This window comes from Nicotiana tabacum, chromosome 16 (assembly GCF_000715075.1).
Source record: "Nicotiana tabacum cultivar K326 chromosome 16, ASM71507v2, whole genome shotgun sequence".
NCBI lineage: Eukaryota > Viridiplantae > Streptophyta > Magnoliopsida > Solanales > Solanaceae > Nicotiana > Nicotiana tabacum.
In genome coordinates, this window is record NC_134095.1 from 66,338,268 (window position 1) to 66,410,356 (window position 72,089).

Below are 72,089 nucleotides of genomic sequence, written 5' to 3' on the forward strand. Positions count from 1 at the left end.
GAGGAGCAACAATGGGGGTTGGAGGGATAGGAGATGGTGTGAAAGAGATAAGAGAAGAGAGAAGGGGATGGGGAATGTGGGTGGTTTGAAGAAAAGAAGGGTTTGGGGGAATAGGGGGGTTAGGGTTATTAAAAAAAAGGGGGAGAAAATAAAAAAAAGGAAAAAAAAAATCTGCACTTACCTGGCCCGTGCTGGTCTGCCGTGGTCCTACCGCGGTTATGCTGGGACCGCGGTAGACCCCTTTCAGAGGGTGTATTTGACCGCGGTCCTACCGCGGGTACGTTGGGACCGCGGTAGACCCCTCTCAGAGGGTGTATTTGACCGCGGTTACGCTGGGACGTCGTGGGTTGCCTCCCACGCAGCACCTGATTTAACATCGCGGCACGATGCAGATGAGCGTATTTAAGGCTCGCTCGACCTCTGTGGTTCAGTCAGGTGTAGCTCAGACACTTCCTTTGGTTCGCTCATGCCCACATATAGTTTCAATCTCTGCCCATTGACTCTAAATGTATGAGAGTCTTTCTCTGTGGCAATCTCGACAACACCTGAAGGGAAAACTTCGACCACTCTAAATGGTCCAGACCATCGTGACCTGAGGTTACCTAGAAATAGCCTTAATCGTGAGTTATAAAGCAACACCATATCTCCAGGATTGAAATTTCGCTCCACAATGTTCTTGTCGTGCAACCTCTTCATTCTTTCCTTGTACAACCTTGTGCTCTCAAAAGCAAGATGTCTGAACTCGTCCAGCTCATGCAATTCTGTGATCCTCGTTGTGCCCGCAGCCTCGATGTCTAGATTCAGCTGTTTTAGTGCCCACCACGCTCTATGTTCAAGTTCCACTGGCAAATGGCAGGCCTTCCCGAACACCAACTTATATGGTGACATACCAATCGGTGTTTTAAAAGCAGTTCTATAGGCCCATAGTGCATCATCTAACTTTTTCGCCCAATCAGTTCTTGTGGCGTTCACAGTCTTGGTTAGCACACTCTTTATCTCTCTGTTGGACACTACAACATGCCCACTAGTTTGCGGGTGATAAGGGGTAGCCACCTTGTGGCGTACATCATACTTTGCAAGCAACTTCTCGAAATCTCTATTACAGAAGTGAGTGCCTCCGTCACTAATAATCGCTCTTGGTGTCCCAAATCTGGTGAATATGTTCTTCTTCAAAAACCCCACCACCACTCTTGCATCATTAGTGGGCAACGCTGCAGCTTCTACCCATTTGGACACGTAATCCACACCAACAAGTATGTACTTGTTGCCATAGGAGTTGACGAAGGGACCCATGAAGTCAATCCCCCAGACATCAAACACTTCCACTTCTTGAATTGGGTTCATGGGCATCTCATGGTGACGGGAAATGTTCCCGGTCCGCTGACATTCATTGCAGCCCTTCACCCATTGGTGTGCATCTTTAAACACTATTGGCCAAAGGAATCCAGCCTCAAGCACTTTCGCAGCTGTCCTGACCCCTCCAAAATGTCCTCCATAAGCCGATGTGTGACAAGCCTGCAAAACAGAAGATTGTTTTATCTCGGGGACACACCTCTGGATCATATTGTAAACACAAATTCTAAACAGGTAAGGCTCATCCCAATAATACATGCGGCAGTCACGATAAATTTTTTTCTTTTGTACAGATGAAAGGTCATAGGGAACTATACCGCATGCCAGGTAATTTGCAAAATCTGCATACCATGGCGCTTTCTCAAGATTAGTAGCGAGCAGTTGCTCGTTTGGAAAGGTTTCCAGAATATCTTCAACTTCTACAGCATTTTCAGCTCCCTCAAGTCGTGATAGATGATCAGCGACTTGGTTCTCTGTGCCCTTACGGTCACGAATTTCAAGGTCGAATCCTTGCAGAAACAACACCTAACGAATCAGGCGCGACTTAGACTCCTTCTTCTCAATCAAGTACCTGAGAGCTGCATGATCAGTGTATACAATTACCTTAGAACCAATCAGATATGATCTGAACTTGTCGAAAGCAAACACCACAACCAACATCTCCTTCTCAGTCACCGTATAGTTCAGCTGGGCTCCACTTAGCGTTCTACTTGCATAGTAGATTGGATGCATCAGCTTGTCCTTCCGCTGTCCCAGCACTGCCCCCACTGCGTAGTCACTGGCATCACACATGAGTTCGAATGGTTGCTCCCAGTTGGGGGCAACAATGATAGGTGATGTGATTAGTCTCTTTTTCAGATCCTTGAATGCTACCCTGGAATCATCAGAAAACAAGAAAGGGTGATCTTTTTCTAACAACTTACAAAGAGGGTTGACAATTTTTGAGAAGTCTTTTATGAATCTCCGGTAGAAACCGGCATGCCCAAGGAAGCTTCTGATTGCTTTGACTGAAGTTGGAGGAGGTATCTTTGCTATTACATCCACTTTAGCACGATCTACCTCAATTCCTTTGCTTGACACCCGGTGCCCCAAGACTATGCCTTCTTGTACCATGAAGTGACACTTCTCCCAGTTTAGAACCAAGTTAGTCTCGATACACCGTTTCAGCACTCACGTCAGATTTATCAGGCACTCATCAAATGAATTCCCTACCACTGAGAAGTCATCCATGAACACCTCTATTATGTCCTCTACCATGTCAGCGAATATGGCCATCATGCACCGTTGGAATGTAGCGGGTGCGTTGCATAGGCCAAAGGGCATCCTCCAAAAGGCATAAATGCCATAAGGGCAAGTGAAAGAGGTCTTATCTCTATCCTCTGGTGCAATGGAGATGGTTGTATCCTAAGTACCCGTCCAGAAAACAGAAGTGTGACCTCCCTACCAGTCTGTCTAACATCTGATCAATGAAGGGAAGTGGGAAGTGGTCTTTCCGGGTGGCTAGATTTAGCTTTCTATAATCCATGCAAATTCTCCAGCCCGTGACTGTTCTTGTAGAGATCAATTCATTGTTATCATTCTTAACTACCGTCATACCACCCTTTTTAGGTACACATTGAACTGGGCTAACCCAGATGCTGTCAGAGATTGGGAAGATAATTCCCGTGTCTAACTACTTTATTACTTCCTTCTTCACCACTTCCTTCATGTTGGGGTTCAGCCTTCTTTGGTGTTCCCTGGAAGGTTTGTGTTCCTCTTCCAGTAGAATTTTGTGCATACAGTAGGCGGGGCTGATCCCCTTTATGTCTTCCATGGTCCACCCAACGGCAGTCTTGCACTCCTTAAGTACCTGCAAGAGTTGTTGTGCCTGCACATCTAAAAAACTAGATGAGATAATAACAGGTAATGTGGAGTTAGGTCCAAGAAATTCATACCTGAGATGGTTGGGCAATGGTTTTAACTCCAACTTTGGTGGTTTTTCGATAGATGGCTTGGCTGGAGGAGTCTCTCGATTTTTCAAGTGTAAGGGCTCAAATTCTAGAGTTCTATCCCAGAACCCTCTACCCTCTAATGCCAACACCCATTTCGCCAGTTCCTCTCCATTCACCTCATCCAAATTCATTAAACATGCAGCAAGGGGGTCCTTAATGGTTAGCACCTCATCATTAGTCTCCACGATTACATCCACGACATCAATAAGAGAACAATTGGCGAATTCACTTGGTCGCCTCATAGATTTCTACACACTGAATGTTATCTCCTCATCGTTCAATCTCATCTTGAGCTCCCCGGTTTCACAATCAATGAGAGCTCTCCATGTGGCCAAGAATGGTCTTCCCAAAATTATGGGAATCTCTTCATCCACTCTGCAGTCTAAGATCACAAAATTTGCAGGGAACACAAATTTCCCTACCTGAACTAGCACATTATCCAGTATACCAGAGGGTCATTTCACTGTCATGTCATCCAGCTGCAACAACATAGAGGTGGGTCTAGTTTTTCCAATGCCCAACCTCTTATAAATCGCCAGGGGCATAAGATTGATGCTGGCCCCTAGATCACACAGTGCTTTAGCAAAAGCAAAATTATCAATAGTGCATGGAATTGTAAAGCTCCCTGGGTCAGACAGCTTTTCTGCAATTGGTCTAGTCACCACTGCACTACATGTCTGAGTAAGAGTAATTGTGGCCAAGTCTTGGAAATCAAACTTTCGGGACATCAAGTCCTTCATCATTTTTGCATACCCAGGCATCTCCTTCAAAGCTTCAATCAATGGTATGTTTACCTGGATTTGTTTCAGCATTTCGAAGAATTTCTTGTATTGTTCCTCCTTTTGATACTTAGCCAGCCTCTGAGGGAAAGGTGCAGGAGGTCTCTTCTTCCCAACCAACTGGGATTGATCCTTATCAGCTGCTACATCAACTACTGGTTCCTGGACTATCTCAGCTTCTTTCTCGGTCGCATTCTGGATGCTATTTTCTTCCTGGGCAGGCTGGACTGGCACCTCTGTCAGTTTCGTTGACTCATCCATCTCAATGGGTACTGGTATAAGTGTCTTAGCTTGTTTAGTTTCTTGAGCCCTCTCTTTCTCTACATCCAGATCTCTGCCATTACGTAGACTTACCGCCATCAGCTGCTTTGGGCCTTGATCTTTTGGATTTATCTGGGTGTCTGCAGGTAGTGTCCCATGAGGACGATTGTTCAGAGACATAGAAATTTGGCCCACCTGCACTTCAATATTCTTGATTGTTGCATCATGTGTATCCACTCTCTCATTAATCTTTGCATTAGACCCAATAACCTGCTGCATCATTGCCTCAAGTCTAGCAAACCCATCTTCCTGCCTTCCACCATGCTGCTGCTGAGGAGGGTGATACCCCTGCTACTGATTCTGATTATTATATCCCTGTGGCCTTGGGTAAGGTGCCATATTGTTAGGGGGTCTCATACCTCCCATGTTTCCATTGTTGAATTGTAGATGGACTGGCCTATATTGCTAATTTTGCTGGGCCCAATTCTGACCACCCTGTCTCTGGACTCTATAATTAGAAACATAATTCATGTCTTCAGGGTAGTGGTGATGATCATGTTCTATATTCCATTGGTTACCAATTGGCTGACTAATGCAAGATGCGCACAAGCTCCCATTGGTAGTATCTACGATGTGTACCTGCTACTTCTGCCCTGACTCTTCCACCTTTTTGGTGAGTATACTCATCTGTGTCAATAAGGTGGCCATATTTTCAGCCATAGAGTTAGATGGATCTAAGGGCAATGAGTGAACCACTGGAGTGATAGGTGCATTCCTGGTTGTCCATCCCGAATTTTGTGCCATCTTGTCAAGCAGACTCTGGCCTTCTCTCCATGTTTTGCTCAAAAATGCTCCACCAGCTGAAGCATCAACAATGTTTTTCATGCTATCTGACAATCCCATGTAAAACCGCTGCCCCAACATCAGATCTGGAATACCATGGTGCAGGCATATAACCAGCATCCCTTTAAAGCGCTCCCATGTTTCATGCAGTGTCTTCATTTGTCTCAGTTTAAAACTCAAAATTTCATCAATTTGTTGAGCAGTCTTATTGGGTGGGTGGAACTTGTTATGGAATTGCCTGACTAACTCATCCCATGTTGTTATAGAATTTATGGGAAGTGAGTTTAGCCAAGTCTGGGCAGCTCCTGTCACTGAGAATGGAAACAATAATAGCTTGATTGCTTCAGGAGTTACGTTGGGCTGCCTTTGGGTTTTGCAGATAGAGAGGAAGTTCTTCAAGTGCTGCTGAGGATCTTCGACTTGCGACCCCGAAAATAGTCCCTTGTTCTGCAACAAGTGCAACATGTTATTCGTAATTTGGAATGACTCAGCCTGTATCTGCGGAACTACAATGGATGTGGACAGATTTTTAGCTGTGGGTTGTGCCCAGTCATAGAGAGCAGCCTCTGGCACTATTGGTATCGCTGGGTTTTCCTCGTGATCCCCCATGACTGTTTCAAATTGTGCAGTTGTTGGTTGTTGTTTGTTTTTCCGATTAGCCCGATTCAAGGCCTTGAAAACTTTCTCGGGATCTGATAATGCTTCAAATACTTCACCAGATCTCGATGGGTTTCTATGCATGCACCTGTGCAACCAAGTCAACAAACATTAAAATTTCAATGTAAAAATTGGGTATAGAGAAAAAATGACTACAATAAGAATTTTTGTACTTCTTTCAATTGTAATTGATAACTCCGTTAATTCCCCGACAACGGCGCCAAAATTTAATCACGCCCAACTATACCTTATAAAAGGACAATGCGGACGTTGCAAATATAACCTGAGTATTTATGCCCAGAGTCGAATCCACAGAGAATTAACCTATCAATTACTTTCGTTGGAATTACTAAATTCTTTAGAATCAACTTCCCCAAACGTTGTGAATAACAGTTGATGGTATATTTAATAACTAAGATTGAAAGTTAATAAACAGTTGTAAACTAAATATGCTTAAGTTGTGAACAATAATGAGAAGGTTCTAAGGTAGTGATTTCCCCTATTGATGGAATCCCTTCTATTTATGTTTCATATAGATTTACCAACACATCTCTATCAACCATGAACACTCTTTTTACCATGAATCTCTCCCGAGTAATCACGATAATTTACTAGACGCACTCTCCCGAGATACGCTAGTTGGCTTTGTTTATTACAGTTCACTTTAGATTGCACCAAAGACTTCGTTATCTCTAATCACGCCTTTAAACCCGCATTTATAGATCCCTCTTATACTTTGGGAGTGATGTTGTTCAACAATTACCTAAATATGCACTCTCTCCCGAGTTATGCATACTAAATAGGCACAGCTAATTGAGGATCCTATCAATTAACCACAACAAACACATAATTGAGCAAATAGAGATTAAACTGGCAAACTATATTAACATAATCAAGAAGTTCATCCTTCAATAGGTTCCATCAAAACCCTAGACAAAAGATTTAGCTACTCATGACAATGGGTAAATAAACTATGAAAATATTCATGATCAAAATTGCAAGAAAAATAAAGAGAAGAAGAAAATATGATGTTTTGGGTGATCTCTCACACTTGTTTCTCTTGCCAAAGTACTTTCTAAAACATTACATGCCTCCCTTGGACGAGTTCTATTGTTTAATATAGGGTTTTGGGCTAAAAATCCCGTGGTTTGCACTTCAGTCCCTCAATTCTTTCGCTTCCTATCGCGGTCCTACCGCGGTTACGCCAGGACCGCAGCTAACTAGCCTCTCAGAATCCGCAACAGCCTTCTGCCGCGGTCCGACCGCGGTTACGCCGGGACCGCGGTAGTCCATCTCCAGTTCTGGTGTTGCTGCCTTCGTGTGGTGCACTTAGCGGATATTGTAAGATTAGTCTCTTTTTCTCCATAATTGATCCCAAAAGTACTCCATAGACTTCTTTTATTGTATATAGCCTGCAAAGCATGAAAAGCACTAATCAGAGCATTTTGTTATCACTTTTTACCATAAAAACTATACAAGAAGGTGTTTCTTTAGGGCCTAATTATAGTCCAATTCACCTATTATCAAGCCCTGCACTGATGGAGCACGGGACTAACTCTGAGTTGGAAGGGAACTAAGTGATGACTGGCCCTGATGAGAATTGTGAGAACCATGACCCGATGACGCCCCACGATAACCTGGGCAAGCTAGCTAAGCATGCCTGAATGGACGGCCTCTGCCGTGCTGAAACTGACCTCTCGAAGAATCACCACTGTAACTGCCAGATCCTCGAGGTATCTTGGCCTCCCTCTCCTCGCGCTCCTGGCGACTAACAGACTCAATCTCCCGAGCAATGTCTACAACCTTCTCAAAGGTAGCACCAATAACCCTCTCCATGGTCATGAGAATACGAAGTTGATTAGTGAGTCCATCAACAAACCTCCTAATCCTCTCTCTATCTGTCGGAACCATCCAAATAGCATGACGAGCTAACTCGGAGAACCTCATCTCATACTGTGTCATCGTCATCTCTCCCTGACACAGCCACTCAAACTCCTTACGTAGTTCCTCTCTGCGGGACTGCGACACATACTTCTCCAGAAAGAGAACAGAGAAATGTTGCCAGGTAAGGGCTGTTGCACCAACATGCCTACGCCTCTCAAAAGCCTCCCACCAAGTGAAGGCAGCTCCCGAAAACTAATAAGTAGTGAAAGCAACCCCGTTGGTCTCCAAAATACCCACTATACGAAGCATCCTCGCCCTTTGCACCACTGAAGTTCGGAGGCTGCAGTCTACCAAACCTCTCCAACCTACGATGCTCATCCTCCGGCATAGCAGGAACTACATAGTCCTGAGCAACTGCAACCGGCTAGGTTGGATGTGCCCCCAGCGTCTAAAGTCCCTGCACGACCTACTCAGGCGTGCGAGCGGCGGAGTCTAATTGGCTCCCCCGGCCTGAGAAGTAGCTGCGGCTGTAGTGGCTAAAACCGCCTGAGCTAGGACAGTGCAAACTGATAAGATTTGAGCCAAAGCCTCGTGAATACCCGGAATCACAATGGGCACAGCTGGTGTCTGAGCTAGTGCTGTTGGAGCGTCCATAACTGGGACCTGATCCTGAACCGGGGCAGCTGGTGGATCTGCAGGTGCTGCCCTAGCTGCTCTGCCCCTACCACGACCACGGCCGCGTCCTCGACCTCTGGTGGCCACAGTTGGTGGTACTGGTAGTTGTCCATCTTGACAGGTAGCGTGTGTCCTCACCATCTGTGAGAGAATAGAATAACAGAAGTTTAGTACTCTGATCAACAAATTTGCACGACAAGAATTTTAAGAATATGAAGTTTTCCTAAAGGTTATGCAGCCTCTCGAGGATAAATACAGACGTCTCCGTACCGATATGCGAGACTCTACTAAACCTGCTTAGGACTCGTGTGACCTATGTAACCTAGGCTCTGATACCAACTTGTCACGACCCTAAACCCGGACCCGGCTGTGATGGCGCCTCTCATGAAGACAAGGTCAGCTGACACTTCCCATATCCAATTATTAACAGTTAAACCATAAGAAATAAATCTAAAGCATGATAAGATAATCCAAAGTTAATAGATAATAGCATAATTCACGAAAAATAACCCAACACAACCCGATACCAGGGTGTCACTAATCATAAGCATCTAACAAAACGGAATACTCCAAATATATATAACTACAGAGTTTAATACAGAAACTAAGAACATGAAGGAATAGGATAGGGAAGAGCTCCGGGCTGCGAACGCCAACAGCTACCTAGAGACTCCTCAGATCCGCCTGAGCTGGAAATGATCAGCACTCAGGAGCGGGACCAGATACGCCTGAATCTGCACACAGGGTGTAGGGAGTAAAGTGAGTACTCCAACTCAGTGAGTAATAATCATAAATAAAGACTGAATGCAGGAAATCACGTAAGGCACAAGGCATGCTATAATGAAGCAGTAAAGCCATTTAAACAGTAAAACTAGTGAAATGTAGGTAAAATCCTTTAACTCAAAATTTAGCTTCATGAAAAGCCCTTTTCAACAATTAAGCAGGTAATTGACAGTCAATTATGAAAAATAAATACATAAAGGTTCGCCCATCAGGCATAGTATTAACAAATTCGCCCCTCGGGCAACATCTCAGAACAATACCAGCCCCTCGGGCTCAAATCTCAGATCATAATACCAGCCCCTTAGGCTCAATCTCACATCACAATGGGTACCCGCACTCACTTGGGGGTGTACAGACTCCTAGAAGGGCCTCTTACGGCCCAAGCACAATATCAAGCCACCTCGTGGCATCATCACTAGGCCCTCGACCTCATATCAATCAAGCCACCTTGTGGCATACATATCTTAGGCCCTCGGCCTCATAATCAATATCAAATGTTTCCTCACAACATAGGCCCTCGGCCTTACTCAGTAAAAATCCTCACAAGCCCCTCGGGCAATAGTAAGACATGATTCTCAACCCAAAAATATCATTCAAAAGATCATGTAAGTGTTAAAACAAAGTAAACATGGCTGAGTATGAAAAACAGTGAAATATAACATGACTGAGTTCAAGTATAAAGTCAAAACAGTGAGGAAATACCAGTAAAAATCCCCGAAGGGTTCAAATAGTTGGCATAAGGCCCAAATATGTCATTCAGCCCAAATCATGATGACAACAAATGGATTTCAGTCAAATAAGCGGTAAAATAGTCATTTGGGACGGACTAAGTCACAATCCCCAATGGTGCACGACCCTACGCTCGTCATCAAGCATGTGCGTCACCTTAATATAGCGCAACGATGTGCAAGTCCGGGGTTTCATACCCTCAGAACATTATTTACAATAATTACTCACCTCGAACCGGACCCCTCGAATCAGTCTCCACTCGCATCGAATCTATCCAAAATCAGAACGAAGACATCAAAATATGCTAAGGGAACGAAGCCCAAGCGAAAATAATCAATAAACAACATAAATCTTGAAATTACCAAAATCTGACCCCTGGGCCCACGTCTTGGAATTCGATAATTTTTACATCAATAGATTCATTATCTCCCCATGAGTTCATACATATCAAAAGTTCTGAAATCCGACCTCAAACGGTCCTTCAAATCCTCAATCAAAGGTCTAAATTTCCAAGCTCTAGTTCTTCAATTTTTGGCTTAATTTCCATGCTTATTTAGGTGGAATTAACATTAGAATCAAGTTTTAAGTCCAAGAATCTTACCTCCAACTAACTCCCCTTAAATCCCTCTTCAATCCCCTTCAAAAAGCTCCAAAAACGACCAAAAATGGAGGAAATAAACCCCAAAATCACAGACAAGACGAGTATTTAAACATTCTCCCTAGGCCTTAATTCCTTCTTCGCGAACGCGGTCAAAGCCTCGCGTTCGCGAAGCACAAAAATGACTTTGACCAAAAATCCTCTACACGAATGTGACATGCCCATCACGAACGCGATGACTCCTCAGCTTGACCCTTCACGAACGCGCTCCCTTACCCACGAACGCAATGAACAAAACACCTTAAAACCCAACTGACCAATTTCCTCTATGCGAACGCGAAATAGACCTCACGAACGCGATGAATCGTTTCCCATACCTTCGCAAACGCTAAGGCCAAAGCCTCAGACTTCTCCAGCTAACCTTTCGCGATCGCGGCTCCCCTCTCGCGAATGCGAAGGGCATTTGTCTGCAACACTGAGCAGCAGATTTCTGCTACTCCAAACTTCATGAAATGGTCCGATTGACCACCCGAAACTCACCCGAGGCCCCCGGGACCTCAACCAAAGGCACCAACATATCCTAAAACCTTATTCAAACTTGTACCAATCTCCAAAACACCTCAAACAACATCAAATCAACCAAAACACATCGGATTCAAGCCTAAGTTTCCAAAATCTTCCGAATTCTGCTTTTGATCAAAAACCCAACCAAACCACGTCCGAATGACCTGAAATTTTGCACACATATCCCAAATGACACAACAGAACTATTGAAACTCTCGGAATTCCATTCCGACCCCTATATCAAAATCTCGCCTACCAACCAGAAATCGCTAAAATATCAACTTCACCAATTCAAGCCTAAATCTACTCTGAACCTCCAAAACTCATTCTGATCACGCTCCTAAGTCCCAAATCACCTTCCAAAGCTATCCGAACCATCAAAACTCACATCCGAGCCCTCTATCACATAAGTCAACATCCGGCTGACTTTTCCAATTAAGCTTCCTCAAAAGAGACTAAGTGTCTCAAACCTTACCAAATCCTTTCCGAATTCGATCCGACCAATTCGATACCACATAACACAGATACACAAAGCATAAAAAAGCAAAAATTGGGGAGCTGGAGCGGTAACTCATGATATGACTGGCCGGGTCGTCACACGATGCCATCAATTTCAAACTTCTTTTCATTTCCAAAAACTCTTATAATTTTAGTTAAACAATTTCTTTCAAAAATTCATTTCTTGGGCTTGGGACCTCGGAATTCGATTCCGGGCATACGCCTAAGTCCCAGATTTTACTGCAGACCCTACGAAACTGTCGGATCACGGGTCCAGGTCCGTTTACCAAGAATGTTGACCAAAGTCAACTTTATTCAATATTAAAAGCCAATTTCCTTATTTTACTTAGTTTTCACATAAAAGCTTTCCGGAAATGCGCTCGGAATGCGCACGAAAATTGAGGCGAGACAAAGAGGTTTTTTAAGGCCTCGGAACATAGAATTTACTTCCAAAACGAGTGATGACCTTTTGGGTCATCACAATATTATTGAATATATTCCCTCAGCCTCTAAGACCTCAACCAATTACACCAACATATCCTAAAATACTATATGAACTTAATCGAGGCCTCAAATCACATTAAACAACATAAAAAAATGAATGGCACCCCAATTCAAGCCCAATGAAAACTAATGAATTCCAACTTCTACAATCGATGTCAAAACCTATCAAATCAACTCCGATTAAACCTAAATTTTGCACACAAGTCATAATTGATAAAACGGACCTATTCTAACTTCCGGAACCAAAATCCGAGCCTGGTAATTATAAAGTCAACTCCCAGTCAAACTTCTTAACTCTCCAAGCTTCCATTTTCTAACTTTCGCCAATTCAAGCCAAAATCACCAACGGACCTCCAGATCAATATTCGGACACACACCTAAGTCCAAAATCATCATACGGAGCTATCAAAACCATCAAAAATCTATTCCGATGCCATTTACACATAAGTTAGCATCCGATCAACTCTTTCAACTTAGGCTTCCAACCTTGGGACTAAGTGTACCGATTCATTTCGAAATATTCCCGGAACCAAATCAACTGTCCCGACACGTCACATAACAATAGTTGAGCATATAATAAGCAGTAAATGGGGAATCGAGGCTACAACACTAAAAAAACAACCGACCGGGTCATTACAGAAATTCGTTTTACCTCTCAAATATTTTATTATTCTAACTTATTCAAATTAATGCTCTAAATTGAGATTTCAATTATATATACTCAATCGACACACAACATATACTATATCAGATATTGTAAAATTATTAAATGCATCAAACTTTTAATAATTTGGCCATATATAGACTAGACAACTGTGCCATCATTATTCTTTTTCAACAATACAAAATAATATAAATAAGAGTGTCTTGACCATCAAAGGTTGTATTGGAGTGGTACATACTCATCCATCTTTAATTAGAGATCTCGGGTCGAGTCTTGATATGAATCGTCTATGGTAGGGAGCTCTTTATCCCCCAAAAGTGGAACTTTTTAACACAAATTCAGATTAGTCGAACCCCAAAAGAAATATCGAATACCAAGTAGGAAAAAAAGAGTAGTGTCTTGAAATAATAAGTCAATTGCAAATATAATCGAAAGGTCTTTTTTCCTTCTCAGTTTTTCTTTTGTCATAAAGAGAGAATGCATTGTCACACAAATTGATAACGAACTTGATAAATCAACGTGGTCGAATCACATACAAAATATGTACTACTTCTTTCATTCCAATTTATATAATTTAATTTGATATGATATGAAATTTTAAAATAATTGTTTTTACAATTCATGGTTTTAATCATGCCATGATATCTATTTGGCTATTAGATTTTTAAAATTTGTGTCTTAAACACATCATAGATATATGAGGTTTTTGACTTCAAGTGTCCTTATCTATGAAAGTAAGTCCATTTTTGTCCTTCAAATATAACTCAAAGCATCTTTAATCCCTTAATTTTGCTAAAGTAGAGCACATTTGATTTCACTAATAGAACCAAGTCAAAAATTAATGAAAGCGGGCCCATGTCAGACTCATGTGACTTTGTAAATACTAAATCCATCTGTAAAAGACTACCTCCATTTGCAATCTTTCCCCCAACTCCGTTTGCAAAGAAATCCTTCACCAAAAACCCTAGCCTCTCTACAAAAGCTTTGATTGACTGGAACAAGAAGAGAACTCAAGTGAAGAAGCTTATTTGATCTCCAGCAATGATTATTAGATACTATGGTAGTGAAATACCCAATTATGGTAAGATTTTAGCAAGGAATACTATTTTGATGTTTACCAAACTGAAGAAAATGTGATTTTCTTACTGTATGCTGACTTCATTTCTCATTGTTTAGTATTTTTTTTATTTTTATGCAACACATGACAACATTATTAGATAATAAATTAAGAATTAAATCTTTTCTGTTTTTTGAGCAATGCATGATATAATAGAAGCCTTTTGAATAAAAAATAGAAAAAAGACAAGCAATAAGAAATAAATAAGTTTATCTCTGACATGGGAATATTTCTAAGCTATTTTTTAATCGTTGGTGAGTTAAGTCTACCTACATTAACATGTCTTTTTCTTCTTGTAAGAGTACTATATAAAATATTAATCCTTGTAGGTCATTAATTCTGTTGCAATACCTTTTCAGGTTATCTTTCCACTAGAAAAAGGTCTAACATATGTTTTTTTTTTTTTGCGAACCCTACATATAAGGCTTCTTTCACGACACAATCAAAGCACAACACAAGAACAAATACGGATATATGTTCATAATATACATGTGTCTACCTGCGAGGCAAGTATAGCATAAGTATCATGATTTACTCAACATGTTCAAAATACGTTACCAATAGCCTCAATATTTCTCTAGTATGGTTTATTATGCTCTCATAGACAATTAATGAAATAATACATAGAATCAAGTAAAACACGCAACCAAATAAATCATAGAGTGAGCTAAAATCTACCCCGAACTTGAATACCCATGGCACATATATATATACGCTTGTCACCTTATATATACATCACCACACATATAGCAAACAATAACAATTACTAGGAAAAAAATTCCCTCAACCAAAGCTCGGTAAGACACTTACCTCAAACAAGCCAAATGAATACTCTAAAAATGTTGTCTCGCGTGCATCGACCTCTGGATAGCTCGAATCTAGCAAAAAAAAAAGGCATTAACATCAAAAAATGCCATAGAAATAAAAGCCAAACGATAAAGGTCGAATCTTTAATTAAATATTCAAAGTCAACCAAAAATTCAACCCAGGTCTACACCTTGAAATCCGACAAAACTCACAAATTTCAATAACTCATTCGAATACGAGTCCAACCATATAAGTTTCATCCAAATCCGACTCCGAATCGATATCCAGATTTCAATTTTTAACTTTAGAAAGTTTTGTCAGAAGCCCCAATTTCCCCCACTTAGATTCATCAATCAAATACTAAAATAAAGGATGAAATCATGAATAATAATCAAATCCGAGTCAAGAACACTTACCTCAATCTAAGTAGTGAAATTCTTCCCTAATCTCAAAATATGATAAAAATGAGTTCCAAGTCCAAAAATAGAACCTTATACAGCTGCTCTAGGGGTACCCTTTGTGATCGTAGGACCAGCTTCATGATCGCGAAGCACAAGGAGAAATATTTGGAAAAATACTCTACGCGTTCGCGACATTAACCTCATGAATGTGATGACCCCTTCTGCCAACCACTTCGCAAACACATCCCCGGAATTGCGACCGAAAAGGAAAAACCACCCGCTCCCACTCTCAATCGCGACCGCGACCCTGTTTCGCCAACGCAATTTGCAACCCACTGAACCTCCGCGAATGCGATATCCTAATCGTGAATGCAAAGAGGAAAAACACAAAGCTCTAACATTCACTACGCGTTCACTATAACACATTCTCGATCGCGAAGAACATCTGAGGCATCAGAAACCAGCAACTCCAAACATTGCCAACGTAGTCCGAACCCACCCTGAATCACATATGAGGCCCCCAAAAGCCCCGTCTAATCACATCAACCAATCCTAAAATATAACGTGGACCTACTCAAGGCCTCAAATCACACAAAATAACATCAAAATCACGAATCGCACATTATTTAAAGCTTAATGAACTATTTCAAATTTCTAAATTCCAAACTTACACGGAACACATCTAAACAACTCAGAATGACCCTAAATTTTGCACACAAGTTTAAAATGACATAAAGAACCTACTCCAACTCCCCGAATATCAACCTGAACCTTATAACATCAAAGTTACCTGGTCAAACCTATGAACTTTCTAAACCTTCAAATTACCAATTTTCGTTAATTAGCCTCAAAATCATCTAGGAACACCAAAACTCAAATTAGGGCATACTATCAAGTCTAAAATTACCATCTGAACCTAAAGAAACCATCAAAACTATGATCCTAGGTCAAATACACAAAAGTCAAACCTTGATTAACTTTTTAACTTAGAGCTTCCAAGTGTAGGATTACTCTTCCTAATCACTCTTGAACTTCCCGAAAATCAAAACCAACCATGTACGCAAGTCGTAATACATCATATGAAGCTATTCAAGACATGAAATCACCGAACGGAATGCTAAAGCTCAAAATAGTTAGTTGGGTCGTTACATTCTCTCATACTTAAACATACGTTCATCATCGAATGTTCCAAGAGTCGTTCCAAAGACATCAAATCACTATATAATCTCACCATACACATAAACATGGTTGATCCCACGTCACCTTTATCCATATAATCCCATCAACACAACCTAACTGGAGATTCTTTATTAAACCTTAGTCCATAAACCTTATAACCAAATCCCAACATCCGAAATTCAATATAAGATCTGATTCTCGCATATACACCATGTACAAGTCTCAACAAGTTTAGTCCAGCCATAACTATATTTCCAAGATGTACACATACGATATACCACATAAGTCATGTACTCATAGTAATAATTCTTACCACAATAGCTGCTCTTTACTAAATTCGGTACCGATAAAAGACCTCATATCAAACAAAACCTTGTTCCAAACCTTCAGAACATTGTTAACAATGCAAGAAATATGTATAAACACATAATCACTCAATCAATCAACAAGTCGTGGAGTTCTTTTGCCTAACAAGAACCATTGCCAAATTCTAAGCTAATTAACGACATTCTTATCCAAATTCGATTGCACTAATTCCAGGTCCAATGATCCCATCTTATCTAATATGATCTATTCAGTTGATAAGCCATGCCAAATGCCACCTAGTCACACACGATACAATATGTGCCTCTAACAAGCAACAACTGGAATATAACCAGAGATAGAAGGAGAGCCAAATAAGAGGATCACCCATGAAGTTCAACAAATACCACCACAAGTTGCAATGCCATGAACCCATATCATATGGGAGAAGCAAAACATACGAAGAAAGCACAAAGATCATATCTCAACATAACTCTTCCACGGTGCGTGTCCCGATCCAAACATACCGATCCACATGAAATAATCATCGAGTCATAATGCTCATAATCAACAACCACATGTGTACCAATAACAAACACGTGAAATGCATGATCATAACTATAGAGAAATAGATAGCACAATATACCCCAGACAGGGAAACCATAACCAAAGCGCAATAAATAATTCAACACCCAAAAGCCATCTCGCTCGAATATCGCCACAAGTCCTAAACAGGACCACATCATACGTGTGAACAGCCAAATAGTCTCACAACTTGTCATAGCATAAGATATCAACAAATAAAACAAACTAAGGCACGAATAACATCCGTTTCGCCCGGTGACATACCCACAAAAAATGATGCACAAGAGTAAACAAGCATATTCTGATGTAGAATATATATTCCCATTAGGACTACCAATGGGCCCTCAGACCGATTCCAGTCATCTAAAGATGGGTAAATAACCTTCTAAAAGTTCACAATGACATAATCCATAACACATATAATCAACCTCCCAACTCTTAACACACTTTCACAGGTTGCAACCAAGGAACAATGCCTTTGAGAACATCTAGTCTCTAACCTCAAGAATACATGAATCTCAATATATGATCTGATAGCTCTCCCACTCAAATGACAGACACATCACTCATACACAATCATCTCATGAGAAATACTCTCGCAAATTTTCTACGCTACATAGGAAAAACCTGAACCTCGGTAGCCAACAACCAGGCAATTACCATAATACTAGTCAATCATCTGCAAGTCAAAACACATTGCGTCTCCTAACATGCACACTCCTCAAGCGATACAAGGTAGTACTAACATCCTCTAAACGTCTGAAATATCCCATACCATCTAGAACTCATGACCTTCCTTTCAAAACTGAACCGCAACCTTGCCCATAAAATCTCAATCCCACACGGCGCACCACCTCTATCATGCTATCATATGAAAACATGATAATTCCATTCTCAACTCTGAATCACAAGTAGGATAGATATCCCATCAACTAGAAACCTTCCAGTTAACTCAATCTTGTAGAACAAAATCACAACACGTAATGAACTCCCCGTGCCTTTATAGTACGCATCCACAATTCATGGCTAAACCATCGCAAAACTCTTCGGTACTCATTTGCACATAACCAAACCATTAGAACTAAATCCATCTAAATTAACCAAGTCACGTAGACTGCTAAAAGTAAGAGTACCTCAACATGAAAATGTCTGCACTGAAGAACCCTTTAAGGAATATAAAGTTGTTTCTTTCACCTTCCTAATGCTACAATCTAGAATCAATAATGATATAGAAGTATCGCAAATCTCGCCACCTTCAAATTCAAATCTCAAGTCCTAGTCAAACACAAATCGGAAAAACCTTAAACACCATATGTGAAACTTGAACTCGTTAGAATCTTCTCGATAGTCATCTACTCTACTCCAATCTTCGATGCACATCCAATACACGTTAAACAACCTGCGCTCCACCTGCACATGAATATCCAAAAGAAGCAACTAAGCAATTCCTTTCCTTGCACACTATGTTCCCCACGAATATCAAACTTTAATCATTCCAAGATTCTCATATACCCACAAAGTATAGTACATCATGTATCCAACCAATCCCTTTACCAAATCATCCTCGAAGTCATCATTTTCAAGTCATGGCTAATCCACAAGCGTTCCTTAGTCTAGAAACTTATATAACATATGACCATGCAATCTGATCATCGATAGCAGACTCCCCCACTTGGCTAGAAGTCATAAACACATCATCTGTAACCCACAATACCCTTCCTTCATAGTTGCCCCAGTCTCGCATTATTAATCAACTGAATATTTCATAAACTTAAGTGATTCTACTCATAAAACACCCAAGCGACTCTGCCAAGCATATACTCCTCCTTATGACAATCGCACGAAGTTTCTCAAGTCCTCCAAAATTGTAGTATATGCATTCCACTAAATAGAAGCCTCATACGAATTGCCCACCCTCAAATCCCACCGGCTAGACTCAAATCAACATTTTTCCATAACCCTACAATGAACACAACAACTAGGTAACCAATTAATCCTCCCAAGTCCGTACTCATCAACTAGATACAAGAATCTGTTGCGTCTTACAAAGGAACAACTGCAACGTCTACTACCTCATCTACTTCCAAGACTATACAACATAATGCAATAATAATCGAACATCCATAGCCCTTCGTAGTCCATCCAAAGCATCACAAATCATCGGTGCATATCAGATGCGGAGTGTGCAACATCACATACGAGTGAATGGAAGAAAATTAAAGATATGGGCTTCAAGGTGAAACAAGGTCGCACGATAAGGAGAGAAAGATGAAAAGTTTCCTAAATGCCATGTAGCCTCTCGAAGATAGGTATGGACGTTATCAGACTAATTCGCAAGACTCTACTAGACACTTGCTCATGACTCGTAGAACCTATGAACCTAAAGCTCTGGTACCAACTTGTCACGACCAAATCAAAGAAAAACACAAGAAGAAGTATGGATATGTGTTCATAACATACATGTGTCTACCTCCGAGGCAAGTATAACATAAGTCTCATGATTTGCTCAACATGTTCAAAATACGGTACCAATAGCCTCAATAATTTTTTAGTGTGGTTTATTGTGCTCTCGTAACAATTAATGAAATAATACATAGAATAAAGTAAAACATGCAATCAAATAAAACATAAAGTGAGCTGGAATATACCCCGAGCTTGAATACCCATGGCACATGTATATACGCACGTCACCTCATATCCTGCATGTAGCAAACAATAACAATTAGTAGGAAAAAATACTCTCAACCAAAGCTAGGCAAGTCACTTATCCCAAACTAGCAAAATCAATACTCTAAAAATGTCTTCTCACGAGAATCGACCTGCGAATGACTCGAATCTAGCAAAAAATAACTCAATACCATCAAATAATGCCATAGGAATCAAACCCAAATGATAAAGGTCGAATTTTTAATAATCAACCAATAACTAAACCCGGGTCCGTACCTTGGAATCCGTCAAAACTGAAAAATTCCAATAATCCAAAATTTCACTTTAGAATATTTTGCCAAAAGCCCCAATTTTTTCTACTTAAATTCATCAATCAAATGCTAAAATCAAGAATGGAATCATGAATAATAATCAAATCCGAGTCAAGAACACTTACACAAATTCAAGTCGTGAAATCTCCTAAAAAATCTCCTCAATCCGAGCTCTCAGTCTCAAAATATGATAAAGATGAGCTCTAAGTCCGAAAATAGAATCTTATACAACTGCTCTAGGGGTACCTTTCACAATCGCTAGACCAACTTCGTGATCGCGAAGCACAAGGAGGAACACTAGCAAAAATACCCTACGTGTTCGCGGCACCAACCTTGCGAACGTGATGACCCCAGCTGCCAACCACTTCACAATGCGTCCCTGGAATTGCGACCACAAAGGAAAAACCACCAGCTCCCACTCTCAACCGCGAACCCGACCCTGCTTCGCATATGCGATTCGCAAACCATTGAACCTCCACGAACGAGACGTCCTAATCACGAACGCGGAGAGGAAAAAAACCCAGCTCCAACATACACTACGTGATCGCTGCAACACTTTCGCGATCGCGAAGAACATCTGAGGCATCAGAAACTAGCAACTCTAAACGTTGCTAACATAGTCTGAAATCACCCAGAATCACACGTTAGGCCCTTAGGGACCCATCCAGTTACGCCAACCAATCCCAAAGCATAATATGGACCTAGTCGAGGCCTCAATCATGCAGAATAACATCAAAACCATGAGTTGTACCTCAATTCAATCCTAATGAACTATTTAAAATTTCCAAATTTCAAACTTACGTTGAACACGTCTAAACAACTCGGAATGACTCCAAATTTTGCATACAAGTTCCATATACCATAAAGAACCTATTCTAATTCCCAAAATAATAACATGAATCGGATAACATTGAATTCAACTCCCGGTCAAACCTATAAACTTTCCAAACTTTCAAATTTCTAACTTTTAGTAATTAACCTCAAAATCATCTAGGAACACCAGAACTCAAATCTGGACATACGCCCAAGCCTAAAATTATCATCCGGACCTAACGAAATGATCAAAACTCCGATCTGAGGTCAAATACATAAAATTTAAACCTTGGTCAACTCTTCAACTTAAAGCTTCCAAATAGAGGATAACTCTTCTGAATCACTCCCAAACTTTCCGAAAATCAAAATAACCATGCACACACGTCGTAATACATCATATGAAGCTACTCAATACTTCAAACCACCAAATGGAATTCTCAAAATGACCGATCAGATCGTTACAATTTTTTTTTCATTATAAAAGTAACATAATGGTACCATGAAATTGGATCTATCACATTTCAATTCCATGACAGAACTATGTGGTTATGAGATAGATTATGTTACTTTCTAGCATAAGTGCGGGAGATATGGTACTAGAATGCAACTTGTTTCTACTGATGTGAAAGCCACTGTTGTATCCAAAAATATTCGAGATGATAAGGTGGTTGAGGTGTACTTTGAACATCTTGATTCATATATGGAATAACTATAAATGCTAATAAAATAGGTGGAGTAGAGCAAGAAAAATTGATTTTTCGGATGATACTGAATATGTGAATCATAGATACGAAGTTAGTGAAGAAGCTAAGAAAAAGATGGCTGCTGAAGAAGGTGATTCAGATTGTGTTGACTCAAATGATACAAAGAGTTTAGAATATGACTTTGACAGTAAGAGTTTCAACTTTCTTAAGACGAGCGTTGATAAACCAGTGTTAGCATTATAACTAATATTTGGGAACAAGCGTGAGTTCAAATATGTTGTAATAACTTATGAAGTCATTGAAGGAAAGTACATTAAATGGTGCAAGAATGATAACTCGAGAGTGAAAGCAACTTGTGGTCATCCAAATTGCAATTGGGAGATTCTAGCTTCAAGAATGCATCAAGATTGGACCTTTCAGACCAGAACATAAAATCCCACTCATGATTGTTAGATTTGGAATCAACTTAAAAAATCAATCACATCTTCTTATATTGAACGAAGATACCTTAAGGTCATAAGCTCAAATAGGTCTTGGGCAATTGGTGCAGAGTTCAATTGACATTATCACAATGTAGAAGGGCTAAGAAAAAAATACTTGAACTGATTGATGGAGATCTTAATGCCCAATATAAGGTATTGTGGAACTACTGCAATGAAATTGGGAGGACAAATCAAAATACCTCTGTCTATATGAAGTTAGTTAAAAATGAGGCGCCCGATAAGCCTAATAAATTCCAGAGAATCTACATTTGTTTTTGTGGTTGTAAAGAGAGGTTTAGCAGTGGTTGTAGAAGAATAATTGTGGTTGATGGTTGTTAACTGTTGTTGGGCTTGATCCGAATAATAATATCTTTCCGATAGCATATGCAGTTGTAGAAAAGGAAAGAAAGGAATCGTGGGAATGGTTATTTGAAGCTTGACTTTGACATTGACTATGATGGCACTTGGCCTTCATGTCAAACAAGGAAATATGTTCGATTGAAGCGTTCAATGAGGTATCGCCATATATTTGTCATCGATTCTGTGTGAGACACCTCCATAACAACTTCAAAAAAGCCAAATTCAGTGGTCTCACTTAGGAATGCCCTTTTGAAGGCTGCAAAGGCTACAAAAGTAAAGTGGTTTGATGATTGCATGGTTGACATATGTGATCTAGATTCATAAACTATTGATTGGCTCAATAAAAGTCACCCGCTGAATGTCTAAATCTCACTTCCCTGAAACTATGAAATGTGATACCTTACTCAATAATATGTGTGAATATTTTAATAGCATGATCATTGAGACTGGAGATAAGCCGATTATCACTTTATTGGAGAAGTTAGGTATCACCTTATGACAAGGATGCAAGCAAATATGGATAAAGGTACCAAGTGAAATGATGGTGATATTTGCCCTAGGATTAAGGATGTATTGCACAAAAATCAAGCTAAAACAGCTGAATTTATTCCCAGAAAGTCAAATGAATGGAATTATAAGATAATAGGAGCAAGCATAATGAACAACTGGGCTGTAAATTTGCTAAATAAAAAATGTAGTTGTAGGAAATGGGATCTAACAGGAATTCCTTGCAAGCATGCCATTGCCGCGATTTGGGCTAAACATGATGACATTAATTCATATATGGATGATTGTTATAAGGTAGAAACTTATAGAACGATCTATGCATTTTCTATTCTACCTATTAATGGTCAAGAGATGAATCCTATGTCGAGTAACATACCTCTTTTGCCTCCACGATTGAAAAAACAAAGTACCAAAGAAAGAAAACAAAAGCTTCGGCAGAAAAGAGACTGATAAAGTTGCAACAAGTAGACAAAAAATAAAAAGAAAGCAAAAAATATTGGATTGTGTATCCAAATTCTCATGATGATGAGACATTGCAACAAGAATCCTCATTTTCTACTGTATCTTTTGCTCCTATAAAACTTCCGGTGTGAGTTTATTACACATATTACTCTATTTGATTATACCATTAATATGGTGACTGTAATATTTTCTTAATTACAGGTAAGAAGAGGACCTACTAACCAAGATCATATGCACACAACTCAATAAAGAAGAGTGACTGGAGATACATTTTTTAGTATGTAAGTTTCTGCTGAAAAAGATTGGTTGTTGCTGCTCTAAGAGGATTTTTTTTACTACTAGAGAAATACCGCTTTGTTGCTGAAGATTAGTATAAAATAGTTGGGATGTTGTTGAAGATTATATGGATACGCCTAATAGATTATTTTTTATCACTAAAAGGCTGATGTAAATAGTTGATTTTAGTAACTCTTCATTTTGCTTTTGCTATTGTAAAGGATTATTATAATATACTTTTCAGAGGGTTAACATATTTCTTTTTAAAGGAGATGAGTTTAATGATGCTTTATTTTGGTTTTGGTTTTGCCGTGTCAAGTAAGTGAAAATGATAAAGCATATGAAGTTTAAAGGTGAAATTAGTTTCACCTTATCTTAAGAAAATGAAAACATGAGGAAAGAAAATGTGAATCAGTGAATTTTTTTTGATATTTCTCAGAAAAGCTTCAAGTAAACCAAAATAATGCCTCATAAGTTAAAAAAGAAGGCAGATGGTTATTACTATTTGAGAAGCTTCAAAGAAACCACCATTAAAAGAAATTGCTCCTTCTGTTAGTTTTTAACTTGGTTTTGTTAGTGAGATCAAAGGTACTCCATTTTAACAAAGTTAAAGGATTAAAGATGCTCTGGATTATATTTGAAGGACAAAACTGAACCCATTCCCTTAGATAAGGGACAAAAACAATCTCACGGGTGGAGTCTGAGGAGGGTAGTGAGTATGCAGACATTACCCTACTTGGAGAGGTAGAGAGACTGTTTTCGATAGACCCTCGGCTCAAGAAAAGATGGAAAGGAAGAATAAGGGAGAAGAAGAGGAGGAAAGAGGGGGGGAGAAAGATGATAAACAAAGAGGAGAAAGAGTAGCATCAAATATGAGTTTTTGGCCAATATTATCCCTTAAATGTGCTTCACTTTAGCATACTTAAGGGACTAAATATGCTCAGGGTTATATTTGAGGGACCAAAATAGACCTACCCTCAAAGATAAACGACTAAATGTGCTCCAATTTAGCATACTTAAGGGACTAAATATGCTTAGGGTTATATTTGAGGGACCAAAATGGACCTATTCTCAAAGATAAGGGACAATACTGGTCAAAAACTCTATCAAATAACAATATGTAGGCGAAAAAGTAGCATCAAATAATAACAATCAGAGAGCAACAATCATAAAAATAGTATCACATACCGAAAACAAAATTATTAGAATGATTTTAATAATTCAAATAAAAAAGTTTAGAAGTGGAGAGAATATATCCGTGTAATGCAAAAAAAAGAATAAGTGCAATTCACCCAAAAGAACAAAAGGCCAGAAGGAAAAAACAAAGCAAAGAAAAGTGGGTGGCGTCAGCAACCTGCAATGGTTTTTGGTGTTGTCATAGTTAGTAAAATAGGGTAGAAATGGCGTGGGATAGCCATTTTTTAAAGTGATATTTACTTTTTGTCCAACATTTTAAATGCTGAGCAAAAGTAGTCACTAATTTATTAAAATTAATATGAAAAGATAGTGTTACCCTTTCCTTCCGAATAGAAATACGCCGATGCATTCATTTCATTAATTACCTAAAAGTTATCCCCCTTTCGTTGCTCAGACGAAAACACCTGGATACTAAACTTGAAATCACCCAAAGGAATAAATCGCAACACAAGATAGTCGAAATAATTAGGATCAATCAAGAAACCAACACCTTCATTTTCTTTACAATGTGACGTTTCTAAAGGAGCATGAGGAAGCACAATCCATTGCTTAGTAAAAATATTACATTAAAATAATCAATACCAGATGATGGCTTTCCGGAGCATAAGTAAATAAGTTAAAGACATGTAGTCCTAAATTTCTAAAGTTAAGTTCAAAAGTTAACGACATGTAGTCCTGAAGTTAAGTTCAAAAGTTATGGACATGTAGTCCCGAAGTCCTGAAGTTAAGTTTAAAAGTTAAGGATATGTAGTCTGAAGTCCTGAAGTTAAGTTCAAAAGTTAAGGACATATAGTCGTGAAGTCCTAAACTTAGTGGTCAAAGTTCAAAAGTTAAGGACATGTAGTCCTGAACTTAGAATTACAAGTTCAAAAGTTAAGGACATGTAGTCTTGAAATTCTGGAGTTAAGTTCAAAAGTTAAAGACATGAGCAGAAGGGTATTTTGTCCGGGCAATTAAAATTTATTAAAACAGTGGCTAAAGACTAAAGACATTTTAAACAGTAGCTTAAAAATAAATACATATATTATTAGTGGCTAACCGTGTATTTCCCCTAAAATAGGCTAATGTCACAAGTGTAAACTGTGTGTATGCGTGAGAGAAAGAGACTAATGTTTACTCTCTTGCGAAAAAGTTTTATTTTGTATCTCATGCAACCTTTTTGTCATACAAATTTGTAAACTCCAATCTTAAACTTTTGGGTCTATAAAAAATCTGAGTCCACAAAATTATGAGATAAAAAAAGTTGCCTCACACCGTAGGCAAAATAAAAATTTCACTCTCTTGCGTGTCTCACTTGGGTCTTTTCGCTTACTCACCTCCCTATTCCCTCCACCTCGTACGCAGCTCCAAAATATACTAAAAGACCCAAAAGCTACACAGAAAGGGAAAGAGTGACCAAGTTCATCACTTTAATCAATCATCATTCTAATCAAATGTAATTATCCTTCTTTCTTGTTCCTGTTGTAGAAGGAGTATTAAAGAGAGTTGTAGAATCTGCTTTAAAAAATCCAAGCTTTCATCTTTTTCCCTTTTCTCTTGCTGGGTAAGTTGCTTTTATCATCACATTCTCCTATTTGGATGCTATAGCTTATTCTCACGGTGTGTCTGTGTGTTGTTACTTTCGACTTCATTTTGATAATAATTGCTTGTTCCCCGAGTCTCCTTATTTGTCTTTTTTTTTTATAACCGTGGTGTTTGGACAAGTTTGTGTGGACCTCGGCTAATTTTACGAGATACCTGCCACATCCATCAGCAACAAGTATCAGATAATTTTGTCAATCAAGGCTTGGATAGATGAGAAAGAAATCACCTTATTAGCCCTTTACATGCCTTCTTTGATTTCAAGTTCAAAAAGATGGTTTTTTTTGTTAATAAAAATATGACTCCTCCGTTTCAATTTAGATGAGTTAGTTTGACTGGCATAGAGATTAAGAAAAAAAAACAAGACTTTTGAAACTTGTGGTCTTAAAAACTTAAGGGTAAAAGCTTTGTGGTGCCATGATATTTTTGTGGTTATAAGGGTAAAATGAGTAAAATGAAAGTTTAAAGTTAAATTATTTTCAAATTTAGAAATGTGTCATTTATTTTAGAACAGACCAAAAATGAAAGTACCTCATCTAATTTGAAACGGAGGGAGTAGGTGATTTACTCCCACATGGTTGGTAGAGTTATATGTTACTTGTATTGGTGGTGAGAGATAGGAGGTACCTGATGGAATAGTTGAGGTGCGATCAAGTTGGCTCGGACACCACCGTCCTAGAAAAAAATATTTGCGAATGAGTTGTTCTTTTTGTATGGTTTGTTCTTTTACTTTAGTTGATTTAGTAAGCAGTTGTTCCCAGAGTTGGTACCATGGTAATCTTCTGTTTAGAATGTTGTTAAACTTTGTTTGGGATTGAGACTTAGTTGTTATAGTTGTAGATGTTTCTGAACTTCCAGCTCGACGTATATCTATTTGAGCAGTAAATTCGAGCAATTTCCAAGAGCGGCTTTGACGGTCTCAGTATTTTGCAGTTTTAGGTTGCTAAGACAGCTTTTCACATTTTTTTGTTTAATTTAGCTCTTGATGGGAAGACTGAGATTGAAATAGGCTGAAGGTCATATTCAGAAGATGGGTGGCATTTGCTCTAGAAGATCTGCCGCTGAGAGCACAACAGATGGTGGCATTCCACATAGTAATGGTGCTGGAGTTGTTTATCCGTCACATAGATTGCCCACACACATAAATAGTGATCCTATGCAATCTCCGGCTGGGGAAAGCACTGATAACCAACTAAGTGAATCAGCATTATCTTTTCCTGAGGTGAATAGGATTTCCCGTGGGGCTCCTATGGATGATATTTATGATGGAATTCCAAGATTGTCCAGAGATTTATCTAATAAATCTACATCAACAAGGTCAAAGCAAGTTGCAATTGCAAAGGTGAATAGTTCAAGAGCTGTTTCATCAATAAAAGTATACCTTTACGGCTTTACTGTTAAAAAGATTGCAAATATGAGTAGTCAATCACATATGCTATGTTATGTCTTTTGGCTATGACCTGGATGCATCTCTCTTTTCTTTCATTGTTAGTTATGGTCTGAAATTCGATGTAATAGTTTATAAAGATAAATGGCCCCCATTGACAATAAGCAAATATGAGGGGTGGATCCACTTATACAAATGGAAGATTTCTCAAGAAAATGGATAAATCAAATGTGAAAGAGAGAAGAAGAAACCAAGTGAAGGAACAAAAGAAATGCTTTTATTGATGCAGTGTTTGTTTTTTCGAGTATGTTATGTGAAACTAAGAATGCGGGAAACCCCGTGCGATTATGATGAGTTACTTGGTATTTTTTGCTTCATCTCTTGTAACTCCTCTGATAAAACTGTAGAATGGAATTTGATAAATCCCTGAAAATGTCTACTACTCTTTATCACAACATCGGATACTGCATGACACAGATTGTCATGGTATAGCCTCCAAAATGGATAAAGCTCACTGGATTCTGTTAACTGGAATTTATTTATTTTTTCGCTTGAAAGGTTTCGGAAGTAAGTTCACTGTTGGGGAGAGCTGGTACAGCAGGGTTCGGTAAAGCAGTAGATGTGTTGGACACACTGGGTAGCAGCATGACAAATTTAAATCTAAGTAGCGGTTTTGCGTCAAGCATGGCAACAAAGGGAATTACAATATCAATTCTGGCATTTGAAGTTGCAAACACCATTGTCAAGGGGGCCAATCTTATGCATTCCCTTTCACAAGAGAATATTAAGCATTTGAAGGAGGTGGTTCTTCCTTCAGAAGGTGTGCAGCTATTGGTATCAAACGATATGGATGAACTCTTGAGAATTGCTGCAGCAGACAAGAGGTGTGAAAGATTCTGAGATAGCTTATTGCCGTAAAGTAGATGCTACTTTCAGGTTTTGTGCGTAGAGTGTGAAATTCCTATTATTCTTGTAATATGACAGGGATGAACTGAAAATATTCTCTGGTGAAGTGGTTCGTTTTGGAAATCGCTGCAAAGATCCTCAATGGCACAACTTGGACCGTTATTTTGAAAAGTACTTGCTATAAACTTTAGTCTAGTATTGCTTGCTTGTCATCCGAACAGTGAAATGTGTGTTCATATCATTTATAGTGCATTTCGTTATATTTAGGTTGGAATCTGAACTGACACCTCATAAACAATTGAAAGAAGAAGCAGAGGCTGTAATGCAGCAGCTCATGATTTTGGTTCAATATACAGCTGTGAGTTTTCTCTCATTCGTTCTACTTTTTTTTCATCTCTTTGTGAGTAATAAAGGAACAGGAGAATATTATTAAAGATACTTCTCAACTGTTGTTTTATGGAGCTCAATTTTATACCCATACTTTACAACACACATAATAACTATTTTCCGATGTGGGACACTAAGTATACTATATATAACACTCCCCCAAGCCGGTGCATATAAATCATATGTACCGAGCTTGTTCATTTAACTTCACAAACTTTGTAACAATATCTTCTAAGAGTATTTTTTTCTATGACGATCACTCAGTCTCAATGTGTTTAGTCCTCTCATTGAATACCGGATTTAATACAATATGAAGGGCAACTTGATTATCACACGCAAGTTTCATCAGATGGATTTCTCCAAATTTCAATTCTCTGAGCAACTGTTTGACCCAAACTAGCTCACATGTTGCATAGCCATTGTTCGATATTCTACTTCTGCACTAGATCGAGCAACCACATTTTGTTTCTTGCTTTTCTAAGACACAAACTTGCTTCCTTTTTTTTTGGATGAAGTAAGTGATATCATTAATGGCATCAAATAGATGCAAATAGTACAAAAGATAGTAAATGCAAAGGTGAGTTTGTTAGCTCCATTACAGTGTGCCCTGTACTAAAGATAAGGAGCTAAAAAAGTTCAAAAACTTATCAATTACTCCAGCTATGTAAAGATAAAAGACAAACTGAGAGTGTGATTAGGAGTTGATATTCCATCAAAACATCTTCAATTCCTTTCTGTCCAGATACCCACCGAAAAACACAGGCAGGAATCATTTTCCAGATCTTCCTGATGGACCTACCAACTTTCCAAGAACTCCAGCACATGAAGGCATCCTTAAACCTTTCATGTCCAAAAACGGAACATGTTACACAAATATCTATAGCAACTGCACAATGTAGTAGGAGATGACTGTTGGTTTCTATGTTCTGATGGCACATGTAGCATCTGTTGACAATGTGTATGTTCCTTATCTGGAGATTGTCATGAGGCAAACATGCTTCGTAGAGTGCTTTTCTAGCTGAAACAAATCATCTTAGGGGGTAATTTTGTTTTCCAGATTAATTTTCATGGCCAATTATCCACCATCTCATTCTGGGCATAAAGAGTTGAATATCCTGCTTTAACAGAGTATAGACCATCTGCTTTATCACTCCATCTTAGTCTGTCTGAAATCTGCTCACTGGTTATGCAATTCTCTAATCTTTCAAGTAATTTGAGTAGCTCTTCAAGCTCCCATTCCTGTAGGTTCCTTCTGAGCTGTGGGTTCCATGCATTGTCCGCTCTATTTTGTGAGATAGTGTAGTCTGGATTACTAGGGATCAGGAAAAGATTAGGATAATCAGTTTGCAAAGCTGAATTCTTCAGCCGCTTGTCTCTCCAAAATTTTATGTTTGTCCCATTACCAACTTGCAACCTGCAGTTCTGGTAAAACAGTTTGGTTATGTTCTTCCACAAGCCTATACCATATCTAGACGTAGACACAAAATTACCTCCTACTAAAACACAATATCTAGACGTAGAGCATCTACCAGTAGGTGATCCTGCCCAACTAGCATTTGTGTATCCAACGATTTGCTCATCGTCTCGATTTTCAAAGAATAGTCCTTTGCCTGGGCCGGATTTTATATACTGGAGAATGGAGACAGCTGCATCCCAAAGAGTCCATAAACTAACTTACAATACTCATAAGAAAGGAAATGACATGCCTAGTCACTATGAGGTAATTCAACTTACCGGTCTATATCTTGTGGAATTGTTAAGAGGCCCCCCTGCCCTCGCAGAAGCTTTGCATTCCGATCTATATGAGTGTCAATGGGTCTACAACTTCTCATTCCGTATCCTCATGAATGTCTAAAGCATACTTTCTTTGGGAAATAACAATACCTGATCTAGATTGAACGACCTTATTACCTAAAAATATTTCAATTTGCCCAGATCCTTAGTCTGGAAGTGCTAAAAGAGGTGTTACATCACATCCTGATATTGCTGATAATAACGATACTGTCAACATAAATCACCAAATAAATACACAGTTTGGGAGCATCCTGGCTAACACATGACAACCTTAACAAACGAGGTTTTCAGTTAGTCAGCAGATGTCAGCTATGCAAAAGAAATCAGGAAATTGTAAGTCGCTTGTTCATGCACTGCCCAGTGGCCACTGATATATGGAACATGTTCTACTGTATTTGGCTTAAGCTGGGTCATGCCACAGAATTTGAGTGAGGACACATGAGTTGGACTCTTCGGAAAGTTGATAAGACCATAAAAAAGATTTGGCTGATGATTCTTGCAATTATTTTTGTTGTTTATGGACCGAGAGGAATAGAAGATGTTTTGATGGAATCTCAATTCTAAATTACTCGCTTAAGGCTAAATGCTTCCTCAATTTGTTTTGTTAGACTAAGTTATCCCCTGGACACTTTTTGGAGTTCGTTAGCACTCTTGTTCTAGATTGACACATTGTATAGGGGCTAACAATTTCTTTTGTATTTTTGTTTCCTGTAATTATGCTCCTTGTAACTTTGCATCTTCTTGACGCCTATTTTAACCTTATTTCATGACAAAAAAAAAACTTCCGCATCTAATCCTACCTGTGAAGCATAGGCACTAATGACATTAATTGTCTCATTTCCAGAACAAAACTCAATGAGATAGTCCTATTCCCAACTCGCTTTACCTCTACAACCTTGTCAAGTCCCCGTTCTACAATAATACCCACTCATTTTTGTTTTTGTCTACCCAACAATACCTTTATTTATAACCCGCGTTGTCTATATCTCTAGTCTTTTGACCTGTCCATTTAGTTTCCTGGAGGCATGCAATATTAACTTCCTCATTTTTAACGTTTCCACTAAATCTATTGACTTTTCTGTCAAAGAGCCTATGTTGTAGCTACCTACCTGAATCTAACTATCACGACCCTAAACTCAAACCTGTCGTGATGACACCTATCAATAAAACTAGGCCAGCCGACTCCCACAATACTACCATAATTCATTAAAAACTATGCCAAAAGACATCATGTTTAACAGAATTTCATAAAAGAAAACAAGAGTTGAACTCGAAATTTGAAATGCAGAAAATAAAGCCCCAAACATCGTGGTGTCACTGAGTCATAAGCAACTACTACAAACTGTTCTGAAAATAGCAAGACTAACATAGTCTGAGAATAACCAAAATACACTAAAGGGAAGATAAAGAAGGAGAAAAGCAGGACTGCGATCGCCAGACAGCTACCTCGCTATCTCCGATGATCTGCTACTGAGTAAATCAACAACTGCTACCGTGGCCAGAGGTACCTGGATCTGCACACAAGGTGTAAGGGGGTCACGTGAGTACACCAACTCAGTAAGTAACAAGTCCAAACTATGGACTGATAGGTAGTGACAAACTTAACCTCAACAAGTAAACAGAAGTAAACTTTTTAGAAAAGTAGGCATGCTTCCAATTAATGTATACAGCTCAAACAGTAAAATAAAATACAGATCTGAACAAAGTGAGATATAAAGCTCAGCTAAACTCTACATGCCCATGCACAGAATGTATGAAATGCACCATGTGCTCCCACTCTCAAGTGCTCAACCACTCGGTACTGCATATGGCCATCCGGCCCAGGGAAATCCATCCCGGAACATATACAACACTGACTGCAAGTCAACCAGTATCGAGGAAGAAGGGTAATCCAACCCTTTGGAGAAATCCATCTCCAGATATCAAGACTTCGGACAAATCCATGTCCAGGGAAATCCATCCCTCAATAATATCATCTGCGCTCACTGGGGGTGTGCAGACTCCGGAGGGGCTTCTACAGCCCAAGTGCTATCATAATCATCAACATAACTGCTGCGGCGTACAGTCCGATCCCATAACTATCACTCATAATCAGGCTCTCGGCCTCACTCAGTCATCACTCTCCAGTCTCACACACGAGCACACAATGCCCTGAAAACTAACCCGGAACAATGATATGATATGCCAATAAATAACAATTGAGACTGAGACATGATATGAAATGCATGAATAAGACTTAGGCCTCATTTGTTTGCACTTAATGGAGGTCTGAATCTTAATCATTCAGATCTCAGACATTATATACGTTTGTTTTTAAAGTTTGAATTTTAATTATTCAGATCTTAATCATTAAATGTGTTTGTTTTTTTACTTCACAACTACTTAATGGGTCTGAATAGGTCTGTATGATTAAGATCTATAACAGAGACTTAATTTCATTAAGATGCTATCACATATTCATTATTAATTACCGCCATCGCCTATCATTATCAACTACCACCATGCCGCCGCCACCACCATGCTAAACCACCACCCCTCCCCACCACCACGTCCACCACCACCACACCATTATCATCCTCAATCATAGCCGCCACCATTATCTACCATCACCACCCACTGTCCCTACCACTCCGACCACCATCATTCTCACCCACAATCAACACTCATCCACCTCAACTACCACCACTGACCACCCCATCAACAACCACAGTCGGCACTGCCCATCATTATAACCTACCACCACCCACCCACCACCTTCCTCAGTCACAACTACTATCACCACCCGCCATTATTCACCAACCACCACCACCATCCTCAATCATAATCGCCACTACTAACAATCACTACTAGCTACTAGCTACTAGCATGAAAAACCACCACCATCAACTACCACCGCCTCTAGTCGGCATTCACCCGTTAGCCATCACCACCAACAACTATCGTATTTTAGAAAACTGTATATTTTATTGACAGAATATTAGATTAGTTATTTCATTTGAATTTTATGTTTATTAATTTTCAAATAAAGATAAATTTTATAGATTTAGATGTTAAAAATCAAACAATCTTAACTATTTCTATTCAGATCTTAATACACATCTTAATATATTCAGATGTGTATTCAGATTCAGATGTCTTAATCTTATTACAAATCTTGATATTCAGATGTGTATTCAGATTCAGACGTCTTAATCTTAAAAAAAACAAATGAGGCCTTAGTACAGAATATCAATGAAACTAGTGAGATGACAGCAAGAAACAACCACTAGGGGTCCCAACAGTATCGGCGTAAAGCCCTAACATGATATCTAGCATGATTTACAGCTCATTTACTTAATCACATGATGGAAACACATATATAAGCAAGAACGAGTCACTAAACGGTGCCATGGGATGAACCAGGTCCCGATTCTCACGGTGCACGCCCGCACACCCGTCACTTGGCATGTGCGTCACCTCAATACTAATCACATAACACATAGTTCGGGGTTTCGAACTCTCGGAACCAAGTTTGGAAACGTTACTTACCTTAAACAAAGCAAAATCCTACTCCGCGATGACCTTGCCTCTCGAATCGGCCTCCAAACGTTCTGAATCTAGCCAAAAGTAATACAATGCAATCAATATAGGCCAAAGAACCAATTCCACAAGAAAAATTACTTAATTGGACACAAATCCCGAAATTCACTCAAACCCGGCCCACGTCTCGGAATCCGACAAAAGTCACAAAACTAGAAAGTCCATTCACTCACGAGTTTACCCATACCAAATTCATCAAAATCCGACATCAAATGGCCATTCAAATCCCCAAAATCATCTCTCCAATTTCCAAGCCTCAAACTCCCAAATTACATCTCAAAAACACACCAACTAGGTGGGAAAATCAGTGAGGAAGCATAATTATTGAATAGAAATGATCACTAGGAACTTACCTCAAGATTCACCTTCAAAATCCTCTCAAAAATCTCCAAAACCGAGCTCAAGAATGTTAGAATTGTGAAAAATCCCGGAACCCTCGTTTTTGAACCTTTTATATACTGCCCAGATGTCCTTCATTGCGATCGCGGAAATAGCCTTGCGATCGCGAAGCACAAACAGGCTGCCCCACATTTTAACCTTACTCGATCGCGAAAATACACATGCGATCGCGAATCACAATCTCTCAAAATTACGCGAACGCGCCCAGCTCTACGCGATTGCATAGAGCAAATTCCTTCACCTCACTACTGCTCCAAATCCTTCTACGCGAACGTGACCTCAGCCACGCGTCCGCGATGCACAACTTCGCATACCTACACGATCGCGATCCTATCTCTGCAATCGCGTAGAACAAACTCACCTCTGCCCCCAAATAAGCCTACATGATCGCGAATGGACTCCTACGATCGCGTACAAGGAAACTAGAAACAGCCGATACTAGATATAAGCAATTCAGCCATGTTGCCAATCAAAAACCAAGTCCGTTAACCACCTGAAACTCACCCGAGGCTTTGGGACCTCAACCAAACATACCAACGCATACCATAACATCATTCAAACTTAGTCGAACCTTCGAGTCACTCAAAACAACATCAAAACACCAAATTACCCTAGGATTCAAGCCTAAGAACTTCTAAACTTTCAAATTTCACAAACGACGCCGAAACCTATCAAATCACGTCCGAATGACCCCAAATTTTGCACACAAGTCAGAAATGACACCACGAACCTACTCCAACTTCCAGAATTCCATTCCGACCCCAATATCAAAATTTCCACTGCCGACCAAAAATCGCCAAAATTCCAACTTTCGCCAATTCATGCCTAATTCTACCACGGACCTTCACATCACATTCCGGACACGCTCCTAAGTCCAAATTCACCTAATAGAGCTAACAGAATCATCAAAATTCCAATCCGAGGTCGTTTATACATAAGTCTAACATCCAGTCAACTTTCCCAACTTAAGCCTTCACAAAAGAGAGTAAGTGTCTCAATTTACTCCAAAATCACTCCGGACCCGAACCAACTAACCTGGTAAGTCAAAATACAGCTGTAGAACACAAAAGAAGCATAAAATGGGGGAACGGGGCTATAACTCTCGAAACGACCGGCCCGGTCGTTACACTAACTATCTTATAGCTTCTTTGTCCTCATCCGTCCATGAGGTGGGGACCTTTTTTGTTTTTGCACCACATCTGAGCACCAATGTGGGGGGACTAGCTTCTTTACACACGCGCGTCCATGATGGCTTATCCTTTTATAGTTTGCCCCACATCCCGGCGTTGATGTGGCGGGACTAGCTTCTTTGCCCATACCTTTTCATGATGTGGGAACCCTAACTCATATCCTACACACCCAGGCGGCGATTTGATGGAAGACCTAAGCTTATTTTCATCACTCTGTGTACTGATGTAATGTGTGCCTAGTTCATCACGTCCCAAAGATATATATATATATATATTCTGAGCATTTATTATGAATTGGCTAGTCTTATGCTGCTGCCAACCTACTGCAACCCTCCTCTGTCATTCCTATTCGGGATAGGCATTGTGAGTAAAACTCATACAGGTGGAGTTAGAGAGCTTTGTGCTTATCACAAAAATAAAAAATAAAAAAAGCAAAAGAAAAAAAGGAAAAAAAGAAAAATGATCAAAGAAGCTGGACTGGGGGCTTTATTTGCTCATTCATTTGCTGTAACTGGGGACATCTACTTGCATTCCACTTCCTTCAAACCAGATTAACCAGCTCAGGCTCTAGTAAGGAGAATTTTTTGCTTTTTGCAGGAGCTATACCATGAATGTCATGCATTGGACAGATTTGAACAAGATTATAGGCGTAAAGTTCAAGAAGACGATACTTCAAATGCTACTCAGAGAGGTATCCCATATCAACAGTTATTCCCTGTTAAATTTGTTTTTCCTTAATGCAGCTTGAAGCTCCATTTTCCATGTATGAACTCAATGTGTTTAGTGTTCGCCATATTCTTATGGTCTACCAGCATAGCAATTTTTTCATGTTGTGGTGTCTTCAGAGCACTCCATATGTCGGTATGTATGGGGTTCATTGAACAGGTTACTAATGTAACAGTGTTTAGTGAATGTTCGCATGGGGAAATCTCAAAGGTCATGAGTAAAAAGGGGGGAATTTAGGAGGAGAATGGGAAGCAACTCCGGATTTACATTTTATAATCCTTCTGAATAATCTCTGTTGAAGACTTCGTTTAGGGAATAGACATCTCTCTGGAATAGAATCAAAAGCAAATCTCACACTTTCATCCGAATATCAACTCTTGTACTGTAAGTTGTAAAGACTTCAGTTAATCTATTCTAGAGAAAAAACGTGACTTCAAAACAAGACAAGTTGCCAGCAAAGATAAAAGTTAAATAAATGTACGTTGGTCAATACGCTAATTTGAAGCCTTAATATTGTTGGTGGACTTCTAATTATGGTTTGTTGCCTTCAGGTCCAATGACCAAGTACTCTTGTTAAAAAGTCTGATCTCTAAGTGTCCAAGCATTGGATACTAACATATTTTAATAGCCAAATATAATTATTAGAAGAGATTGTTTGCACTCGATATTGCATCAGTCTGGGAACAAGTCAAATTTTCTTTAGAAAAACCGCAAATGGAAATCTTACTTTCTCATATCTGTGTCCTCGTCCTGCCTTGGGGCTATGCAGGGAAAATCGGAGCACCCCTACTCAAAAATGACTTCAAGTTCATTTTGGGTAGAAGTCAAAAGAAGGCTTTGTAGCACAATTCAAGTTTTCCCCATGGGAATTGAGGGAATGGTGTAGAATGGACTATAGGAGGCAGTCAGGCAGTGACAGTTTGCAGTAGTTGCATAGCTGGTAAATTTTTTGGTTCTTGTTTGATCGTTGAATGAAAGATTAGGTGGTACAACCAGGGAAATCTCAACCAGGTGGAGGGAATTTATACTGATCTATTGATTCTTCTTTTAGTCTTTGGTTGTAGACACCCAACATACTTCTCTATACTTTCAGGTGTGGTGAACCATAATTGTGGATCCTTTAGTTTTTAGTTCTTTCTAAAATAAACTGACAGGTTGTGGGTTCTGGCGTTGATTACTTAGTCTTCATGAGTTGTGAGTAGTTTTTACTGCTCACCTCCTTTCAGAATCTTTTCCTCTCAGACCAGTCTGTAATAACTATAGACTATTTTGTCTGGTGATCTAAAAAATTTCTTGTTGAGTATGTGGGGTTATTAGATGATCGCTTGAAGGATAATCACTTTGCAGATCAATATTGGTTTTGTGGTTCACAAGATTAAATTTTTCAATGTAACTACCAAGGTAAATGATTTAAATCAGATCCTGATTAAGGCAGGTTAATTCAAACTCTTAGTCCAAAAAAGATGTTAGGTTTGATATAGACTAGCACCTGAGTGTTTCTTAATCCTCTTTGTTTCTTGTGCTTTCTTGCCTTCTTCTTTTTCTTTTCCTTTTCTTTTTCTCATTTGCTGCATGTCTGGTATAATATTCTATGTTTAATGTTATGTAGGAGATAGCCTTCCAATTTTAAGGACAGAGTTGAAAAGTCAAAGGAAGCATGTCAAAAGCTTGAAAAAGAAATCCCTCTGGTTCAAGATATTGGAAGAGGTAGCAAGTCAATGGTGATTTATGATCTCTTTTGTTTTTGAAATTAACAATGGTAATTTGATTTCTACTTGGTGGGCTTGTTACATGATACATATTTTATATAGCATGAGATGGTTAAACTGTTTTAGATAAATTTATCAGATTTCTTTGAATTGATCAATCTTACACTCGTAATTGAAGGTGACGGAGAAGCTAGTGGACATTGTGCATTTCCTTCATTTGGAGATCCATGCTGCATTTGGCTACGCTGGTAATGCATTAGAAACTTCAATTTAACTTCTCTTGTGGTGCTTTGTTGCTGTCATGTCTGCGATAGTTGGACGAGTGATTGCTGTTATTATGATTTTTTTTCCCACTAATGTTTGTAGTCATGTTTTGTTGTATATCCTGAGAGATTCATTTTTCGATGGAACTTTCTATGTTAAATTGTTGATAAGTATGACGAAACTATACCTCGATTTGATTTTATCAAACTAGTGGGAGCTTAGTGGACTGGGCTGTCCTTTTTTTATGCTTGGCGTGAAGGTATGTACTACCAGTGATACCTATCAAGTTGTCTGTTGAAAAAGATGGTTTCTGCTGTTGAAGCATGTCTAGTGGTCTAGGGGAATCATTGGTCTTGGATGAATTTTTGAGTAATCTGCTACTAGTATTGCAGATAACAGAACTATAGTTTCTAAAGATTTTGCTTATTGCTCAATACTTGTGTGTGATGTTACAGTTACACTAATTCTACAACTAATGAGTTGATCCAATGGTCCCTTCTGAAATGGCGTATTATTTCATTTGGCAGACAGAAACCCATGGAACTCACTTGTGAACTTCTTTGTTTAATCATAATAATTATGCATTACTATGCTGATTTTGCACAACATATCTAGTTAAAATTGTATCAGCCTGTCTTGACTAGACTGCACATGGTTTATTGACTAGATTGGCAAGTTTGTGGTATCATTATTACCGTAGTCTTGATGACCCATGCAGATGGAGATAGACCTGTGAAAAACAACCACGAGAGGTTGGGATCTGCTGGTCTTGCATTGCATTATGCAAATATCATCAGTCAGATTGATATACTTGTAAGCATCCCACACCCATTATTTGAAAAATCACTGTTATTTTCAGCACACTTGCTCTTAAGTATTTTGTCTTTACTTCCATCCTTCCATCCAACCTACTTTTGTTCTCTATTGGTAATGTGAGGTTATGGAATGTGGAACACAAGTCCTGTTCTTTCTCTAGCTAGCTTAGACACCTTTTCGGTGATCATATCAACAACCCTCCTCTATGCTGGTATATGCTCTCATTGTGCTTCAAGACTCCCAGGAGAAATTGGATTGAAGCTCGCCAATCTGCCACTGAATTTGTGAATTTCAAATCTTTGCTTGAATTTGATATCTGCTAAGTTTTAGTACTTTTTGACATGCTAATGGGCAATTACATTAGTAATTCATCTGGAAATTTCCTCTTTACTTTTATGCAAAATCTTTGTCCTTCAATTTGTCATTTAGGTTTTTTTTTTCATCTTTATTCTGTTATAACAGTTTTGGAACATTAAGAATTACACTTATTTCACTTGCTAAAGCGCACCTTTTGATTCCTTTGATGACAACGCTAGTTCGTTGGTAGTCTTATATACATTTTTCCATTTCTTGTAGACATCCCCAGAGAGTTCAATAACAAAATAGTTCAAATCATTTTGAAGTGCTTATGTTCCTCTAATGTTGACTATTGAGTTAAATAGTTGATCCATAACTACTCAGCATAGAAGTCCATAAGCGTCTAACTATTTTGCCCCTACTTTCTTACTGAGATTACCAAATTCCTCATGTTCATTATGTTGATCTAGTGTTTTGATTGAGCCAACATCAAGCGGTACGTTGGCTGTTCTATTCCTTACTTTTGTAAGGTTAACGTGGTTAAAATAAATTGCACTAGGAGGACTAATTTGATCGGTCCAACAGAATCACCTTAGATGATTCAGGTGATGAGTCCAACATAATAGCTACTTTTGACTATAACCAGGGACCAAAGCATTTCAATCTGCACCATTTTCCCCCTTCAATTCCTTTTTTTTCCCGCTTCACAGCCCTCTGAGCTTATTCTTTTGCCTGAATCAACAAATTTAACTTACTTTTCTGACGGTTAACAGTACCTATAATCTTTCCTACTTGGAAATATAAAAGTTTCCTTCTTTGGGGGGGGGGGGGGGCAATGAAATTCCCTCTTACTTTTCTTGCTCTATCATTTTCTTTCCCTTTCTTGTTATTTTTATTTTATTTTTCCAAATTCTTTCCCTTTCTTCAATTGAATTCTTCTTTTTCACTTCCTTCTGAATTCTAGTTAAAAGAAGAAATAAAAATATAGAACAACTTGGCATTGGGATTGACTCAGGCTCTCAACCAGTACAAGCTAATTCTGCGAAAGTTCCCTCTGTGGTATTGACTTTACTGCTTCCCTGTCTTATCACTTATGCCTCCTCGTGTTTCTCCTTCGACATGTTGTTCCCAGATTTAATCAATAAAGCTTGGAAGAGAGGTTATATTTGTCAGAATCTTCTTCTTTTTGGCTTATGCTGAACATAATGTTCTGTTTCTCTCTGGGTTGGCAAATGGCATAGAAAATCTCAGATGCTAGGTCCAACTTAGAGACTCAACTAAGTTCCAGAAGCTATTATATTGCACCTAAATTGCTGAAAGTTAACTGAAGCAATGAATGAATTGGGTAGTCAGTTTTTCAGTTTAGTTGAGTGGAAAGCTACATAACAGACTAAATTGATCTTCCATAGTGGTAGGAACAGCTTGAGCATCTTGTTAGAGTGGCCAAGTATGGAAAGAAGGTATATTTCTCAAAAAGAGAAAAAAGAGAAGTATTTGAAGGGTTTAACTGATTTTAGCAAATGTCTAGAAGTGCTAATGTCATTCAAGCCTCTATTTTATCTTTTTGATTGTCCAATTGGCTAGTCTGGATATTGAAGTGTTTTCCATTTTGGCCGGGTTTAAACTGAAGCATCCATCCTCTTTTTTCCATGTTCTTCTCTAATCAGGAGCCCTAGTAAGATGAGAAGTTAGATAACAAGCTAACTTAGTTCTCACAAGATGGACCTTGAGATCTTAAGTTTGTTAGAGATTGTATCCCATGGAATCAAATTTTAGAGGCAAAGGCTTGTTTAGATCGTACTTTCTCTTTGCAGTATTCCATCTTCCACTCTGTTACCTATGAGAAGGTTTTAGCCAATCAGCTTTGAAAATGCCATTGTAGACGTAACCGTTAAACAAAAATCTTGAGTATTGAGATTCTGTGATGCTTGACAATTGGACTACAATTAGAAGCAATGCCACTATGACAAATGATATCTTCTCTTTTATTTTAGACTTATAGAAGGTAGCGATTATTGTAAATTAGATATTGGGATAGTGCAACTAAGATCATGATCTGACAATGTCTATTATCAGAATTTTGGAGGATCTCATTAAACTATCATCGGAGAAATTTGGCGCTTGGGCTTACTTGCAAGCTTTGTTGTGTTATAGATATACAGGTTTCACTTTTTTTTTTCTCCACAAAACTTCTGGTTCTTGTGCATAGTCCGCAAAGGGCCTCATGTTGGAGAATCATTATCAAAATGGATGTGCAATTTATTTTCCATTGATGTGTATGGTGATCACCATATTTTAGAATTTGGGACAGTGCAAATGAGTTTTTAGTATTTGATCATAACAAACCTAGCGCACCGTAAGCGCCGGAGGTGTTCTTATTGTGAAGAACAAGAGAAGAGATGAGAAAATTTGTGTTGTATGAATTGACAATGTATAAGAAGAGTTCCTCATAAAGAAGTTCTAGACCACATATACTTTGGTAAATATTTACTTCATACTCCTAGCATGATAAATAAGCATTTTACTACTAAAAATAAATTATATGCATAAAATTCTTTGGAATATTACAAGACATAGTACAATGAATCTGGTCAATATTGTAACTCTCTGTCAAGTTGGAGTATACAGATCATAGATTCCGAACATACCACACATATATTGCGTTGTTCATCAGAGTTGGATTGCATTTTTAGCGGATAAAGTGACAATCAATCTCAATATGTCTAATGGTCCTTTCGACGCTTATTGATTTAGATGCTCGATATTTATTTCATTTGTGTTACTTCTCTGAACTTTAAATTTCTTGAGTAACTGCTTAAACTATATAAGCTCACATGTCACAGGCTTATAACTGTATACTCAGCTTATGTCTTGGTCTAGCAACCATATATTTGCTTTGTACATGTTGCTTGTTCGATCAATCCTACCCTAGCTTATTAGGAATTTAGGATAGGACCTTGTCATATCCCGTATGACTTGGACTTATCTTGGCTCTCTTTTCTGAGAAGCGAGATTGTGAGACTTCGATTAGATGGTTTGGTGTGCATAGTTTTCGAGAAACATGGGATTGTGAAAGCAAGGCTTATTGCTTAATGTCTTACGTATAAAAGAGGTAGAACCTCCCCCGAGATGGTAGGTTTCCTTTAATCAAAACATAACACTTGAATGTGGATTGCCTATTGAATGAGATCTAGCCCAATATGCATTCTTAAACCTGACCCATGAATTTTTAGGTCAACTACTTCATTGGATGGACATCTAGCCTAATATGCATTTGCAAACCTGACCCGTGGATGGAAGTGTACAATAAAAACCGAAAAATCAAATTGAAGCGGAAAACCTAGTAAAACCAATGAAAGACCGACTTGCGGTTTGACTTAAAACCCGACAATATCTGGTTTGGTTTGGTGTTAAACCTCCCCAGGAAAAAAAATCCGAATCAAAATCGAACCAAACTGACTATATATGTATAAATAAGACGTATGTTTGTATATGTATTTTGAATTCAACAACTCATAACTATAAAGTAAAAATAAAATTTTTAAAACTGGATTAAGAACTTATTTATTATCTTAAGCTCATAAATGAAAATAAGTAGGGCAGCCCGGTGCACTAAGCTCTCGCTATGCACGGGGTCTGGGGAAGGGCCGGACCACAAGGGTCTATTGTACACAGCCTTACCCTGCATTTCTGCAAGAGGCTGTTTCCACGGCTCGAACCCGTGACCTCCTGGTCACATGACAACAACTTTACCAGTTACGCTAAGGCTCCCCTTTTCATAAATGAAAATAAGTAAAACCAAAAAAAAAAAATGCTGGGGGTTTTGGCCTGAATTTTTTTGCTAATTATAAATGCATCTCATATGTAACATTGAAGACTTAACTCCTTCATGACTTATTGTAAAGATAAAAAAAGGCAAAAACCAGATGCAAGTAACTAATTTAGCAATTCTTAAAGTTTGACCAACCTAATTTAACCTTTACCATAGGCAGAAATTAGGTTGTTTCGTTGGATTCGGACAAATCCACAATGGTTTCAATTTTGAAATGGAGAATAAGTGCAATAACACATGTTTTTATGCCGACAAAAATGATTTGGGTTTAACCATTTATAGTGAAATATTAAATTTATTAATTCACCTATATATAAGGCGGGAAGAAATACCCTTTAAGATACTTTCAGTTTCAAAAGAAAAATAATATGTATCATTTCATGTGTAAGTCTAAACTAGATACATTTATAACATGACATTAAATTCAGTATTTTCTTTTATTAATTCACCTATATTTAAGAAATATCCTTTTTTAGATACTTTCAATTTCAAAAGAAAATAATATGTATCATTTCATAATTAAGTCTAATCTAGACACATTTATAGTGAGATATTAAGTTCATTAGTTCTACATACAAGGTGGGACAAATTTTTTAATTTCAGTGCATGCTTGGAAAATTCACATTGACATACACCTAATATTCACGTGATTGGAGAAAAAACTAAGACCCCCGAAAAAATTGGAAAAATCAAAACTAGAAACCGACTTTATGTTGGTTTGATATGGTTAGATTTAACAAACTGACATAGTTGACTTGGTGTTTTTTGAAAGGAAAAACCAACTAAACCGAACCATGTACACTCTAACCGTGGACTTTAAGGTCGACTACTTCTAAGACAAGGAGAGCCCTTAACATGCTTGGGTGGTTATAAGAGATTGGTCGATAAGTTGAATTATCTAACCATCACATGCCCGGATGTCTCATTTGTTGTTATTTTTGTCGGTCACTTTTTGCTAGATCCTCGTGATAGTCGCTAGGATACAATGGTACACATCCTTCAACGTATCAAGAATAATCCAAGACATGACTTCAATAAGAGGATCGAGGAATTAGTGAAATTATTACGTATGCAGATGCATACCGGGCTAGATCCATGACTCCATTCGATAACTGTCTACATCCAGCTATTCTGCATCTTGGGAAGTTTCCTGTTTTTTTTCTTTAATAGGTAAGACATGAACAAATAAGCCTGCTTTCATAAATTTTGCTGCTTACCGATTGAAAACGAAGTGCCCCAAGCCATCTAAGTACTGTCTCATTTGCCAAAGAAGAGAGCTGAAACTTAAGTTGTCCCAAATCTTTAGTTTGGAAGTGAATGAAGAAACCTCATTTTAGTGTCTCACCCTTTCTGGTCATCTTCATTAATGACTTAACCTACGGATGAACATGATAGAGACACTGATGATATAGAGTGTCATGAGAAAACAATCTGACATACATGAGCTATTGCAAAATGTTGAACTACATAAGTGAACCGTCCAAACAAACTCGTGGAGACTGTTTGATGTTGACATACTAGACTGGACTCCCCTAGAGCAACAAAGTAGGTATTGCTTCATAGAAACCTCCTCCTCTAGCTCGTTATGGAGAAATGTGTCTTTGATATAGACCTAATAAAGAGACCGAGTTTCATGCATTCATAGATAGCAAGAAGAGAGAAGAGATCACCACAGTTATGAACTTTGGGTATGCTGTAACTACAATACGAGCTTTAAGTTGGTCAATTTGTCCATCAATCCCTATATTTATCAAGTATACCTATCGACACCCAAATGTAGACTTTCCGGCCAGCAACTATACTAGTTTCCATGCACTGGAATGCAAGATACACATTTCATAATCAATTTGCACATTTCATCCAGGACTAGCTAATGCCTTGGTAGCTCGTGGAGTAGAAACAGAAAATATTGACAAAACAAAAGTATACTGGTATGGAGACATCAAATGATAACTTAAGAAGTTATATAGGGGGGTGAGGGTTTTGAATGGTGTGAAAACATTTTCGAACAACGATAGTGAGATCATCTATTGGAGGCAAGGCATGACTGGGACTGGAATGCGCGCGATGAAGTAATTGAGTCATCTACTGTACTATCAATGAGGATCTCACTACTAACTAAAGGAGGAAGGTCGAGAATAGTCAAATTGTGGAAAACAAAAATATGAATGATGATGCTCAAAGAATGTTCATATTCGGAGACAAAAGTACCAATATAATGCGGGAGATTTAAGTTTTTGCAAGCTGCGAGTACCCATAAAGACATTTCACTGACATCACAGTGATTTATCTTTCCTGAAGTTACATCATGCACAAAAAGTTACTCCCAAAAACTTTATTCGGAAGTTTATACAGAGGTTCATTAGGATATTGATCGAATAAGGAATTTGATATTTTGGAGCCGATGAAGACATACAAGTTGATTAGCTAACACCAAGAACTGGTTTTATCTAAAGTTGAAGAGGAATATTATAGTGAATTACTGAAGTAGTATTGTGTCGGTAGTCCAACTAGGTGATTGTTCTTGTGCTCAACTATCCTTTTAATGTTGAGGAGTGTAATGAGATGATGACTAATGGAGTCTTTCTTGGGAAGATATGGATACTTTGAATTGACTTGTAAAAGTACTCTTTGGTATTGTCACTTTGTAAGGTACAAATTGGGACTCCTATTGGATTACAACATCCTCATAAATTTTTACGTATATAAAACAACTCAAAACCAAGTTTGCAAGGGCAGTGGGAGTAATCATCAATCAAGTGAAACAGTAATGGAAGCCAAGACTAGAACTAACTGGCTTGGTTATATATATTTTGGTGGACAAGTTCTAAAGTGGTAGATAGTCTACCATTATCTTGTTTTGGGGAAGTAGCGCATTTTTGTTTTCCAAGTTTATACAACTTGCTATCTATTGATTACATGGCGGAAAATTAGAAAGTCTCTGTCGAAGTTACGAGAGATGGTGATGACCAAGATGACCATGGATATGAAGATGGGATTCACCACTAGTAAATGCAGTGGAACCACATCCAGCCACTAATAAAGGCCTCATGACTCGTTCCCTTTATCCAATTGGCCGTCTTGTAACCTGATCTTGCACAAGAGCTCATTGATTAGTAAAGCTACTTGAACAGTCAAGGAATTTCGTCTATAATATAAGGCAAAATGGGCATTCAGGAGCATATAGGACGTAGTTAAGAGTCAAAGATGGAGTAATGAGAACTTAGTGACTCCTATGTCCATAGTTCTGGTGCCATTAGTAAGGGTGCTTATGGGTGGTAACTAAATGTTGGAAACCAGTCCTGTGATCTAAGATTCCTAAATAGAAATGAAGAGCTTTTGAGGCATGTATTTGAGTTACTGGTATATGTGATAGAGATGGACAAATACTTATTTTAGGGCTCCGTCATATTTTTCACTAGATCCACAATTGACTGATCTCCTAAATGTGCTTTCTGATTTTTGCTTTCCATTGCCATTTATGATTAGAAAAGAAGAGTAAATTGGTTTTCACTTGACTTTTAGTGGTGAATTTGACAAATCTGAAATGGACTCAGGATGCTGGAAAGCCCAAGTAACAAGTTCTTTGTCATTTTTATTTTTCTTTTGTGTTGAATGGATGTTGTCTAAAGCTGACTGGGTGCTGACATATCTCTGACTGGACTGATAACATGATGCTGACTGCTAACTAGTTTGCTGAAATTGCTGACACGGCATTGACTTGGCTGCTGATTGGATTACAATGTACCGAAAGAACTCTATATCTAGGAGTTCTATGCCATGTATATAATAAATAGTTTATTTGATGCTCCTAACACTTTAAATATTCCATTGTTAGCTAAAGAATATATCCAGAGTTATTGGAATATTACACAATATGATACAAGAAATCTGGTCAATATTATGGTGGTCATCGTGATATTGTTTGTGCCAAGATACTCATAGCTTGACAAAAGCAAACATGTTGCGAGTATTTATTGTGAGAAGATGCCTCTTTTCCTCCCCTCGTTTCGAAGTGTTTCTCAACTTTTGTTATTTTTACGTGCATTACTGTCTGTCAACTGCTGGAATTATATGTTTTACAATCTAACAGAAGCGTAACTGATCGGCATTTTCAAATCATAGCCACATTAGTTGACTAGCTTATTAAACATGTATAGATCATTGTTACACAGTTATATTTTGTGATTTCTTTATCAATCACATCGCCTATAGGCATTACTAGCTAAGATATCTCTGTTATGGTCAGGTAACTCGACCAGGGACAATTCCCCCAAGTACAAGAGATGCTCTATACCAAGGGTTGCCACCAAGCATAAAGTCAACTTTACGTTTCAAATTACTGTCATTCTCACTCAAGGAAGAGGTACTTATGGTTATATGATTTATATCGTGTCTAATGTCGAGGATGGGTTATTCTATATTTTGCTTGTGACGGGTTTGCTAGTTTCTTCCTTCGAGTTAATTGAATTGTTAACAATTTCCTTGTGCAGTTGACAGTCCTGCAAATCAAAGGTGAAATGGAGAAAACATTGCAGTGGCTTGTACCCATGGCAACCAATACTACCAAGTAAAAACTTCTGTCCATGGCAAAACTTGTTCATTGGCTATGGTTGCATGAACGTTACTATGTTCTAATTCCAATATGACTTTTGCTCTGCTAATTCTTTTTGGGACTTCTTTATCAAAAAAATAAAACTTTTTGGGACTCCTAATATTGGCGGGATGCTGTTAGGAGGTAATCTTTCCGTTTCTACATATTTTACATGACTTGAGGTGATCATTCAAAATAAAACTGCGTTGAGACTGATAAAAAGTTATCCTTATGTGATGCTGGGAACAAAAGAAAGAGAAGTAAACAATGGCTGGTATGATGAAAGAGAAGTAAACAATGGCTGGTATGATGTAGGATGTTTTAGATGGTAATTTTATTACAGAAGATGCTTTCCCGGCAAAATCATTTTCCAATTTATTTTCGTTGTTTCGTTAAGCATAAATTGGTGAAATACAATAGTGGCTGTTGGATGTGGAAGGTTGAGGCTGGGCATGGCTTTAGTGTTTGGCGATAATTATAAGTAGTAGGAATGGAAATAATGTTTACCTATAGGAATAAGTGTCAGTGGACTGAAAATGAATGTTGTTGTCCATTACATAAGTTGTTTTCCTTCATTTCATCTGAATGAAAATGATTCTCACTGTTTTCAAAGAGGAACACGTGTCATGGACTGAAAAGATGGTTTCCTAGACAAAAGCATTCTCAATAACTTCTTGGGAACTTAGTGACAGAAAATGATTTCCAACGATGACGTATGTCATATAAACTGGGCCGATCTATTTAAAGGAAAAGACATGAAAGGGTAAAAGTAGCTTACTTTGTTATTGGCTTGATAATGAATGATGTATTATTTGAAACGATAAAAAATAAAAGATGTATCATTTGACATCTGTATCCTAATATGTACATCTCTTCAGTACAAGCACTAGTTTGGCCTGCTAAAGAGTGTGGTTGGATGAGGTCTTGCCCTCCTTTTCCACCCACTCTTGTATGGTAAAAAGAAGTAGGTGGTTTATTTTTATCCTCCTCTCCTTTGATCTCTTATCAAAGTCAATCCTAATTCCTAAAACAGTTCATTTATCCTTTCCATCTTTATAGAGAAAGAAAATATAACACAATATAGATTCAGGGTTTAAATAAAAATGTCATTCCATTTCGCTTTTATGGTTGCTTTGGAAGTCAAATAGGGAAGGAAGTTGATACTTCTTAAGTCTGCCCCTGAAATTCGGAACACAGCAGACGAAAAGTAATTATGCATTACGATTTAAAATATTTTGGTTTAATCATCTCCCCGCATGCTTAATACTGTTTTTTCTTTCCAAATTTAATTTCAGGGCCCACCATGGCTTCGGATGGGTTGGAGAATGGGCAAATACAGGGTGAGCTTAAATCTGTGTGGACTAATCTTTTAATTCGATTGCATCTTCTTTTGGCTTTGTCTAATTGAAAAAAGAAAATATCTGTAGGTCCGAAATAAGCAGGAAACCTGCTAGCCAAGTTGATCTTCTTCGAATCGAGACATTGTATCATGCAGATAAGGATAAAACAGAAGCATTTATTCTTGAATTAGTGGTGTGGCTCCATCATCTTGTCAGTCAGTCAAGAATTGCTGCTAATGATGGAGTAAGATCTCCAATCCGTTCCCCTAATCAAAAGTTGATTCAGTTCTCTACCCACAAACCAAGCTCTCCATCTTCTCCGTTAACGGTTGAAGACCAAGAAATGCTTCGTGATGTGAGCAAGAGAAAACTAACTCCAGGGATTAGCAAGTCTCAAGAATTTGATACTGCAAAAACAAGGTTGAGCAAGTACCACAGGCTAAGTAAGAGCAGTAGCCATTCACCTGTAAGTGAAACCAGGAAAGACCCCTTTCCTATCAGGAGACCCTCTTCTGTTCCAGTGATCGACTTTGACATTGACCGGATGAAAGCTTTGGATGTCATTGACAGAGTGGACACAATTCGAGGTGCTTAACAGTACAACATTCGACTGCATTGCCAACTCGGATATCATGTGCATAGTGGTATAGTAGGATACTAAATTGGCAAAACGGAAATGGAGTATCTTTTAACTGGACATCGGCTCTACTGTGATGGTACAGCAGCCCTAATGCATCAACAAATCATCTTCATCATCTTCCCTTGTAGTATGGTCTATTTACGTTAGGGAACCGGATATTAACGCGTAGAGGATCAGAGATTTGTTGTAATGCAATATTTCCAGTATATTCAGGGTGCTGCGGCGAGTGGAAATGATTTTTCTTCTATTTTTGTTTTCTTAGAGGAAAAATGGGGGGCATGGTGGGTAGGTGGGTGGGGAAGAAGGTAGAGTTGAGTCCTTTTTTTGTGGAGAGAAATGTATCTTAAATTGCTATTATCTTATGTACATTGTTTTAAATAATTAAAAGTTGGGATTTTTACCTATCTATACCATATATCAAACGTTATTACCCTCAATGTTTAAGGTTTGTGTTTATTACATTTAAGCATACCAAATTACCATTTCTATACCATAATTCAAATTAGGGATATAATTAAGGGTTCATTTATATTAGGCATAATTATAGGATTGTATCTTCCCACTTTCTCTTTCCTTTCATCTCAACTATTCACAACACACACACAACTCATGATGCTCCTATGCTTCCTCTCGTTGATCATCCCCAACTGCCCACCACCGTCGAAGAATATCATATTTTCAGATTCACAAGAAAATTTTAAATTCTTTGATCAAACCGCTTGAATTCCCACGGGAAATAATAATGACAGAGAGTTCGAAATTCTTTGACCTCTTTTTTTTTTTGGGCAGTGGTTGAAGGTTACTGGTTAGCACAATCGATTGAAACTCGAAGAAGAAGAAGAAGAAGAAGAAGAAGAAGAAGAAGAAGAAGAAGAAGAAGAAGAAGAAGAAGAAGACATATTTCCAGAATTTGTAGATATTTTGTAGTCAAATTGTAGTCAAATTAGAAAAATTGTAGATAAATTGTAGAAGATTTATAGAAGTTTTAGTCTTCCCAATCTACAATTCATCTACAATTTATCTACAATTTATCTATAATATATCTACAATTCTACACTTTAACTACAATTTAACTACAATTTCTGGAAATACGTCTTCTTCTTCTTCTTCTTCTTCTTCTTCGAGTTTCAGTCTAAAATTCAGTCAAAACCAAGTCTAATCTTCACCAAAACCCCTCAAAATTGAGATATAAACTCCTAAACATATTCCGAATTATTTACAACAACACCCAATCCAAACAAATAATGATTTTTGAAAACCCAAATTTGAATTCAAAGCTTTCAATCTTTTTAATGGCTATCAATGATGGAAAATATATGGAAGAACAAATGAAGATGAAGATGAAGATGAAGAACAAAAATCTCCTCAGAATCACACGCAGATCTGGTGCCTTCATTTTAGCGCGTTTTTATGGCAAAATCTACCTATTTTTGGATTGGTATATAATTTATAGTAAAAGTGTGGACTACACGGATAAATAACAAATTATGAACATTTTTTGTAATAAGGTTTGATATATGGTATAGATAGGTAAAAATCTCTTAAAAGTTTGTTATGTTTGTCTCCTATATTGTCATCCTTTATACACTATTAAATGGACCGTTCTTTGCAGACATGAATGGAGCCAATAAAGGTTTTTACGGGATGTGCTTTTCTTGTAATTTGCACACCTATTTTTTTCTATTTTCATTTAGACATAATTTCACATATATATTTTCAATGATAATTTTACTTATATACCAACGTTTTTATAATTCCACTGTATCAATAACATTTGCGTGAACGTCCCCTAGTGAAGGTTTGATCACTCACTAAGCGTTCGGGGCATTTGCACAGGCAGCCACATTTAAGGCAGCTATTCAAAATATGGGCATAAATGAAAAATTAGTGCAAATTTAGCCATAGTCAATCTTTGGTCTGAAGTTCGAAATACAACAACAGAACTTTAATTTAGAATTTGAATTACTACACCTGAATTTCAGTCTAGTATTTATGCCAAACTTCAGACTAAAAAGGGTTGTGCATTGATGGTGGCTAGCTTCTAAAAATATTTCAGGTTGTGGCTAAATTTTAAGTACAGTACACACATGTAGAAATTCAAAAATAGCCAGATTTACAACTGGTCGTTCAAAAATAGTCTAGTTTCAAAAGTAATCGAAATTTAGCCACTTTTCATGTAAAGAAAAATCTGAGCGAAAACACTGTTCAAAACCTGAAAAATACGCCAGTGTATTATACTGGAGTTCCAGGATAAGTATGCTGGAACTCCAGCATAATATGATGGAGTTCCAACATAAGTACACTAGAACTCCAGCATAATATACTGGAGTTCCAGCAAGTATAATTGTCCAGTATAATATACTGGAGTTTGGAGCATCGATGCTCTAGTCTCCAATATATTATACTTGAGTCAACAAAGTATACTAGTCCAGCATAATATGCTGGAGTTCATACAGAGGTGCACCGAACTCCAGTATATTATGTTGGACTGGTCTCTGTTGCAGCAAAATAGTAGCTATTTTTCATTGACTTCGTAAATATTGGCTATTTTTGAATGACCAGTCCGAAAACTGGCTATACCGTGCTATTTTTACCAGAAAAACTGGTAAAACATAACATAGATTTTTTTCCACCGATCACAGAATATCGATTAGCTTTACGTGGTAATGTATACTCCTTCCGATCCACAATAAGTGACCATTTTACTTTTGGCACATCCATTAAGGAAATACAACTTTTAGAAAAAAAAGATGTATTCACTAAATTAACCTTAATTAATTGCTAACTTGACTCATTGGAATATGTAAATAAGGGCAACAACAACAACAACAACTATGTGTCATGACCCAAACCGATGGGCCGCGATGGGCACCCGATACCTTACTCAACCGAGTACCAACGTAACGTATCTTTCTTATTACATTATCATATACACATGATATACGGGCCTAATAGGCCAACATAATTCTTTATAAACTCAAAACATAGGCCGACAAGGCCGTACAATCTTTTATGTATACGACATATATCTACAAGCCTTTAAGAATACATAAATGTCATAAAGGTCGGGACAGAGTCCTACCATACTAAACAATACACGTCTAAATCATACTAACCAAACGAGCAACTCTGAAGCAAATGGCGTGCACCAACATCTTCCACTGAGCTGATAGCCTACTTGGAGGGCTCTCGACCTGTCTATCGGGACCTGCGGGCATGAAACGCAGCGTCCCCAGGCAAAAGGGACGTCAGTACGAATAATGTACCGAGTATGTAAGGCATATAAATAAGTACATAAGAGACATGGAAGAAATATAGAGTACATGACTCAACCTGTAAGTCTGAATAACTTTGTATGCGTATGAATGTCATGTCGTGCGTAGGTACATGTTTCATAACATCATCAGCCTCTAAGGGCATCCCATCATATCATATCGGCCACTGTGGGCAAAATCATCATCGTATACAACTTGATCAGGCGGTGGTGCGTATATAATGCCATAACCTTTCCCATATCCCATATACATATATATACATACATATATACACGTATATAACGTCGTTTGAAACATATTTCAGCCACTGTGGACAACATTATCATTATATACCAGCTGATCGAGTGGTGGTGCGTATATAACGCCGTAACCTTTTTCCCGTATCGCATATAAATATAATATACATATATACGCGTATATAACGCCATCTGGTCATGGGTCAATGCACATGTATAAATGGATGAAATGCATGAAAAATACGTTATAATCTTAATATGCCTTCCGGATAACCTTTTTCAACTGTATATTATTCTGAGACCCGTGAACAGGAAATAATAATATTTTTTACGGGGAATCAAGAATATAGACACCCCTAATAACTCTATGAATAGAGTAATTTATGGAAACTGTGTATTTGCTCGTTTCTTCAATATAATTTGGACCATGCCAAAAGAAAGAAGGGATGACCTTAACATACCTGAGTAGAAAAAACTCCGTATAATATTCTTGGCGAAGATTACACCATACTCTTTTAGAATCACAAAACTTGGACGGAATTGCTTCAAAGTTCTTGGTTTTGAAATGGAACATTTTCTGCTTCTGAAATTGAAACCTTGCTTTGTTTCGAAATGAAAATGCTTCTGCTTTAATCGTTCTTGGCAGATTTGTGTTGGGCTTTAAAGAACTCCCAAGAAGCAATTTCAATTGGAATGAAATGCCACCACTTACGTTCTTGGCTAGTCAAAGGCAGATTGGTTTTTGCCTTTTTACAAAGAATTCTCTATCTTATCCAAAGTCTTGTAAGAATTAATTTATGGTATAAAAGCCATCTGGCAAGGTGACTTTAAGAGTCATCTTTTGCCTATTGTGGCTTTATGACACGTGAAATGGTGGGTGAAGATTATTAATCTTTACCCACTTATTAGTTAACTGAGTAATGTCCCGTTATCCGGTAATTAATTAATTACCCGCATAATTGAGAATTATTCCCACTTACTTGAAATATTACTCACTTTTCACATACCTTATATGCCTTACTATTATGGTCATGTGGTACATTGTATGGTACTAGTCCATAAATACCGAGTATTTTAGCTTGAGCCGTATTTTATCCCAAAATACCAAATTTCAACGAAATTCATTTTCTTAGACTTGCTCCCCCTTTCACCTTCATGAAGTTACTAATCACTTGTGAAATAGCATAATCCTTATAATCCTCAAATAATCTTTTCCTTGGACTGATGTCAATTACCTTACGATAAATTCAACGTAAAATACTATAGGGTGCAACATCGTCGTAACTTATTATTGCGAAGTGTAACATCACTGTAATGTAATACTACAGGGTACAACACTTTCGTAACTTAATAATGCAGGACGTAATATCAATCGTAACATATTACTGTAGAGCATAACATCGTCGTTAATACTGCGGAACGTAATATTGACGTAATATTACAGGGCGTAACATCACTCCCCTCTTTGGAACATTCGTCCTCGAATGTTGACTGATGCTCTTATCATTTTTGTAACTTATAGTTCTTGTGAATACCTTAATACTCTTCTTTCCATTTAAGTAGTTGCTCTGTGAATAAATCTAAAGTCTAGGATATTCCCCCCTTTAGTCTTTTTGCTCATATCATGACCTGTGGTCGAAATCTTCCTAATCTTGCAACTTCTGTTACCTCCTATCATGCAGCATGTATGACCCTGGCTTTGTAGGTGCACTTATGCGATTCATCTTTCCTTCTTCCTTTTATCTTTTAGTCAATCTCTAGGCTTTACTTTGTATATACAAGGCTTAATAGGATGCCTCTCTAGGCCTCTATAGGTATACTGAAGTCCTTTGCTCGATACTTTGTAGAACTTGCGAATATGGCCATATCTTATTTCATAGATCTGGTTACCCATTCACAGGACTTTACTGCATTTACATGGGTTATACTATACCATAAAGTTTTCTTCAATCTACCTTTACCAATGTATGCTTACCAAGTTCCCAGTTACTTTTGTTGCCTACCCTTTAGGTATAAATCTCAGTCCTTCAATGCTCCTTCATTACCGTGCGTCTTAAGAATCATGGCCTAATCTCATGTCATACTTTGTAACTTATATCTGACCATTGTTGATTCGCCTCAATGTTGATCTATAATCCTTTACTTGAAGACTTGAAACTTCTTACGTAATACATTAACGCTAGGGCTTACGTTGTATTGAGGAATATTTGAAGTGATTTCCATAATCATATTTCATAGTGTCTCAATGTGTTTCACCTTATGGGGTATCTTAATTTCTTGCCGTCAGCGAAATCTTTTTCTCCTTCTCTTCTTCTATTTTTTTTTCAAATCATTATTCAAATGAAGGCCCAAACTTCATCCTTTATCTGTGACAATTATACCTTCATTTTATTACTGGGTCAGCATTTCATTCTTTCTAAATGCCATTCATCTTTGACTCCTTTGAGTTTATTCAAGATATACTAAGCTTTGTATAACATAGAGAAACCATATGCTCTTCTTGTTTTCATGGGCTTAATTCTAAGGACTAATCCATTCTCGTCACCTTCTCACTCGCCTTTTCTCGTTCTTACATCCTGTCATAAAACTTTGTCGCTTTACTATACTTTAGCTTGCGACCTATACATATCTATTTATACTACTCGTAATCTTCCTTCAACTTGCTTGAATTTCCTTGTGTTATTTTAGAACATCAAGCAAGACATCACATCGTCTCTAACTCTTCTTTACTTTCTTAATTAGACCTCTCGATACCCAGAAATCACTGACTAGAAGATATGCCACTGACGATGCCGCTATCATTATCGGCTATTAGATCCCCGTGTTTATAGCCTTCTATCCGAAGTATGGACTATTCACGATCTTCTACCTTTGAGTATCTCGTACGTTGTTTACCTTTATCTTACTTACCTTAAGATCTCACATCGTATCTTCTCTCTCTTTCGTGACCTCCCTTCCACCTAGGTGTAATTCACGTCCATAACTTGAAGCTCTATTATAATACTTGCACCTCTGGTACATACACAATTTGGTGGGAGCTTCATACTGACTTCTTATGAGGCTGGGACACTTCTAACTGGCTTTATCGTAGAGCCACTATAGAATATGGTTACTACATTATTTCTATTGTACCTTTTATAGTAAGAGTGATTCTGCAAGGTTCTCAATCACGATTTCTGTAATTTTCAGGGTCTAATAATCAAATTTCTGATTTACTTCGTTGATGTATCTCTTTAGTTTCCTCCTTTTTCTGATCAGCCTTTGTGTAGGCTTAAGCTACTTCCCGATATGCGATTCATGGTATTAGTTATTACTTTAGCCTTTCATGGATGCTACGAAATATCCATGATAAAATCTTCTGACAATTCAATCCTTTGTCTATGATCTGGGCTCAATTCTTTCTTTTAACTTATATCGGAATCTTCTACGACCGTATGATTGTCAACATACATGTTGCTGCATGGATAATATTCCGAAATCTTAAGTGTGTTCATCACATAACTAACTCTGGATCATTGATCAATAATTCCTTTCGTTCTATCTCATTTTTCTTTAAACGTAGGCAATTACTTTTCCTGGTCTTTCTGTCCCCTTGTTGCGTCCATACTTAGCTTATCATAGTGTCTACACTTGCCATAGTTTTCATACAACTCATATGATCTCGAATATTACTTTTAATTCTTACTTCCCATTCATTAGCCACGATAGGTGCCATTCCTTTGGAATGCTTACAATGTTGTTACGAGATTGTTGTTACACGACCATTTCCTCTTTAGGTCGTTGTGCTTAGGTTGAAGCCTTCTTTCTTGTCTCCTCAGCTAGTCCTTAGTTGTAGCACTTAGGGAGAACCCTTGATCCTCATAAAGCTGTGAGCTTATTACGGACCTTTTGATGTCCTTCCTTGCCTATAATTGTTTGTGGTTGCTTACTTCCATGACCTTATGCTTGTATGGTTGCTTCTAAACTGATATTTTGACTGCCTTCCCAGTGGAACTTTCTTTTATCCCCGTAACACTCATACGGTACCTTTAACTACCCCGACTCTTGTTTGAATATATCTCAAGTATTATAATGATATTCTTTGAGGCTGAATTCTCCATGTTGGGTTCTACTATGTTTATCTTACACGATCTGACGACTTGTCTATAACCACCTGTTTAGCCATAACTGGGATCTTTCTGACCAATTACTAATTACTTGTTGGCCCCATTCTCATATCAATATTCCTCGTAATCTTTCTTGGGTTATTTTCTTTTTCTTAACTTATGTCTCGCACTGGCTCCTTATTTATTAATAACAGCTCGGACAGGAACCTTTACTTCCTCTTCTTGATGTTGTGCTTGCACAATATTCTTGAATCGTAGCGTATCTGTAAGATTTGGATAAGTGACATCTCATTCCTCTTTCATTTATCGCATTCTTCCTTTACCAATTCCATAGTCACTAGAACCACTTAATTCTAACTTAATGCCACATCACTCCATATTCCCCATTTAAGGGTGTACTAAGAGTTGAAGCCACGAGGATTTACCTATAGATGTTTTACCTCTTCATCTTTGGCGTTGTTTCACAACATCAATGATCCTTACTCGCCTTGCAGTAATCCTTTTATACCAAGGATGACAAATTCCCTTACTTGCGAGGGTGACACTTAATGTAACTGGTACATACAGTCCCTTAAGCTTAACTTTTCTAATATTGCTTGTTTTAGGGAAGTGTCTTCCTAGATGACCATTCTCTGAATTTCTCATGTATCTTCTTCTGTTGTTCGTCCTATTATTGCCGGAATGCGATATGAAATTCTCATGATGCTGACTGTTATCAAATCACTCAGCACCAAATTTATATTTAGTTTATCTTGTTTACCAGCCCATACTGATTTCTATTATTCTGGGATTTAATTCTCTCTTCTGGTAATCACATTAGAGTCACGAACTTGGTTCTGTTTGTGGTTGTTTGGAATTTCAAATTGTTGTTGTGAACTGCTGTTGTATTGCTGCTCGCATTTCTGCTGCTGCTGATTTCTTCTTCTTCTTCTTCTTCTTCTTCTTCTTCTTCTTCTTCTTCTTCTTCTTCTTCTTCTTCTTCTTCTTCTTCTTCTTCTTCTTCTTCTTCTTCTTCTTCTTCTTCTTCTTCTTCTTCTTCTTCTTCTTCTTCTTCTTCTTCTTCTTCTTCTTCTTCTTCTTCTTCTTCTTCTTCTTCTTCTTCTTCTTCTTCTTCTTCTTCTTCTTTCTTCTTCTTCTTCTTCTTCTTCTTCTTCTTCTTCTTCTTCTTCTTCTTCTTCTTCTTCTTCTTCTTCTTCTTCTTCTTCTTCTTCTTCTTCTTCTTTCTTCTTCTTCTTCTTCTTCTTCTTCTTCTTCTTCTTCTTCTTCTTCTTCTTCTTCTTCTTCTTCTTCTTCTTCTTCTTCTTCTTCTTCTTCTTCTTCTTCTTCTTCTTCTTCTTCTTCTTCTTCTTCTTCTTCTTCTTCTTCTTCTTCTTCTTCTTCTTCTTCTTCTTCTTCTTCTTCTTCTTCTTCTTCTTCTTCTTCTTCTTCTTCTTCTTCTTCTTCTTCTTCTTCTTCTTCTTCTTCTTCTTCTTCTTCTTCCTACCGTCGTTATCCATGTATCACACCTATCCATAATGCTTTGTTATCTCTCTTCTCATTACTCTGCTAATATTTCTGCATATCCCTTTTCTTGTGAAAACTTCAACACGCCATTCTTTCGCTTTTAGCTCTCCTTAATTCATTCCTCGGCTCTTTCAATTGCCTAACCTTCTTTCTTTACTGGGAGCGGGAGCCATACTAAGGTAATATTTATTCCTTCAAGGCTTCCAGTGCTCATATCTAGCTTTAATATTTTAGGGTGCACCGTCTAGGTGTCTCACGAGGAGATCTACTAGCACACTTGCAATATCCTTTGGAAATGTCAACTAACACAAACAATCCATTCACCATTTTGGTTTACTCTAACCCCAGCCAGGTCCTGATGTTCCGTCCTTTTCTTAAACTACATATGTTAGCCCCCATAGGGCATAACTGAGATGGGTACGACCAATTGTACATATCTCTGTTACTGTTGAGGGTAACTCTTAATGCTTATATTTTTCTGCCGGAACTATAATACCGATAATCTTCATTAACTGGGTGCCTCGTACCCTTCTTCACCTTGCTTCTTTTACATCTTAAAAGCATTGTATTTTACTATAAATGTGGATAGATATTCTTGCCTTAAGGTCCCTTATCAAGAGGCTTACACATTTTAGTACACCCATGATTTGCTAAAGACCTCACATTTACTTATCATAAGCAAAATGCAAAATTGAGTTCCTCTAAATCAATAATTCCACAGCTATATCTCTTATCGATCGTCTTTCTGAATGTAGGCATCGTCTCATTACGAATAGAAGTTCGGGACTTGAATTCTTATAAGTGAGCTCTACCACATGATCTAGAGTAAGAAGGAAGAGTGACAGTCCTAAATGCCCTTGTAGCCTCCTGCCTATAAGTGTGGTGCACGACACACCCATAAACAAGACTCTACTAGACACAGCTTGTAGACTCCCTAGGATAGAACTGCTCTGATACCACTTTTGTCACGAACCAAACCGATGGGCCGCGATGGGCACCCTGTACCTTACTCAACTAAGTACCAACATAACGTATCTTTCTTATTACATCATCATATACATATGACATACGGTCCTAATAAGCCAACATGATTCTTTATAAACTCAAAACATAGGCCGACAAGTCCGTACAATCTTTTATGTACACGACATATATCTACAAGCCTCTAAGAATACATAAATGTCATAAAGGTCGGGACAGAGTCCCGCCATACCAAACAATACATGTCTAAATCATACTAACCAAACGAACAACTCCGAAGCAAATGGAGCGTACCAACATCTTCCGCTGAGCTAATAGCCTACTTGGAGGGCTCTCGACCTGTCTATCGGGACTTGCGGGCATGAAACGCAGCGTCCCCAGGCAAAAGGGACATCAGTACGAATAATGTACCGAGTATGTAAGGCACATAAATAAGTACATAAGAGACATGAAAGAAATATAGAGTACATGACTCAACCTGTAAATCTGAATAACTTTGTAAATCATAAATTGCTTTTAGTGTCTTGCATATGTGTATGAATGTCATGTCGTGCATAGGTACATGTTTCATAACATCATCAGCCTTTGAGGGCATCCCATCATATCATATCGGCCACTGTGGGCAAAATCATCATCTTATACCAGCTGATCAGGTGGTGGTGCGTATATAATGCCATAACCTTTCCCATATCTCATATACATATATATACATACATACATATATACGCGTATATAATGCCGTTTGAATCATATTTCAACCACTGCGGGCAACATCATCATCATATACCAGCTGATCAGGTGGTGGTGCGTATATAACGCCATAACCTTTTTCCATATCCCATATATATATATATATATATATAACGTCATCTGGTCATGGGTCAATGCACATGTATAAATGGATGAAATGCATGAAAAATACGTAATAATCTTAATATTCCTTTCGGATAACCTTTTTGAACTGTGTATTATTTTGAGACCTATGAATAGGAAATAATAATATTTTCACGGTGAATCAAGAATATAGACACCCTTAATAACTCTACGAATAGAGTAATTTATGGAAACTATGTATTTGCTCGTTTCTTCAATATAATTTGGACCATGCCAAAAGAAAGAAGGGATGACCTTAACATACCTGAATATGGAAAACTCCGTATAATATTCCTGGTGAAGATTACACCGTACTCTTTTAGAACCACAAAACTTGGACGAAATTGCTTCAAAGTTCTTGGTTTTGAAATGGAACGTTTTCTGCTTCTGAAATTGAAACATTGCTTTGTTTCGAAATGAAAATGTTTCAGCTTTAATCGTTCTTGGCAGATTTGTGTTGGGCTTTAAAGAACTCCCAAGAAGCAATTTCAATTGAAATGAAATGCCTCCACTTACGTTCTTGGCTAGTCAAAGACAGATTGGTTTTTGCCTTTGTATTACAAAGAATTCTCTATCTTATCCAAAGTCTTGTAAAACTTAATTCATGGTATAAAAGCCATATGGCAAGGTGACTTTAAGAGTCATCTTTTGCCTATTATGGCTTTATGCCACGTGAAATGGTGGGTGAAGATTATTAATCTTTATCCACTTATTAGTTAACTGGATAATGTTCCGTTATCCGGTAATTAATTAGTTACCCGTATAATTGAGAATTATTCATACTTATTTGAAATATTATTCACTTTTCACATACTTTATACGTCTTATTATTATGGTCATGTGATACCTTGTATGATACTAGTCCATAAATACCGAGTATTTTAGCTTGAGCCGTATTTTATCCCAAAATACCAAATTTCAACGAAATTCATTTTCTTAGACTTGCTCCCCCTTTCACCTTCATGAAGTTACTAATCACTTGTGAAATAGCATAATTCTTATAATCCCCAAATAATTTTTTCCTTGGACTGATGTCAATTACCTTACGATAAATTCAACGCAAAATACTGCAGGGTGCAACATCGTTGAACTTATTATTGCGAAGCGTAACATCACCGTAATGTAATACTACATGGTACAACACTGTCGTAACTTAATACTGTAGGACGTAACATCAATCGTAACATATTACTGCAGAGCATAACATTGTCGTAATATAATACTGCGGAACGTATTATTAACGTAATATTGCGGGGCGTAACATTATGTAAGGGCAAATTTTGAAAAAAATAAAATTAATTTCTTGTTGATTATATCATATATATATATATATATATATATATAAATGGACACTTATTTTGGACGAAAATAAAAAGGTAAAATAATCGCTAAGTGTGGACGAAAGGAGCAGAACGTAAATGAGAAAAACTATTAGTCTTTTCATTAAAACGACTGACATTATTTTTCTTTTCCAGTAACCTGCTGATATCAAGGTCTTAATAACACTGAGAAGAACTGGATACACTTTGTTACACGTGGCTTCTTATGTGACTACGAAAGTTGCTGAAATTATGCTCAAGAGGATGCACGAAAGAAACTCTCTCTCTCTCTCACACTCTTTCAAATAATTTTAAAAAGGTGGGAAAAGGTTAAATATTTTAAGTAATCCTATTAGGATTTGCACGTCAAAAGTGTAAGGTTGGGTTCTTCTAATGAAAAGATAAAAAGGGTTATCATATGCTCCTTGCCGCCCATGTGTAGGTATGAAAAAATAAATAAAGAAACGATGACAATAGAATTTGCTTCACAAACTGAGCATATAATGATGACAATGATTCTTAATTACCTCCTTGGTTTCAGATTACATTAAAATATGTACAAAAAGAAAAAGGAAAAGAGAAGATACAGATTCTTTTGAGATGTGTAAGACTAATAATAAAATTATATAGAATTATATATGATTTTTGTAATGAAGAGATGATAGAAGTTCATTCAAAGTTGACTTAGGGAGTAAAAGGACTTCCATTTGCTATCTCTAAATCTAATTTCACAGCCAAAAAAGAGTATCCAATTCCAAGCTATACTTATCTTTGTGGATTACGCGATGGAAGAGAATCATGTAATGGATTTGACTAGAAGATGTATATTCGTGGGGATTACGTAATATATTGTGTTTGGTTAATATTAGCAGAAAGCCTGAAAGTGGTTTGATTGATAATCCTTTACATATATGTTTAATTAGCCATTAGTTTAACTAGAACATATGTTGAAGGGCATAGTATATATAAATATTTGCAAATTTGAAATAATGACTTGAAGTATTGACTGGCCTTCGACAACTCTCTCATAAAAAGGAGTTGTGGATTTTTTTTTTTTTTTTTTTTTTTTTTTTGAAGTTGAGTCATTATATCACTTGTTAAAATATGCCCTTCGCTCAAATTTTTAACTTTCTCTTATTCTTTAAGAGCTCTTTCAACTTATATAACTCTCGAACGAAAAGTTTATTAAGGAACACGTTAATCTAAACACATTAGATTTAGTGCGTAAATCGTAAATCGTAAAACGAGAATTTACCTGTTTTTGTAGCGGAAGCGGAAGGGACGGATGAACCGCGGTTGAAATTACTGGTCAGCGGTGGTTGTCACATTGTATTGGATCAACCTCTAAGCCACAATATTCTGTATTTTAGAAGTACATCGTATGTGTACTTATACAGGGATAGCTAGGGTTACAGTAATTACTAAAATTACTATATTTAGCCCTAGTAGGCCCTAAGAGATAAGTGGACTTTATTTCCTACAGTTTCTATGCAGTAATGATACTAATATAAGCTCATGACATGCTTCAACTCATTATACTGACTCTATAGTGAAGAATGGAATTTGGTGCATTTCTAAGAGAAGCTTCTTAAAAGTAAAAATTTAGAATTATCCTCCCTAATCATCCTTTTAAAGTTCCTTTTTAGGCTGGAGGAATCCAGAATAAAAGAAAAGAGAAGGGTTTAACGATATCGAATCTTGCACTTTTAAAATGTAAATTAACAGTTGATCCACTAAACCAATTTTCAAATTTTCGCTAATAATTATTTTCTTGCCCGACTAAGTTCACTTTTAACTAACATATATTTTGTTGTTGAGTTCTATATCACAGTCCAAAGCTTCACCTAAATTGCACTTTTATCAGAATAGTGAAGCCAATACTTTCTTTAGTGGATAACACATAACGAAGCTATAATGCCAGACAATTACTAATTATGAAAATTAAAAAGTGTTCTCTCCATCAAATTTCTCATATTTGATTCGATTGTATAGAAATTTCATCTATCTAAATCACGAACTACTAACTTTCAACAAACTTTTGATTAATGATGATCTTTTTTGACCCAAAAGGGTTGTGAGCCTCAATTTCAATGAATAATCATTAATTCTTGTTCAAATTCAAAACATGCCAATCGATTTTCTAGTTGTACATATTTTAGTGGAGTAGTTTTCTAATGATTGTAAATGATCCATTTGGTTCGGTCACTAAGCCAACACCAATTAACTAGTCTGTAAATGCATTGCTGACTGTAACTATAGTATTTTAAACTTATTTATTATATGCACTCCATCAAAAACTTCCACAAGTTCATTTATATATTTATAAAATTAAGTGAGGTCAAGGCCTTCTCAAAACACAAGATCAGTAAGAAGTGTGTGTTGGACCGAAATACCAAAGTGGATAATTGACTCATTTCTTCCTGGAAAGTTAACGTCAAATAGCACGGGCTAGCCAGTTTTCGGACTGGTCATTCAAAAATAGCCAACATTTACCAAGTCATTGAAAAATAGTCACTATTTTGCTGCAACAAAGATCGGTCCAGCATAATATATTGAAGTTCGGTGCACCTGCGTATGAACTTCCAACATATTATGCTGCACCGGTATACTTTGCTGGCTCCAGTATAATATACTGGAGTTCCAACATACTTTGCTGGAAATCCAGTATAATATACTGGAGTTCCAGCAAAGTCTACTGCAACTTCCAGTATATTATACTGGAGTTCCAGTATATTATGTTGGAGTATTTTCAGGATTTTGAACAATGTTTTCGTTCAAATTTATCTTTACATAAAAAGTGGCTAAATTTCGATGACTTTTGAAACTGTAGCTATTTTTGAATAACCACTTGTAAATCTGGCTATTTTTTAATTTCTCCCAAAGTTAACTTGTGAAACCTATTTTCTTCCTTCACCTCCTCATTTTATTATTATTATTATTATTATTATTATTATTATTATTATTATTATTATTATTATTATTATTATTATTATTATTATTATTATTATTATTATAGTTTCATAGTTTTTATTTTTTCACTATAATTTATTGCCTGTAACTAAGTGATTCCAATTATTGCTGTAAGTTTACTCACCACATTCGATGAAAGACATATCGGTGTATTCAATCGATTTTGATTTTTCAATGACGATAAACAAATCGACCTTTTCCATTAATTTTTGGAGGTACATTACATACTCATTTTCATTAGTGAGACTCCATCTCTTTTGATATCTCCTATCTTACTGAATTTTGGAAGTTAAATCATTTCACGGGTCTTGTGAAGTGAAAAACTATGAAGAGAAATTCACATGAATTTAGAAAGGGCAGGTTGTGTTTGTGTACAAAATATATAAAGTTTTTATTATTATTATTATTATTATTATTATTATTTTTCTCTATTAAATTCAACTAAAAATTAATTTAATTGTTCTAGTAGAAGAGGTACTAATAAGCCAATAATCTTTTAAAATTTAAAACTAAAACGGAGATATAATTTTATTGTTGTCATTTTCTCTCGGGGAAGATTTTAAATAATGTGAACAAGCTCTGTTGGTCTAAGGATCAAGATTGTTGTGGCTGGTCCAGACTCTAGATACCAAAGGTGACCCATTGATCTTTATAGTCTTCAAGCAAGTTCATCTGAATATTCCCGAAGATGGGGCAGCATGACCTATAAAAGTGGTGCGATGCTCTACGTTTCGGCTAACTTTAATTCATGCGTCAAGTTCATTGATAAGCCTGGGTTGTGAAATCGAGTGGTCAAACAGAGACGAAAGCTGGTCATAGTGATCCGAGATCCGTGTTAAAGGGCTCTAGCTCCATAGATCAAAGGCGCACCGAGAAAAAGCAAGAAAATATTATGTTCTTCCCGTCTTAGGAGCAACTAGAGGTGTCCATGGTTCGTTTGGATTGGTTTTTCCCTAAAAAGAAACCACACCGAGTAAGTCGGTTCTTCAAATATTGGAACAAAAACCAAATCAATTACGTTGGTTTTTTATCGATTCGGTTTGTGTTGATTTTTCGGTTTTTGTCGGTTTTTCGATTTTTTTCTTAAATATGAGACATACACTACCAAACACATATTCCGGCGATTACATTTTCAATTTAACACTATCAAACCAATTTCTCTTTGAGAAATCTATCATTTACCAAGATATATTGATGATAATTAAATCAAATAGTGATGAATAATTTAAGTACCCAATTAAAAATTGATTGTTTTTAACGTGAAATAAATTCTTGTACTTAGCAAAAGAAAACTACCAATCAAACTACAATCAAACTAGAAGGCAAAGAATTAGATTATTATAATAGCAAAGAACTAGACTAAAAATACAAATGACTAATATGTACCATAAAATTTTAGAAACTTTATATAAAAATATACATATATATAGGTGTAATAATAAATTTAAATAGCTACTTTTATAGCCGGTTTAGTTCGATTTTTTCAGTTATTTTTTAATTAAAATCAAAACCAAACCAAATTTGATCGGTTTTCAAAATTCAAAACCAAAATCAAACCAAATCTAAAAAGTATCAATTTTTTTGATTGATTTGATTCGATTTTTGTTTTCGGGTTATTATGAATACCCCTAAGAGCACACAAAAGAAGATTAGTATTATTGACCGAATGATAAAGTACTAACACCTTCCTTATATGGGATCCACGCACGGACTAATGCGGCAGAAAACTAGCATTTGATCGACATATTTTGCTCTTCAATTTGCATTGCAAAATGTTATATGCCTAAATCTTAGCGGTAAATCTCATAGTTCGCAACCATTTTGCCAGCATTGTGAACTAGGAACTTCACACTGAATCATCTACCTGACCTATTAGACTCTCAGTACTGATAGTTGATTTCTCCAGAGGCGAACCCAGGATTCTGCGGTCGGGGGCACCATGACACTATAAATTTATAATTATTCATAATGATTAGTACGAGGACTTATGCTAATATCTAATTATTTTTTAAGATATTTATAAGTATATATACAGTTGTTGCCGAAGTTTTTGGGTACCGGTGATCCCTCAACTTAACATGTGCGTCAGCCTCTGGATCGCCCTAACGAAATATCATGCCCTAATCGAGCTAGTTAAGCTCAATTTGCATGTCTAACTCAGCTTAGGACTCAAATTTAGGTGTTAACCAGGATACATAAGCATCCAACGAGCCCATGTTATTTACAAATAATTTAATACTCCTATTATTACAACGAAATGGGACAATGATGAGACAATTGCTAGGTCCAAATTCGACCACACATTTTGACTATTCCCAAGATGGGGTTGGGTTTTTGTTTGTTATCGACATATTGATTTGATAATCATGCTGTACCAAAGGTTGTGAGTTCGAGTCTCCCCAAGAGTAAGGTGGGAAGTTCTTGGAGGGAAGGATGCCGGGGGTTTATTTGGAAACAGTCTCTCTACCCTAGGGTAGGGGTAAGGTCTGCGTACACACTACCCTCCCCAGACCCCACTAAGTGGGATTATACTGGGTTGTTGTTGTTGTTGTTGCTGAGGGATTGGGGAAAAGATATCCTTAGGGAGTATAACCTTTACCTTCGGTGGAGTTGACAATTCTCGCATGTAATGATGACAAAAGACAAGTACACATGGTTTTTTAATTCCAACAAAATTATCTTCGAAACAAATAAAAATGTTCTTAAATAAAATTAAGAAGATGAAAGGAAAAAAGAAAAGTTACTTTGGTGGATTCTCCAACTAGATGTAAAATAAAAGCTCTTATATATTATTGAGATGTAATTTAACTCTAATTTCTGACAAATGAATAACGTCCTTTTTAGGTGTCTCTTTCCTATAGGTGTAATTTTTATTTTTATTTTTGTATTCGTCATCTCTTTCGCAGTATTTCTTTTAAGAAAAACTATTGGGTGAAAGGAATCCCGTAACTTCAATACTTACAAGATGTCACTCTTATGAGACCGATAGAGAACGTCACAAAATCAATAATAAGCTTGACTTTGAATTTGAGTTGCCCAAAATTGGGGAAAGAGAAAACTATAGTATAGTTTTATCAGCTTAGGACAAAACTTTGCTACAATTACCAAAGGAAGACCAAAAAATTCCCAACAACTTAATGGAAATCCAACTTTTATGGAACTTTAGTAGTCCAACTTTTATGGAAATGTACAAAATCAACTATTTAAAGGGATAATTTAAGGGCAGAATACCTAATTACCCCCGAAATTTTGAATAATTTATTGGAAATGCACTTAAACCATGGACGGAAAGAAATACCTAAAATAAATATCTTTACTTCTAAAAAAGAATTACACAGTTGAATCTCCATTATTTTAGCTAAAACATTATAGGTGCCTCTATTCCATAGGTGTAACTTTTTTCTGGATTTATCATCACCAATTTTCTCATTCGTGTTTACATGTAATATTATTTGGTGAAAGGGATCCCATAATTAACTTCAATATATTTATTTATTTCATCCTTATGAACCGAAAGAAAGCATATTGAAAAAGCATGTTGTTTAATACAAACGAGTTTGACTTTGACTTCGAGAGTTTGAGTCGCCCAAAATTGTGGAAAGAAAAAACACCAATTAGTAACGTTTAGAGTAAGGCAAAGCTTTACAACAACAACAAAACAAAGACCGAAAAAATCCCAACAATTGCACACTGAGACTGAGTGATCCAACCTTAATAGAAATGCTACTTTCATGGAACTTAAGCAATCCAACTTTTATGGGAGTGCAAAAACCAATTAATTAAAGAGATAAGTTTAGATAATCCCTCCAGCTTCATTTTTGCAAAGCTTACTTCCCTTGTGATTTATAATATTCCACGTGCGTTACTTATTTTTATTGTTCAAATTAGTTTCAACTTTTTCTATATTATTTCATATTGCCCCTTTTATCCTTATTTATTTGCTTCAACATTTTGTAACACAAATCTCCTAAAAGAAAATAGAGGAGGATGCTATATTATAGCATTTTGACTAATGTTTCAAACCGTTAAAAAATAGAGAAATTTGCAGAAACCACTATTGTTTAGTGGCTATTAACTTCTATAGCTACCATATGCATAATTATTTTCTATAGCTATTATTTAATTGTTACGCGACTGTATTCACTGTATTCGCGCTACATGAATACAGTAGCATAATTCGCTTAAAAAATAGGGGAGTCCAGCTGTACGACTGTATTCGCGCTACTGTATTCATGAATACAGTAGCAGAATTTGCCTAAGAAATAGGGGAATCCAGCTGTTTAATAATGGAAAGAGAATCAATTAGTGTATATCACTCATAATTTAACTCAACAAAATCAATTATACATAAATTTTGCTGCTATGCGACTGTATTCGTTGTATTTACGGTACTGTACTCATGATGAATATAGTAGTAGGGAGTCTAGCTATGCGACTGTATTCGCGCTACTGTATTCATGAATATAATAACAGAATTCACCAAAAAATAGTTGAGTCCAACTGTTTAATAACGGAAAGAGGATCTATCCCTCCTAATTTAACTCAACAAAATCAATTCTACATAAATTTCGCTGTTAATGTGTTGTATTTCATGTATTTGCGCGGTTGTATTTAAAAATACACTAAGGTAATAAAGAAATAGGGCGTATACTGTTCTATTCATTTCGACTGTATGCATTGTATTCAATTCACATATATTCATTATTCAATATTATACGTTATATTCAATTCATTCTATTCAATTCGACTGTATCCAAACAACAAAAAATCACAAAACATAATAATATTCGGTTGTATTAAAAAAATACAGACTTTTGGAATACATAAATACATGCAAAAAAATAATGTATTTATATAAAAATACAACGTATTTGAGTGTATTTGTATAGAATACAATGTATTTGTATCATTATATGTGACTAAAATAGCAAAGAAGAGAAGAAAGTCGCCGGAGATGGCGTTTTCTGGCCAAGCAAAATACTGAATACATTGTATTAAAACTAAAAATAGAGACGAACAAAAAACCGGCCTTCAAATCTTCTCCATCGTAGCCATGGCCAGATTTGTTCGCCTCAGAGGATGAGCCAATAGTGGATGATGACTCCGACGATTTTGATGTCGACAATCAAAATTGGGTGCTTTAATATATATACCTCGTGTAACCCTCTTCGGAGTTGTTGAATCAGCCATTCCAGATGAAATTTGAAGTTTCTTCCTCAAAACCAAACAATGAAAAAAATTAAATAAAAAAAGAATGAAGAGAAAAAGAAGAATGGCAGAGTAATTTGGCGTGAACCGGTCAAAAGTTTTACCAATTAGCACGAACTTTTGGAGCAAAAATATTGAGGATCAATTCTGAGAAATTTGTTCATGCAATCTTGCTGTGAGAGAGAGACCATAGAGAGAGAAAGAAGAAAAATCTTGCTGTAATTTGAGAGAGAACGTGTGTTAACTGAAAGAAAAAGAGAGAAAAATATAAATAGCGCATTTCACGCCTATATAGTAGTGTAACAACAAAATACCTAATTTTTTATAAAATATAAAAGGTAGCTATAGAGAATAATATTTGAAAATAATTTTGATTTATAATAATAGGATGTAATAGTTTGCTATAAGAGATAAAATTTCCTAAAAAATATGACATTTGGTCCTAATATATGCTAGCTAATTAGGCCCATTAGATAGCCTACCCCTAAAGCCTAACGTGTCCGCCAAGAAAAACTATCGTAAGTTCAGCGTTTGCTCATAATATTTTGGGTGAAATTAAAAAATAGTCAGATTTATAAGTGGTAATTGAAAATAGCCACAGTTTCAAAAGTAATCGAAATTTAGCTACTTTTCATGTAAAGATAAATTTAAACGAAAACACTTTTCAAAATCTGAAAAATATTTTAGTAAAATATACTAGAAGTTCATACACGGGTGCTCCAATCTCCAGTATATTATGCTGGAACTTTTTGTGTGTTGGAGTTCCAGCATAATATGCTAGAAGTTCATACACAGGTGCCCCAATATCTAGTATATTATGCTTGAACTTTCCGTATTGCAACAAAATGATGGCTATTTTTTTTAATGATTTTGCAAATGCTGGCTATTTTTCAATTATGTATACAGTGAAATCGGAGGGACCGATTCCTCGTCACTAAGGTGCGTTCGGGGAGTCATATTGGTATCTCGAGGCTGCAAGGTTACGATTAAGCTCCCTCCCTCACAACCCAATAAAGATTCCGAGGGTGGGGAGCTCCCGAGGCAAGCAACTAGTATCAGCAAAGTCTAGTATCGTGCCTAGCCGTCCTATCCCCGTGTCTTTATATTTAATGCATTCTTTACTGTATTGCATTGCCCCTTCTATATAAAGGGAATCCACATCACTTTGTAAGGGGCTGTTGTTGCTCCAACTATTTCTACACAAGATCAATAATATCCCCCTC

The 72,089-nt window shown here is 37.3% G+C and overlaps 1 protein-coding gene and 1 long non-coding RNA gene across 3 annotated transcripts; one reads left to right on the forward strand and one right to left on the reverse strand.

Annotated features, from left to right (window-relative positions):
* The first annotated feature begins 26,211 nt into the window (after positions 1-26,211).
* LOC107761286 (protein PSK SIMULATOR 1-like) lies at positions 26,212-50,803 on the forward strand. 2 transcript variants are annotated; one of them, XM_016579505.2, is made up of 13 exons: positions 26,212-26,389; positions 27,515-27,877; positions 28,481-28,806; positions 28,907-28,999; positions 29,096-29,186; positions 36,775-36,868; positions 38,513-38,610; positions 38,791-38,860; positions 39,595-39,689; positions 48,071-48,187; positions 48,315-48,391; positions 49,711-49,755; positions 49,843-50,803. In XM_016579505.2, exons 2-13 carry the CDS (start codon positions 27,566-27,568, stop codon positions 50,348-50,350), a joined length of 1,926 nt encoding a protein of 641 aa, XP_016434991.1. In that variant the 5' UTR covers positions 26,212-26,389; positions 27,515-27,565; the 3' UTR covers positions 50,351-50,803. The 2 variants fall into 2 exon arrangements, with proteins under 2 accessions (XP_016434991.1, XP_016434990.1); XM_016579504.2 differs by having other exon boundaries at positions 26,250-26,497.
* Positions 50,804-53,288: 2,485 nt separating this feature from the next.
* Positions 53,289-56,603, reverse strand: LOC142170699 (uncharacterized). Its single transcript, XR_012700079.1, has 2 exons — positions 54,368-56,603; positions 53,289-53,603 (listed from the first exon to the last, which is right to left on the reverse strand). It is a non-coding gene; the product is annotated as an uncharacterized LOC142170699 (long non-coding RNA).
* Positions 56,604-72,089: the final 15,486 nt, after the last annotated feature.

What these genes read in the sequence shown, in the direction of transcription:
- LOC107761286 (XM_016579505.2), top strand. Translation starts at nt 27,566, where the DNA reads ATGGGTGGCATTTGCTCTAGAAGATCTGCCGCTGAGAGCACAACAGAT. An exon ending in ATTGCTGCAGCAGACAAGAG is followed by an intron (nt 28,807 to 28,906) that starts GTGTGAAAGATT and finishes GTAATATGACAG; the next exon opens with GGATGAACTGAAAATATTCT. An exon ending in GGAGAATGGGCAAATACAGG is followed by an intron (nt 49,756 to 49,842) that starts GTGAGCTTAAAT and finishes AAATATCTGTAG; the next exon opens with GTCCGAAATAAGCAGGAAAC.